At 36.8% G+C, this 62,348-nt stretch overlaps 4 protein-coding genes across 6 annotated transcripts; 1 reads left to right on the forward strand and 3 right to left on the reverse strand.

Moving 5' to 3' along the window:
* Positions 23,995 to 25,879, reverse strand: LOC109713735 (zinc finger CCCH domain-containing protein 4-like). Its single transcript, XM_020237913.1, has 2 exons — positions 25,438 to 25,879; positions 23,995 to 24,956 (listed from the first exon to the last, which is right to left on the reverse strand). Exons 1-2 carry the CDS (start codon positions 25,660 to 25,662, stop codon positions 24,144 to 24,146), a joined length of 1,038 nt encoding a protein of 345 aa, XP_020093502.1. The 5' UTR covers positions 25,663 to 25,879; the 3' UTR covers positions 23,995 to 24,143.
* On the reverse strand, positions 40,517 to 43,489 carry LOC109714386. 3 transcript variants are annotated; one of them, XR_002217355.1, is made up of 3 exons: positions 43,266 to 43,489; positions 42,691 to 42,740; positions 40,517 to 41,054 (listed from the first exon to the last, which is right to left on the reverse strand). XR_002217355.1 is itself a non-coding variant. In XM_020238989.1 (2 exons), the coding sequence occupies exons 1-2, from the start codon at positions 42,891 to 42,893 to the stop codon at positions 40,859 to 40,861; spliced, it is 399 nt and encodes a 132-aa protein (XP_020094578.1). In that variant the 5' UTR covers positions 42,894 to 43,258; the 3' UTR covers positions 40,517 to 40,858. The 3 variants fall into 3 exon arrangements, 1 of the variants encoding a protein (XP_020094578.1); XR_002217354.1 differs by lacking the exon at positions 40,517 to 41,054 and adding an exon at positions 42,436 to 42,572; XM_020238989.1 differs by lacking the exon at positions 43,266 to 43,489 and having other exon boundaries at positions 42,691 to 43,258.
* LOC109713840 (cell differentiation protein RCD1 homolog) lies at positions 48,647 to 55,078 on the forward strand. Its single transcript, XM_020238074.1, has 11 exons — positions 48,647 to 48,803; positions 48,916 to 49,079; positions 50,101 to 50,184; positions 50,283 to 50,372; positions 50,463 to 50,505; positions 51,060 to 51,166; positions 51,244 to 51,339; positions 53,724 to 53,837; positions 54,020 to 54,108; positions 54,448 to 54,517; positions 54,600 to 55,078. The coding sequence occupies exons 1-11, from the start codon at positions 48,701 to 48,703 to the stop codon at positions 54,819 to 54,821; spliced, it is 1,182 nt and encodes a 393-aa protein (XP_020093663.1). The 5' UTR covers positions 48,647 to 48,700; the 3' UTR covers positions 54,822 to 55,078.
* On the reverse strand, positions 56,995 to 58,230 carry LOC109714081. The gene has a single exon (XM_020238495.1). It carries the CDS (start codon positions 58,228 to 58,230, stop codon positions 56,995 to 56,997), a length of 1,236 nt encoding a protein of 411 aa, XP_020094084.1.

Here is a 62,348-nt window from a genome sequence, read left to right on the forward strand (position 1 = left end):
ACTTTGGCTTGTGAGAGCCTGATTGAGCTCGACAGAGATACGCTGCATACTCGGTTGGGTAGCTCCCACGAGTGCCACTCCGGAGACGGGCGTTGTGCTTTCGCGTTTGTGCCGTTCGTGTAGGTTGGACTCGCTCTCCACTGACTGCTTAGCATGGAGCTAGCTGTATAGTCACAACCGGTCGGGACGAGTGTGTTCACATTCCCAGGGATGGGTATGCTTACAGTCCTAGTGAGATTTGGGTCAGGATTGACTTTTATTACAGTTGGTTAGTGTAGAGCAGGATAGTATAGTGGCATTTAGCTGTAGATTTCTTCCAGCTTTTCCTACTATCTTTGCTCCCTTCTGTAGACTTGGTGGGTGGGCCGACGATGTTGAGGGTAGTACCAACTGAGGGCTACTTGTGTTTACAGTAGTTCTCACGCCTAGTTGTTACCACTATTTTTGCAGAGCCTTCGGTTTCGGCTGCTGCATCTTCTGAGGCTGATCGTGGAAAGGGCGTTGCGAACTAGAGCCTTACCCGACGAGTCGCCGAGCTAGAGGATTACCCGCTTCAGGTAGTGTGGTTTTTGAGTTCATATACATACCTTTACTATATCTCGCTAGGCGAGTTTTTGTATACTTGATGTTGTATGTATAGTGAACTGTTCTTCTCTACCTGGTTTTGTTTTATTTTTTCTAGCAGTTATTTACTACTGGTTGTAGTATTGTATATTATACAGGTATAGCTATGCTTCGTATACAAGAAAAATTTCTTTGTGTACGGTGAATTTGTCGGCGTGCTCGGGGATCCAATAATTCGGGGCGTGACAGATTAAGTTGGTACCAGAGCTTTGTATTAGGTCGTTGGGACCTAGGAAACCTAAGTTGGCAAACCTTAGGAAAGTAAGACGCGAGAGGCGTGATTTATAGCGAAAGTCACTGATTGATTGTTCTAACTCCTCCTGGAGCGTAGGGAGTGATTGAAGGAGTTTCTGTTTCGGTCCAAAAAAATTATGTTGGCTGCAGAAAATATAATTTTGAGGAGAAACAGGCCTTCTAGACTTTCGTTGATTGGGTCGAAGTGTTTGTTTGATCTGACCCCGTTCTGTTTTTTGCAGCTATATATCGTCCTCGAGGTCGACCGTCTACACGGGATCGTGCACAGTTGACTCAGAATTGTGCCGTACCTCCTGAGATGCCGGAGCAGGCAGAGGCGAGTGCACCCCCTGTTGTGGAGCAGAGGGCCCGACCAAAGGTGGGTGCACCTCCTTATTTGAGTGCACAGTTGGCTGCCTTGACGGAGGTGACGAGGCGACAGGGGGAGTTGTTGCAGAGGTTGTGTGAGAGGGTGGCTCCGTCATAGAGTATAGTACCAAGCGCACCAGAGCAGGCTGTTCCATCTCCGACCACCCCGACGGCAGCACCAGCCGCAGTTGTACCCCCGCCAGTGGAGATTCCTGTGGCACCCGTTGTGCTTGCCAGGGGGCCAGTACAGATGACAAAGGCCGAGCATGAGCGATTGACAGAGAGGCTAGCTCGGTTTCGCTGTTTTGATCCGCCGATCTTCGATGGTAGTTGCACTGAGACCTGAGTTGTTGAGGGCTGAGTCAGTGAGATGGAGAAGTTATTTGAAGATCTATTTGTCTCAGAGAGAGAGCAGGTACATATGGGAGTCCACTGTTTGTCAGGCGATGCTCGCCTGGTGGAGGAGGATGGGGCGAGACTATGGGCTAGTAGCGCTGTAGATGAAGTGAGACGAGTTATGTGGAATGCTGTTCGGGATGTATTTTTTCAACAGTGTGAAACAGAAGCTCGAGGAGGATCTGAAGAAGATCCAGCAGGGTGAGCGGACAGTTCAGGAGTACATTCGGGAGTTCACGCGACTCCTGAACTGTGTGCCGTTCGTGGCCAGGGATGAGGCGCACCGAGTTTACCTCTTTGAGCAGGGTTTGAGGTCCGAGATCTTCCAGTTGGTTCATGCGTAGAGGTTGCGGACCTTGGATGCGTCGATGGAGCAAATTCTTTGAGTTGAGAGAGGTGATGATTCCATTGGAGAGAGGACTCAGGCAGCTGGGCAGAGTCAGGGTCGGAAGCGCCCCTTTCCAGATGATACAGGACAGTCGAGCAGTAGGCGTCCGCCGAGACAACCACGATCACGCTCTCAAGGTCGTGGGTCTCCAGGGTGTCAGCGTTCTGGGAGATCCCGTCAACAGGGACAGCCACCGAGGACATCGCAGTACGTGATCTACGGGAGACCCCACTAGCCCCGGCAGTGCAAGCAGAGAGAGGGCAGGTGTTATAGTTGCGGTCAGCCCGGGCATATGAGATCAGCTTGTTCGATGGCAGTTGCACTGAGACCTGGGTTGTTGAGGGCTGAGTCAGTGCGATGGAGAAGTTATTTGAGGATCTATTTGTCTCAGAGAGAGCAGGTACTACATATGGGAGTCCACTGTTTGTCAGGCGATGCTCACGCCTGGTGGAGGAGGATGAGGCGAGACTATGGGCTAGTAGCGCTGTAGATTAAGTGAGACGAGTTATGTGGAATACTGTTCGGAATGTATTTTTCCAACAGTGTGAAACAGAAGCTCGAGAAGGATCTGAAGAAGATCCAGCAGGGTGAGCGGACAGTTCAGGAGTACATTCGGGAGTTCACGCGACTCCTGAACTGTGTGCCGTTCGTGGCCAGGGATGAGGCGCACCGAGTTTACCTCTTTGAGGAGGGTTTGAGGTCCGTGATCTTCCGGTTGGTTCATGCGTAGAGGTTGCGGACCTTGGATGCGTCGATGGAGCAAACTCTTTGGGTTGAGAGAGGTGATGATTCCATTGGAGAGAGGACTCAGGCAGCTGGGCAGAGTCAGGGCCGGAAGCGCCCCTTTCCAGATGATACAGGACAGTCGAGCAGTAGGCGTCCGCCGAGACCGCCACGATCATGCTCTCAGGGTCGTGGGTCTTCGGGGCGTCAGCGTTCTGGGGGATCCCGTCAGCAGGGACAGCCACCGAGGACACCGCAGTGGGTGATCTACTGGAGACCCCACTGTCCCCGGCAGTGCGAGCAGAGAGAGGGCAGGTGTTATAGTTGCGGTCAGCCAGGGCATATGAGATCAGCTTGTCCTTGAGCAGCATCACCAGTACCATCCACAGCATCTGTACAGCCAGCATCCCCGCAGTATTACGGGGCACTGTCGAGTTACCGCCAGGAGGATAGGGCATCTGTGCAGCGTCAGGGTGAGCGGCGACAACAAGCTCCGAGTGGTAGGGTCTATGCAGCCCAGGTGGAGGACTCTACAGCAGCCGACCGAGTGGTGGCAGATATTATTTTGATTTCTGGTATTAGAGCTCGTACACTTTTTGATACCGGTGCATCACATTTCTTTGTTAGCCGAGCATTTGCATTGTTGTATGGTCTAGAGTTAGAGTCATTGCCACAGGCACGAGAGGTACAGATTTTCAACCATGTGTTACAGGTTGCAGAGTGTTGTTGGTCATGTTCGGTGCAGTTGAATTCGTAGATCTTACTTGCAGATCTGTTGGTGTTAGGGGAGCTGCAGGACTTTTATGTTGTGCTCAATATGGATTGGCTGGCGCGGTATTTTACTACTATTGATTGTGGAGCGAGGACGGTAACGTTCTGCGAGCCAGGCCAGGAGGAGTTCACTTTTAGGGGTTGTAGGAGTACGTTGTTTGCCACTTGGATTTCTTCCGCGAGGGCTCGACAGCTGATGAGTAGAGGATGCATCGCTTTTCTAGTCACAATTGCTGAGGTACCTACGGCGGCGCCGGGTCTCAAGGATATTCCTGTAGTCCGCTAGTTTCCGGATGTGTTTCCTCCAGAGTTGACGACGATGTCGCCGGAGAGGGAGATTGAGTTCGTGATTGATGTAGTTCCTGGAACTGTACCAATCTCAAAGGTACCTTATCGGATGGCACCGGCGGAGCTGAGGGAGCTAAAGGCGCAGCTTCAGGATCTGATGGATAAGGAGTATGTGAGATCTAGTGTATCGCCTTGGGGAGAGTCGGTGTTATTTGTAAAAAAGAATGATGGTTCGCTCAGATTATGTGTGGATTACCGGGAGCTGAATAAGGTGACCATCAAGAACAAGTATCCTTTGCCGCGCATTGATGATCTGTTTGATTAGCTGCAAGGATCTTGTGTCTTCTCGAAGATTGATCTCTAGTCCGGTTACCACCAGCTACGGGTGAGGGCCGAGGATATTCTCAAGACGGCTTTTCGGACTTGGTACGGGCATTATGAGTTTACGGTGATGCCTTTTGGATTGACGAATGCCCTTACCACATTCATGGATTTGATGAACAGAGTGATCAAGCCGTTCTTCGATAGGTTTGTGGTAGTCTTCATTGATGATATTCTAATATACTCTCGGAGCGATGCCGAGCATGAGGAGCACTTGAGGACTGTGCTACAGTTTCTACGAGAGAAGAAGTTGTATGCCAAGTTGAAAAAGTGCGAGTTCTGGTTGCGGGAGGTTGCTTTCTTGGGCCACGTGATTTCTGCTGAGGGAGTAGCAGTGGATCCGAAGAAGATCGATGCTATTCCGGATTGGCCCTGACCGACGACGGTAACTGAGGTGAGGAGTTTCCTTGGACTGGCAGGATATTACCGACGGTTTGTAGAAGACTTTGCGAAGCTTTTCACACCCCTCACTCGATTAACTCGAAAGGGGATTCGGTTCATCTGGAGTGAGGATTGTCAGAGGAGCTTTGATGAGTTGAGACAGAGATTGACGTCAGCTCCTATCCTTGCCCTTCCTGTGATGGGGGAAGGATTTGTAATCTACAGTGATGCATCGCATAGCGGGCTGGGCTGTGTGCTGATGCAGCATGGTAGGGTAATTGCTTATGCTTTATGGCAATTAAAGGATTACGAGAAAGATTACCCTACGCATAACTTGGAGCTTGCCGCGGTAGTCTTTGCTTTGAATTTGTGGTGGCATTACTTGTATGGCGAGCACTGTGAGGTTTTCACCGATCATAAAAGTCTCAAGTATCTGTTCACCGAGAAAGAGCTGAACCTGAGTCAGCGCCGGTGGTTGAAGTCACTGAAGGACTATGACGTTAGTATTCAGTATCATCCCGGCAAGGCGAATGTGGTGGCAGATGCGTTGAGCAGGAAGGCAGTGCAGAGCTTGAGTTTGATGATCACACAGCAGAGGCCGTTACTCGAGGAGCTGTAGTGGCTGAGGCTCGAGATAGTGTTCCCTGGGTCTACTGTGAGACTGATGCCTTTAGTCTTGCAGCCCACTCTGTTGGATAGGATCCGAGAGAAACAGAGTAGAGATCCACACTTATTGAGGATTCGAGAACAGTTAGACAGAGGACAGGCTGAGGGCTTTGTAGTAGACAATTCGGGAGTACTACGGTACAGGGACTGACTGTGTGTGCTTATAGATTCAGAGATCCGAGCGGATATTTTGAGAGAGGCTCATTATGCTCCTTATACGGTTCACCCTGGTGGAACCAAGATGTATAAGGACTTAAAGGCACAGTTCTGGTGGAACAGAATGAGAGGGACATTGGCAGATTTGTCGCTCAGTGTCTGGCTTGTCAACAGGTAAAGGCCGAATATCAGGTATTTGCTGGCAAGGTTCAGAGTCTACCGGTGCATCTTTCAAAATGCATGGAAAACTCCGTGGCTTCATCTACTACAATAAAAATGGTGTATAATGATACTTTTAAATATCGACAAGTCAAAAAAAAAGTGCTGCTGGCTAAATTATCTACATTTTTAAAAAATATTGCTATATGTGGGGTCGCTAGGTATATAGTGACAGTTTAAGAGTGTCGGTATAACCTAATAAGAATGCTGCTAATTTACCAACACTTATTTAAGTATTTAGCAACCGCCAGAACACTATCTCGTTGGCTGCGGTGGTAGAGGAGGACGAGTGTCACGCCCCGAATATCACGTTCCCCAGGCATGCGGACAAATCCGCCGTATACAAAGAAATTTTTTCTGTATACGGAGCGAAACTGTAACTGTACCTGTAATAATACACCACTACAACCAGTAGTATAAAGCTGCTAGGGAAATGAAACATGAGCATATAATAAAAATGGATCAGTACATACACAGTATCCTGGTACAAAAACACTCGCTCCAGCGAGGTATAGCATTAGTATGTAATGAACCAAAAACTACAACTACCTGTAACTGGTACTCCACTAGCTCTTGCTAGTCTGGTAGGGCTCTAACTCGCGACGCCCTTGCCACGATCAGGATCAGCAGCAGCCGACGACAATGGCTCTGCAAAACGAAAAGGAACAACTGGGCGTAAGAACTACTGTAAAAATAAGTTGTCCTCAGTGGATGCAGTCCTCAACATCATCGGCCCACCCACTAAGTCTAGAGTAGGGAGCAAAGATAGTAGGAAATGCTGGAAGAAAATCTACAGCTACAAGCCACTACACTATCATGCTCTACTTTAACCAACTGTAGTAAATATCAATTCTGATCCAATCCAACTGGGACCGTAAGCATACCCGTCCCTGGGACTGTGAACACACCCGTCCCGCCCGGTTGCGACTATATAGCTACCTCCACACTAAGCGGTCCGCGGAGAGCAAGTCCAACCTGCACGAACGACACCAACGCGAAAGCATAACGCCCGTCTCCGGAGTGGCACTCGTGGGAGCTACCCAACCGAGTATGCAGCGTATCTCTATCGAGCTCAATCAGGCTCTCACAAGCCAAAGTCAAGTAACAGGGTCCAACTGGTCTAACAACCAATAGGTCACGTGCACTCGGCACAATCTGACGCCAAAACGGTGATAGGGGTCCATCGTCAACCCCGACGGCCCCCAACAGTCCGGAACAGTCTGAACACTGCTATAAAAATACACTCGGCATCCCAGCACGAGCGTAAGTGAAATCTAAACTATCTGGGGTATCCACCACACTGATACTGTAGCGATACAAAATAACAATAGCTCCTAAAGCTAAATCAGGTAATTTAAGCATATGACATGTTATAATCATTGTTTTCTCCTAAGTCAAATTCCGGTCCAACATGTGTTAGTAGATACATGCAACGAGGAAGCTCCAATTCAGATTTTACATAGAATATGCCAAAATTCATGAACTGAGCAAAATCTATCAACACAACAACACATGTCGACCAACTATACACTTAGAAGACAAACCGACGATTAACCCACCTTGATAGCTAATCCCAATCCGGCGCGACGTCGAGAACGGCGGAATCGCACCCTCGTCTGGCCTCCTCGCGATGCTATAACGACGAAGACACGCTCGAACAGCACCGCAGCGCGACGTCGGCGAAACTCGAACTCCACCCGAGCTCTTCCTTGCTCGGCCGATGCTAGAGAGAGAGAGGAGAAGAAGCAGGTAAAATTCTCTTTCTCAGCCTCTCTACACATGTAAATAGAGAAGGGGTGGAGTGGTGACACGTATGAGGCACGAAATTACCAAAAAGCCCCTTACCTACTCAGGTGTACCGGTACACGAGCAAATGTACCGGTACAAATGGCAACTCGAGAGCAGCTGCGTAAAATCTGTCAAAGTGTACCGGTACACCCCTGATGTTGTACCGGTACAGAAAATGTACCGGTACGCTTTAATGGTTGTACCGGTACAACAAGCAGAAAATCTGCTGTTTGCATATTCCAATGCCAAGTCCTGCTCTCGCGTCCCCACTGAGTCCGTTTTGCGTCTATTTCGCGCCAACGTGACTCGGACTTGTCCCGACACTCTCCAGTGTTGTCGACAAGCCTCTCCTGTTGAACACCAGGGATACCACAACGAGAGCGAAGGGTTCTTCGTCTAGGGTTTCAGTGGATTGAGTGAGGGGAGAAGGCGAGATGATGATCGATTTTTCTCTTTTTTTCCCTTTTCTATTTGTAATCGGGCCGATGGGCTGGGTGGGGTGGGTTGAGTAGAGTAACCTTTTATTTTTCATTGGATTGAGCTTTATATTTAGGCCTTAATAATTTTTTAAAAAAGTTTTGGCATAAATGGAATACTTACACAAAAGTATCCTAAAAATGTGTCCCTATAACCTAATTCTGTTGTAGTGATCGTCCATTTGCTATCAATAGTATTTGCCCACATTTGTTACCAATTTTTTAACTCTTGGATAAGAAATTATATGTTTAGAATGATATTAGTTCCTTAGGGTTGAGTGGTCCTCTTAGGGTTGAGTGGTCCCTATTAGATTATAATATTTAATCCAATTGTTAAAAATGATTGAAGAAATTGATCCAAATGCTAAAAATTTGATAGCAAAAGGAATGTATATATATATATATATATATATTGAGGGTTCGGCTACTATACTATTATGAGTACGATCGCCCTCGTACTCAGAAGTTGTTTTCGATGATAGAGCTTCCAAATCGACGATCTACACCGTTAAACGTTATTTACAGCATTTAAAACTTCTAGAAATTAAATTTTATAATTTTTCGACATCTACCTTACGATCAAGAGGTCACAAATTTGACAATTTTTAAAAGCTGGTATGGAATACTTGTTAGTTTAACGATGTAAAAGAATCAAAGTTTATTGAATTTTTGATAGAAAATTCTATTCACTACATTAATAAAGATCAATAACTCAAATCTTAAATTGAAGGATCCGATCATCCTTTTTTAGGATGTTATTCGATTTTGACCGTTCATTTTATGCCTACTTGATGGACTTTATTATAATTTCGAAAATTTACAAAATTTATTTTCTAGAAGTTTCAAATATTTTAGATTATATTTAACGGAGTGGATCGTCGATTCGGAAGCTCTATCATTAAAAATAATTTATAAATACGAGTGCTCCAATACTCATAATAGTATAGTAGTCATGGCCTATATATTGAAATATCAATAAAAAGAAAAACCAAAGTGGAGGGGCCTACTACAAAGCGTGCTATCGTTGAGTGGGTTGCAAATATTTATTTTTAATTTCCCATCATCCAATATTCCACTAGTGGAACTTGGAAGTTTCTTTTGCTACATACTACCTAACATTTCTACAAAAAGTAATAATTAATTAATTAGGAAGCTAGTACATCTCAAGTAACGTTACCTGTGGAGGTTATGACTTTGATAAGTGTATAATTTCATATTAATTTTGAAATATTCTCTTCTCTTTTTTTTTTTCATAAACGATTGGTACGAACGAGTGTAGACTTTATTTATCTAACTGTGCAAGGAGCCGAGAATGATAGTTTAGGCGGAGATTACAGTGTTATAACCTATCAGCGTTACTTTGATTTGGATTTATATATAATAATGATGATGTTATGGAAAGAAAAAATCATAATCCTTTTTCATTACTAGAGAAGGAATCCGCGCGCATTACAACGAGTCGATTATACAACGAATAAATAAAAGAAACTGAGAAAAAAGAAACAACAAAAATATTAAAAAAAAAAGGCTTCTTTTGCATTTAGCCCCCTGATAAATTTTTATTTTAAAAATAGCCCTGTCAAAATTTAATTTACAAAAATGGCTCTAGACCTGCCACGCAAGCGCCACGTCAGCGCCACGCTGGCGGGACTTTCACCGTGTCTAAACACAGTGAACCATTCACCGTGTCTAAACACGGTGAATAGTTCACCGTGTTTAGTACGTATTTTTTGTATATTGAAAAGAGGAATAGGAGATTTGTATTCTTTTTCTTCTCTTTTTTAAGAATCTGAATCCGAACCCGAAAATCAAATTAAAATCCAAATTCGGATCCGAACCCGACGGATTTTAAAAATTCATACCCATATCCATATCCGACCAAAAACTCGAAACCCGAATCTGAACCCAGTGGGTTTTAAAAATCCATACCGTTGGATGAAGGTCTAAAAAATAAAAATTATTAAATATTTTATATATCGTATAAATAAATAAAAATAAATTTTATATATATATATATATATATATATATATATATATAATTTATTTCGGGTTTGGATTCAGATAATATTTTTGATATCCATACCTATTGATTCCCTACTCCTATTTCTTTTTCAATATACAAAAAATACGTACTAAACACGGTGAATCATTCACGTTTTGAACACGGTGAACGGTTCAATCGTATAACGTGTTCAACTTAACGCACGGGCCCTTGACCCTGCCCGCGAGTCACTGACTGACGCCTGCGTGGCAGGCTCAGGGTAATTTTTGCAAATTAAATTTTGACAGGGCTAATTTTAAAATAAATTTGCGCAGAGCTAAATCAAAAAAAACAAAAAAATAAGAATAGGGAAACTTCAACAAACCCCCCTGGTGGTTTCGTGCATTCTCACTTTGCTACCCTGTGGTTTAAAACGTATCAATTTGCCCCCCATGTGGTTTCGTTTTTATCTTTTTGTTATCATTTTTATTATTATTTTTTTTTAAATCAGGATGACAAAGTTAAAAATTAAAGGATATAAAGTGACTATTCGATAAATATAGATGGTTATCTGAAGTTTTTTGTATATAATTAACGAAATATTAACGAAAAAAGCTTCCGAAAAGATAAAAATGAACCACAGGGGGTAAATTGATACGTTTTAAACCATAGGGTAGCAAAGTGAGAACGCACGAAACCACAGGGGGTTTTTGAAGTTTTCCCATAAGAATAAGCCAAAGAATAAAAAAAAAATAAAAGTAGAAAAAGCTGAAAAGGAGCGATAAGCGCTATAGTAAAAATATTTATAAAAATGATAAAAGAAGAATAAAGATAAAATATATAAAAATAATAAATTATATTTATAGCAATAATAAAAATATAATAATAAAAAAAAACTAAAAAAAACCACTAAGAGCAACAGTAATAACAAAGTCAATTGAAGAAAAAAAAAAAAAGGAGAAATATGCTATGGTCCGTTGTAAAAGTAAATGTTATATATTATATTTTTTAAATCTCATTATAATATTTTAATTTATGTAATTTTTATGTGTAGTCTTTTTATATAGCTTAAATTATATATATTAAATATATTTAATTTTATAATATTAATACTTGAAAATAAAGGATTTTTTTTTGCAAATGGCTCCCTGAAAAAATTTTATTTTAAAACTAGCCTCAACAATTTATAATTACAAAAATGACCCTACTCCTGCCACGCAGGTGCTACGCAAGTACCACGTGGGCGGGTTGGATGGGCAAGTTGAACACGTGATTCACCCTGTTCACGTGTTTTATATTTATATTCTTTTTCTTCTTTTTAGGGATGTCAACGGGTTGGGTTGGGTTCGGATTCGGGTTCGAGTTACGGGTTTTTGGTCGGGTATGGATATGGGTATGGATTTTTAAAACTCGGCGGGTTCGGATTCGAGTTCAAGTTTTAATTTGATTTTCAGATTCAGATTCGGTTTTTTGAAAACCCGATCCAAATCCGACCCGTTAATATCTCTAAAAAGGAATAAAAGGAATATTAATATGAAACACGTTGAATCATTCACCGTGTTTGAACCGTGTTCAACTTGGTAAGCAACCTCCCAGCCCGCCCACGTGGCGCTTGCGTGGCGCCTGCGTGGCGGAAGTAGGGCTATTTTTGCAATTATAAATTAGTACCTTCTTGTGGTTTCACTTTTTTTTCACTTTAGTATTCTATGGTTTAAAGTGTATTAAGTTAGTGCCATGTGGTTTTGCACTTTTTCACTTTAGTACCCTGTGATTTAAAGTGTATCAAGTTAGTACCCTGTGGTTTCGCACTTTATCACTTTAGTACTCTGTGGTTTCGCACTTTATCACTTTAGTATCCTATGGTTTAAAAACCACAGAGTACTAACTTGATACAAAAATAAAACCACAGGGTACTAACTTGATACAAAAATAAAACCACAGAGTACTAACTTGATACACTTTAAACCACAGGGTGCTAAAGTGATAAAGTGAGAAACCACAGGATACTAACTTAATACACTTTAAACCACAGGGTACTAAAATGAAAAAGTGTGAAACCACAGGGGGTTTTTTTTGAAGTTTTCCCTTAAATTAAAAAAAGTTGGTGGTCTAAAATTTAGGATTAATTTTATTTTGCTCCATATAAACATATTGAATAACAAATATAGTTTTAGAAAGTTTATCTTTTTATATTTATTTCTGTAAAAGTTTAGTAATATTCATATTTATTTTTTTGATTTATTACCGTTATAATACGGTATATTTTTTACTAAAAAATAAGCAAAATAATATTTTTGCCATCACAAATATGTTCCTCCGAAAGCCCCAAATTTTAGAATTATATAAAAATATTCGTCCAAAAATTTTCAATTATCATTTTCTTCCCTTCAACCATCACAAATAATATAAGAGGGGTAAACAGATCAATTTAGTTTATTCATTAATCATGGTTAAATGTTTTATCTATGGTTAACTATAATTTTCTAATGGATCCTAATAGTAGGGGTATATTTCTAAATGTTAGAATTTTTGCAGGAATAAATATGAAAAATTAAACTTTGTAGGAATATATCTGTTATTCGATATATTTACAGAAAGCTATATGAAATTAACCCTAAAAAATAATAGTAAATAATTTATACTTAATTTTAAATTTTAAAATAATTTTTTTTAAAATATAATTTTTATAAATAGTTTATTTTAATATTACATATTATAGCGGTTTAAATTGTAATTTTAAATTTATAAATTAGACGTTAATGATTGTGCTCTATATATATGGTTCAACGAACTTTATTCTTCCCTAATGTAAGGAAGGTGGTACCCAAGAAATTTATAAATTAGTAATCTTTTTAATTTACTTTCATATTTTTCGATGATTTGATGAATTAGTTACATAGTAATTTGCTTTCACTTTGTAAATTAATTATCTTCTCTAAAATATGATGTAAAATACTTAATTAATTATCACTTTTATCTTATTATTTTAATAAAACTTTTACTTTAGTACTTGATATTTATTTTGTAATAACAACAAATGGCTACATACTGACCGTTGATATTTCTAGGACTACAATCGGAAGTTTTATTTGTTCAGCAAATAGCTGTTTTTTTTTTTTTTCCTAACAAAATCTAATAACTCAATTGAGAGGTACCCATATAAAATATTACAAACTATAAACAAAATAAACATAAGTATTATATATAGAAAATATAGTAAAATGAAAAACGTAAATTTGAATCAATAAGTAAGAAATTTTCTCTAAATTATACTCATCAAAAAATTCTTGAAGACGATGATGAAGCTTTAGTTAAGAATATCACCGAGTCAAAATTTTCTCACCTTCAGAAAAGAAAGATGATCATCGATGACGAAGACTAAGGCAATGGAATTAGAATGAATTTAATTCTTCTTTTATTACTTTATTTTAACCCAGACTATTTTCATATGTGGAGGTTCAAATTACGTTATTATTTTACTATATTTTTTATCCAGTATTTTGTAATATTTTATAATTTTTTTTTTCACTTTGACACTACTATTTAAATATATATTATTTATTCACTAATTTATTAATTTTATTTAATTATATAAGAAAGAGATATACGTGCAATATACGTGCATTGACTAGTATGATACTAAAATGATATATTTTGAACTATAATAAGATACTAAAGTAGAAAAGTGAAAAACAATATGGGTGGTGTTTGTAGTTACCCATAAAAAATAAGCATATTACTCGTCTTATATATCCGTCCTATTTGGGATAATCCTTTCCCACCTACTCCGCCCAATCACGTTGGTATCTGCATGCTTGGTATCAAGAGGAGCCCACGTGATTGCGATTCCAGATTCCTGATTCCTGATTCCTGCTTATTGATCGAGTTCATTGGTTTCAGTTTAAGCTTCGGGGTTTTACTAACAGTTACCATATCTCTCTTTTGTTATCAGTAATAATATTGTTATAATTCAAGAATTATCATGCCACTAATACAGTATGGGCATGTTTCATTCACCTATCTTAGACTGTGAAATCGGAATGAAAATCATTGATTCCGATAGTATCGTTTGTTTTATCGGAATCGGATTCTGATGTTCATTTCACTTCGGAATGAAAATTGTCAAATCCATTTATGGTTCAATCCAGTTTTAAATTCCGAATTGGTCAATTTGAAAGTAAATTATTTAAAATCTTTTTTCATCAACACCCCTATCTACTCTTTCTTCACCACTTTTCTCTCTCTTAATCAAAACTTTCTTTTAAAAATTCTAAATTTCACCGGCCGTCCTTAGAGTAAGTGGCAAAGAGCTTAGTGGTTGGTACCCGAGACCCAAGTTCGAATCCAAGTTGATTCACATTTGCAACTAAGTTTATTTCTAAATGAAATAAACGAAGCGGATAGTGTGCTACTTATCTCTCAAAAAAAAAAATTTCTAAATTTTTATTTCAATTTTTATTTTAATAATAAATCAAATATTTTTAAATAATTCGTCATTTTATTTTTCATTTCAAAACAATCTAATTCTATTTCTCATTTCTATTTCAATCATAAACCAAATATGTCTTTATATATGTATACTACTGGGTCATCAAAATGGCGCCACATAACTTATGACATAACTCACCGACAATGCTAATGTCCGCGTAGCCCTTTAACTGGTACACTAACATGGATTGACATAAATGTTTTTAATTTATTTTTTTATAAAGAATAAAAAATAATTTTTAGAATATTTTACTATCTCCAATAGCCTTAAAAATAGTTTAAGTGTTAACACTTTACAAACTTTAATAAAAATAATAAATAAGCATCCATTACTAGTAAAGTCCTATAAATTATTTTTTGATAATTTATATCTATGAAGTCTATAAATCTTAGAAAATTATTCTATGACTAGTCAAAGAACTTAATATTCAAGTTAAATAGCAATTTTCACCCTTATTAGTGTGTAATGTTCGCGAAGTAACAAAATCGTTGTTACGGCATTTTTAGTGGGAAGCTCCCCAACGATGCTTTGTTAAGGAGATTTAGTCCGTTGTCACTTGTCATTTTTATTTTAGTTAAAAATTATAATTCTTCTTTCTGGCTTTTTATTTTTTTTTTTTGAATTTTCGTATTTAAAAGTACCTAATGATTCATTGAATGGAAACAAACTTAATGCATGGCAGTAGATCGAAGGCTCCCAAATAAAATATAATTGTAATCACTCGACCTATATATTGGCAATAATAACTCGTTGGGTTTAAACCACCAGCCCAAAATATTTAAGCCCAGTTATTATTATTACTAGTGTGAAATTCTTACTATTGGAGTGTCACAAACTCTCCCGTTTAGGTCCTGACATTCTCGTTAGTCTTAAACACACACAGCCGAAAATCATCAGGCGATGTGAGATTTGTAGGATGTCAGCTTTAAACACATACAGTCCAAGATCAATAGATGATGTAAGACTTATCTCAATAGCCTTATCATTCTGAGCCTAACTTAGCATGTCATTCATCGATCCTGCCTTAGTAACTTAGCCTATCATTCACCGACTTTGATTTAGCATGTCATTCCGACTCTGCTTCAATCAAGACTTATTTTACACTTTCTGTTGGTGAATCGGCTTTGATACCAAATGTAACGATCCTGCCCACTAACAATAATAACTCGTTGGGTCCAAACCACCGATTCAAAATACTTAAATCTAGTTATTATTATTACTAATGCGAAGTCCTCATATATCCAATAATAATTCTATTCTCATCTGATGTGAAGCAATTGGTTTGTCACAGGAAAGCTCTCTATTCAAGTTTTATCTGTCTAATGCATGCCGAAAGAGAAGCTAAAATCAGCTAAAAATAATTTTTAGCTGGGAAAGAAAAGTTCAAATGACTCCACCTAAAACAATTGTTCTGTAAAAGTAATTCTACAAATTTGATTCAAAACTCAACATTCCCTTTTTTTATCTCATTTTGAGCAGAAAATGAAAATTCGTCAACACGGCATGGCGGCTCTCCGCAATGTAGCGCGTGGTCCACGGGCAAAGGAGCGATAGCAAACTTTCTTCTTTTTTTTTTTCTTTTTTTTTTTTTAATATACAAATCAAACATTTAAAATACATAATAAAGCTTTTTTCTGTCAAAATTTTCTATGCCACAAAAAATTATTTTCTATAATTTTCGTAGAACCAAACAGCTCCTAAAATTAAATTGATAGTTAAAAAATATATTTGTAAGGTTTTTAAAATTTCTTGGAGTACATAAGTTTCTGAAGTTTAATATATGAGTCACATTGGGTAGTTTACAGAGTACAGCAGCAATTAGTCCAAATAATAATAGTAGTAATAATAATAATAATAATAATAATGATGGTAATGAATAGAGACCCCATCAATTTCGTTCCAAAGTAATAATGATTGTCGCATCTATAGATCCAACGTAACTCAAGCGTATCGGTGTTTAAGTTTTTCTGAAATGTGATTATTTTTTTGTTGTTTGTTTTGGCGTAACTCGTGCAATTTGAAAGTTAAATTTAATTACTTTTTCTATTTATTTTAATGTAATTTGGTGTTGGTGAAATTAGTTTTTTAAGTTCAATTATTTGTTTTGATGTAAGTAAATGGATCACGTTATCTTCTGAATATAGTGATAAACTTGCACCTATAAAATTTAACCTATTAAATAATTAAAATTTTTATTATTATTTAAAGGTAATCTTAATTTATTATAAAAAAGATAATTTTAACCCATTATAAAGAGAGTGGAGTTTAGGTTTTACTATTTAATAAACTTTTTAGAAAAGGTTGAGTGCGGCGGAAGTTGAGTTAGATACTTTAGAGGGAAAAGTCAAGAGTAGGTGAAGTGTAGATCTAACATAACTTGAGTTACACTATATTTTTGACTTATACTAAAACAAATATCGAAAGTATTAGAACTTAAATTCCACCCCTTTACTTACACCAAAACAAATGGCCCCTTATTAACACGGTTATTACTTTTGATTGTATTGGTTCAAATTGGCACTCTAATTAAAGTAGACATTTTGGTAACAATTTTATTAGTTCAAAAAAAGGAAGTTTAGAAAAAAAAAATTATATTTAACAAACTCAACTAAATTTTAATAAATTAATCTAAATCATAGGCATGAAAAGTTGCGGGGAGTGAAACGAAAGAGAAAATATTTGAGGGTCTACTTCGAAATGAATTGAAGAAGTCGCACAAAATTTTCACAAAAATAAAATAATTGTAATAATAAAAAAAAAAACTTAGTCGTACGAAATGACTAATTAATGAGGCTAAAACTAATGTATCAAATTAAATAAATCCGAGACCTTTATGATCATCTAATTTGGGTTGCTTTGATGGAGCCTAGTAACTAATACAACAAACCCAATTAAATCCAACGTACAAATTAAACCTAAACTAAGTTGATTTAATTAATTACTATTAAGTCTAATGATGGGTTCATTTTTAAATGCTGTGTACTATATTCTTTTTTTAGTGAAACTCTTCATTTTCTATATTATTTGCTACATTCTGTTGGCAGATAGAGACTTAATTAAAATTTATGTCACGTCGAAAATAAGTTACTCAATAATAGCTTATAGATTCTGTTTGATGTTTTTATTTGTTTGTTTGTTTGTTTGAATTTTGAGTTTAACCGTTTTAAAAAGATGTGACATATATAATCTTATGGCGATAAAATGACCTGAAAACTGAATAAAATATATCTTTCTATAGTGTGACAAATTTCTTTAGTAAATCTTCTCAGTAAACAAGAGTGATATAGTAGACAAAATATTCAAACATTCAGAATAGAAACTAAAACTCAACACTTCAAAAAAAAAAAAAATTATACACCTACTACAAAGGGGCCTAATTTTAATAATATTACATGTAAATAGAAAACGCTTCTTGTACATCCAAAAAGGAAGGCGTAGATCTTACATCCTCCCATTCTATGACTAATAAATATTTAAATAATTTATAATAACCGGTAACACTGCTCTATGCAAATTGCAAGTTTTGAAATATGTACACATAAAATGTGACTAATTCAGAGGGTGTATAATAAAATAAAGGGCTATACTCTTTGCCCATGTCATAGCAGAATGTAAATTTTATATCCTATCTACACAAAAGTTTATATTTTTCTACTACTCTTTTATGTTTGTTCATTTTTAATGCTAAAGATTTTTAAAAAATGTCTAAACCATTAGATGGATGTGATGTAAAATTTATAGCTTACCATTAGATGGATAGCATTTTAAAAAAGAAAATTTAATTTAATTTTGATAGCAATAAGTAGGTATATATATAAATATATACATAGAATTATGTTACTATATTATTAATTGTACCAGCCGCTTGGTGCTATTAGTTTTCTGCCATTAGATGAAAAACTATGCGGTAAGGATGATAGTGATGTCTTAAGGTTGAGTGGGTGGTTGATTGAATAATATGATCTAACGGAGGAAAATGGTCAAAGGGGTTGATCTAACGACAGAAAACTCGAAAGCACCAAGTGCCGGATTATAGGTTTTCGTTGCCACTATTTATTTTCAATGATTGAGCCTCCAATTCGATGATTAGCACTGTTGAATATAATTTATACCATTTGAAGCATTCAGAAACTAAATTCCATGCTTGTATAAATTCATATATAACATTTGTATATATACTAGTTCAGTATACGTGCAAATATACATAATAATTATGTTAATGTATTTCAAATTAATATAAAATATNCTAATTAATGAGGCTAAAACTAATGTATCAAATTAAATAAATCCGAGACCTTTTTGATCATCTAATTTGGGTTGCTTTGATGGAGCCTAGTAACTAATACAACAAACCCAATTAAATCCACCGTACAAATTAAACCTAAACTAAGTTGATTTAATTAATTACTATTAAGTCTAATGATGCGTTCATTTTTAAATGCTGTGTACTATATTCTTTTTTTAGTGAAACTCTTCATTTTCTATATTATTTGCTACATTCTGTTGGAAGAAAATTGCTTCTTTAGATAATCATCTGGAGAGACTTAATTAAAATTTATGCCACGTCGAAAATAAGTTACTCAATAATAGCTTATAGATTCTGTTTGATGTTTTTATTTGTTTGTTTGTTTGAATTTTGATTTTAACCGTTTTAAAAAGATGTGGCATATATAATCTTATGGCGATAAAATGACTTGAAAACTGAATAAAATATATCTTTTTATAGTGTGACAAATTTCTTTAGTAAATCTTCTCAGTAAACAAGAGTGATATAGTGGACAAAATATTCAAACATTCATAATAGAATCTAAAACTCAACACTTCAAAAAAAAAAAATTATACACCTACTACAAAGGGGCCTAATTTTAATAATATTACATGTAAATAGAAAACGCTTCTTGTACATCCAAAAAGGAAGAGGTAGATCTTACATCCTCCCATTCTATGACTATTAAATATTTAAATAATTTATAATAACCGGTAACACTGCTCTATGTAAATTGCAAGTTCTGAAATATGCACAAGTAAAATGTGACTAATTCAGAGGGTGTATAATAATAAAATAAAGGGCTATACTATTTGCCCATGTCATAGCAGAATGTAAATTTTAGATCCTATCTACACAAAAGTTTATATTTTTCTACTACTCTTTTATGTTTGTTCATTTTTAATGCTAAAGATTTTTTAAAAAATGTCTAAACCATTAGATGGATGTGATGTAAAATTTATAGCTTACCATTAGATGGATAGCATTTTAAAAAAGAAAATTTAATTTAATTTTGATAGCAATAAGTAGGTATATATATAAATATATACATAGAATTATGTTACTATATTATTAATTGTACCAGCCGCTTGGTGCTATTAGTTTTCTGCCATTGGATGAAGAAATGTGCGATAAGGATGATAGTGGTGTCTTAAGGTTGAGTGGGTGGTTGATTGAATAATATGATCTAACGGATGAAAATGGTTAAAGGGGTTGATCTAACGACAGAAAACTCGATAGCACCAAACGCCGGATTATAGGTTTTCGTTGCCACTATTTGTTTTCGATGATTGAGCCTCCAATTCGATGATTAGCACTGTTGAACATAATCTATATCATTTGAAGCATCCAGAAACTAAATTCCATGCTTGTATAAATTCATATATAACATTTGTATATAGACTAGTTCAGTATACGTGCAAATATACATAATAATTATGTTAATGTATTTCAAATTAATATAAAATATTATATTTTATTAAAAAATATTTGCAATATCTTATATTATTTTTTTACATGAATTTAAAATTTAAGTATGTGTTTTAAACTAAAAACATCAAAAATTTAATTCACATTTACTTTAAAATTTAAAATTTAATTTTGATGCACTATAATTAAAATTTTTAATTATTATGTAGTGTTTTTGAGTTTCGGATAGGATTGGCTTCAGTATTAGTGACTGGTCGACGCTTCTGGAGAGTGTCGGGCTGAGTCGGAGTTGTTTCTGTGCGAAATGGATGCAGAAATGGACTCGGCGCACTCAAATAAGCAAAACTGGAGTTTTCCTAGTTTAGGGCGCCCAGAACTGGATTTAGGGCGCCCAGAAGTTTAGGGCACCCAGAAATGAATTTAGGTCGCCCAGTACTGAGTGCTGAATTTAACTGAAATTGGAAGCCAATTCGGATCCTATGTTCCGGGCGCTCAGAAGTGTGTCCGGAAATTCTACATCGTGAATATCGATCGTGTTGACGCGTGGCTGGTGGTAGGTGTGGGCCGCCGGAGCAGGATAAGGGTGCAGTATACCGGAGGTGAAGGAACCGATGGGGGCTGTTTGTGCAGGCTGGAAGTTCTGGGCGCCCAGANAACCATTCTTTTTTATTTGAGATATTCTTTTAATAAATTAATAATAATCGTTCACAGGATTGAATTTATAGAGGGATATGAATGTTATTTTTTAGCGGATTGATTATAACTGTTCGTTCTTACTTGACATTTTTTTAAAACGTTCGTAGAGGATTTTTTTTATTTTTTTATTTATATATATATTATATTTTATTAGAAAATATCAGTAATATTGTGAGATCCCAAGTGTTCTAGTGTGGAGGCTTGTCGGCAGCTCTGGAGAGTGTCGGGACAAGTACGAGTCGCGTTGGCGTCAAATAGACGCAAAACGGACTCCGTGCGACGCAAGGGCAGCTTATAGCGAAGAAATCTGCAAAACTGCAGATTTCTCTGCTTGCTGTACCAGTACAACCAGCGTGGCTGTACCGGTACAACCAGCGCGCACTGGTTTAGCTGCTCACGGGTTGGCTCTTGTACCGGTATAGGAGCCCGTGTACCGGTACAAGGGAGTAGGTAAAGGGTGGTTTGGTCTTTCTCCACTTCGTTCATATCACCATTTCCCTCTCTCTCTATTTAGGCCTGTGTAGAGCAGAGAGAGAGTTCTTTCTTCTTCTCCTCTCTCTCTTTAGCTGGGTTCTTGAGCACGGTGGAACTCGGGCGAAGCTCGGATTCGTCGCCGACGTCGCGTCGCGAAGCCGTTCGAGGGTACGGTTGGGATCGTAACACTGCGAGGAAGCTAGGCGAGGGTGCGTTTTCGCCGTTCTCGACGCCGCTTCGATGTCCGATTAGCCTTTGAGGTGAGTGTTCCGTTGCATTGCGTCAAGTATTGTCATTTCGAGCTAGATGCTGTTTGCTGAAATTCATCGTCGACTGTTAGTATTTCAGCTCGTACTCGACATAGGAGCATCGGATTGCGACGAGATTGGTTCGTTGGATTCGGGACTTCGAGAGGAATCCACGAAGCCCTTACTCGTAGGATTTGGTGAAGGTTAGTTTGGTCGAATCTTTGTTGTACCTCACTGCTGCAATTTTTGGGCTGAATTAGTGACTTGTGTTGTGTAGAGCGTGGAATTAGCTCGATTCTGGACTCGGCGGATTCCGGGTGATCCAGCAGGTCGCTCTACACCAGTGGGAGTCCTTCGCTGCCAAAGATTAGCTTTTTGAGGTGGGTTACATTGGTTTTGACTCCTAAGTTCTAATCGTCGACATATATAAATTTCGATTTTGGTATAGTCTATTCTAGCTCGAATTCATGGATTATATTATAGATTGCAAATCTGAATTTGGAGCATGTGATAATAAATTGAGTACTTTATACATGTTGGACTTTGAATTTGAATTAGAAGAAAACCTGCGATTTGGACCTGTCATTTGTTTAAAACTGCCTGATTTAACTCTAGGAGCCGTTATAAAATTGTACTGTCACAGTATCCTCGAGACGAGTACTCCAGGTAGTTTAGAATACATTTACGCTCGTGCTGGTACGCCGAGTGGATTTTTACAGGGTCGTTTGGGCTGTTTTGGATTGTTGGGTGCCGTCAGAGTTGACGGTGGACCCGGATCGCCTTTTGGCGACAGATTGTGCCGAGGGCAAGTAAACTGTTGGTTATTAGACTAGTTAGAGTCGGTTACTTGACTTTGGCTTTTCAGAGCCTGATTGAGATCGACAGAGATACGCTGCATACTCGGTTGGGTAGCGCCCACGAGTGCCACTCTGGAGTCGGCTTTGTGCTTTCGCGTTGGTGTCGCTCATGCCGGTTGGACTTGCTCTCTCCACGGACCAGTTAGTGTGGAGGTAGCTGGATAGTCGCAATTGGGCAGGGACGGGTGTATTCACAGTCCCAGGGACGGGTAGGTTTACAGTCCCGATTGGATTGGGTTAAATTTGACATTTCCTACAGTTGGTTAGTGTAGAGCTTGATAGTGTAGTGATTGATAGCGGTAGAGTTTACTTCCTGCTTTTCCTACTATCCTGGCTCCCCTCTGTAGACTTAGTGGGTGGACCGATGTTGTTTGGGCGGCACCCACTGAGGACTACTTATTTTTACAGTAGTTCTCACGCCCAGTTGTTACCCCTGTTTTGCAGAGCTACAGGTTTCGGCTGCTGCGCCTTCCGCAGATCAGGATCGAGGCAAGGGCGTCGCGAGTTAGAGCCCTACCCGACGTGCTGAGCTAGAGCCTAGAGGTGCCCCTACTGCAGGTAGATGTTTTGTTTCGAGTTTATGTACATAGTAGACTTAACTCGCCAATGCGAGTAGCTCTGTATTTTGGATTTGGATTATGTATATGAAACTCAGTTTGTTTAGCTTCTGTTTTCTCTAGCAGCTCTCTACTACTGTTCGTAGTAGTGTTGGATTTACAGGTACAGCTATCGCTTCGTATACAGGAAAAATTTCTTTGTATACGGCAGATTTGTCGGCGTGCCCGGAGAACGAGATATCCGGGGCGTGACAAATATCCTATATTATTCTTTTTTATACATACATTAAATATTTTTATATATATATTTTTTAAATTCAGATAAATCTAAAATTTAAGTATGTGTTTTAAACTAAAAAAACATCAAAAGTTAAATTCACATTTATTTTAAAATTTAACATTTAATTTTGATCCACTGTTATTAAAATTTTTTAATTGTTCATTCAATTTTGATATCTAAAATTAAATTTAATTAATGATTTACATTCAATTTTTAATTTTAATGTAAACTAGATAGATATGAATGTTATTTTTTAACAGATTGATCACAACCATTTGATTCTATTTGAGGTATTTTTTGACGGATTGATCATAACTATTTATAAGATCGAATTTATAGATGAATAGGAATACTAATTTTTAATCGTTTGTTTTTATTTGAAATATTTTTTAACAAATTGATCATAACCTTTTGTATAGAATATTTTATATTTAAATTATAATTTTAAAAATTTGATTTTAATATATATTTGAGAAAAGGTAGAAAAAATAATTATTTCTGATCAGTATATTAGATTTTTGATCGGGTTCAGTTTTAAATATAAATTTTTCAAAACTAGTTGGGCTTGGATTTGAATTCGAATTTCGTCGAATTCAGATTTAAAAGTTTTGAAAAACCGCTCAGAATCTGCCCCGTTGGCATATTTAATAAGTCGTTGCAACTTGCAAGCAACCCACTCGGACCGCTCCGGTTACCCAATAAAATAAAAATATCTCAACCGGTTCACGATCCGGTTCTCTACATGCTACTATAATCCGACCGAACCGGGTTCACTTTTTTTGTTTTTTTTCCTTTTCTCGCATTATTATTAGTCGCGACACGCGAACCGTGTTTTCTCATGTAGCGCGATTTCCATGTATAGTGGAGCTGAAGCAGCTAACGATCGTAAACTCCCAGAAACAAGCTAACTCGAGCAATACATAATAAACAACTAACAAAAACCTAATCCATGCGATCTAATCCACACACACACAACACACTAACATGCAACAACGAAAAGATTGAATCAAAGTAGAGATTTGAGCGATCGAGCTTTCACGGGCTTCCTCCCTCGCTTCCGATAATTCCTCCTCCTCTTCTCGAAACCATTATCATCGTCGTCGTCGCCGTCACTGTCGTCACCGTTATCGATGCTCTCTTCGTCGCCGCCCGCCACGGGAGAGTTGTCGTTATCGCGCTGGTCCCGAGTGTTGTTCCGCCCGCCTTCGTCGCATTCGTCGTCGTCCTCGTCGTCTTCTCTTTCTTCTTCCTCCCCTTCTGCTGCTGCTCCTTCGCGGTGTCGTTGTTCGGCGGGATTGACGCTGCTGCCGCCTCTCCTCTTCCCGCGCCACGGGCCGAACCCGGAGTAGTAGTAGTAGTAGAAGTTGGCGCCGACTGCTTCGGCGGATTTCTTCTTCCGGCTTTTGGAATCGGCCCGGGCGGACGAGGAAGCACTTTTGCTGCTGCTGCTGCCGCCGCCGCCGGAGGCGTAGCTGGTGCTGTAGGAGCGGAGCTGGGTGAGGTGGTAGTGGCAGAGAGAGTGGGGTTGGTGGGCGGGCCGCTTGCAGTGCCAGCCCTTGCCGTCGCTCTTCTTGCAGGTCGCGACAGACTGCCCCGACCCCGACGCCACCACCGCATTACTGCTCGCCCAGCCGATCTCCTTCTCCTTCTGCATCTTCTTCTTCTTTGTCACCTTCTTCTTATCCTCACTCTTCTTCTTATCCTTCTCTACTACTGCTGCTGCTGGATACTCGTCCATTGTATCATCCTCTTCTTCTTCTTCCTCCTCCTCCTCCGCTTTTGCGTTCGCCATGGGTGGTTCGTCGTCGAATCCTTCGTACTATATACGAAGACGGAGAAGAAGCGATTGGGGATGATGATAGTAAGGAGAGAAAGGAAAGAGAGAAAGGAAATAGTGGGAAGAAGAAGGGAGGAGCAGTAAATAGCAGCAGTGGGAGGCCCGATTGATCGAGATTCGGGAAACGACCCGATCTAGGGTTTCCGCTTTGCTTTTTTGCTTTATTCCCAAAAAAACCCCCAAACCCTAGCGCGCCCCCACACGAGCAAAATTGCGAGGAAGCGAAAGCGAAGCAGAAGCATCCGATCCGGGATCGGGTCGCCTCGTCTGAGAAATTCCTAGCACTACGATCTCCTTTTAGGGATTCCGATTTTAGGGCTCGCGACGAAACCCTAATACAGTGGGCGAGGGGCGAAGCATTCGAGTATGGAAACCCTGGGTTGCAAATAAACCCTAGATTCTAGAAGCTTCGGAGGTGATTGCTAAGTGAAGGGGGAGTATAATGGGGGGGGGAGGCGCTGACCTGGGGATCGGCGTCGTCGTCGTCGTCGAGATCGGGGATGAGATCCCACGGGGAGCGGTTGAGCTCGCAGAGGACCCCCGCGACCCACGGCGGCGGCGGCGGCGGCGGCGGCAGCGGCGACGGCGGAGGCGGCGGCGGCGCCCACTGGTGGGATGATTGGGGCGGCGAGGGGTACACCGCCGCAGCCGAGCCCACAAGCTTCGAGGCGCACCTCCGGATCCGCATGGCTCGGAGCAGAGGGAACGCGGGAGGAAGAGGACGGAGCTGGGAGGGGGGACGAGGAGGTACGGATTTAGGGTTAGGGTTAGGGTTAGGGTTTGGGGTCGGGGATCTTCGGGGTGAGGGAGCGGGACGAAGGAATGGGGGCGAAGGCTTTCGCTCTCTTTTTTTCCTCTCTCTCTCTCTCTCTTTTTTTCTAATTTTTATTTTTAATTTTGGTGGCGTCTGAGGCTCCGCCTCGCTATATACGGCTTTTATCGTAGGGGTTTGGAATTTTATTTTATATACTTTACCAAAACGGGCTCAGTTACGACGAAAACCACGGAAATGCCCCTGCTCACGCGCCTCGAATCGGGCGTTGGTGGAGGGAGTGGTCTTTTTTGATTCGTGCAACGGCTACAAACACTGACGTGTGGGTCCCCCCTCGCTGCAGGTCCCACGTGTCAGATTCTGGTGCGATCGTGATATGCAACGGTTACACCCGAACACCCTTTTCCCTGAACGTTGGGGGCAACATCGAACGGCCACTGTGCAGGTGAGGGGTTTGGTAAGAAGAGATCGAGTTTCGGATTAGTTATTATTTAGATTCTCTTTAAGCTGTAATATAATTTGGAAATTGTGAGATTTTGCGGCTGTTTAATTATTACATCTTAACTTAATTAGCACCTGTTTTGCCATCTTGAAACTTAGTGTTATTTATATAGGTTAATTACATACAGTTTTATGTGAACATATCGAACAGCAAATAAATTTGTACAAAAAATAAATTTTCATATCTATCTCTACAAAAGTCGTAACGTTTTTAAATATAATTAACCATAAGTAAAATACTTAATCCTGTTTACTAGTGAATAAGGTAAATTGATCTTTTTACTCCTCTTATATTATTGGATTAATTTCATACAGGTCCCTACAAATATAGTAAATTATGAATATATTTTTACAAATTTCAACTTTTATACGTTGTCCTTATAAAACTCTTAATGTTTTTAATTATGTCTCTCTGGTTTGATACATTTAAAGCACTATTTATTTTACAAATAAAATAATTTTTTTGCCATCACAAATGTGTTTCTCTAAAAGTCGCAACCGTTAATTGAAGAGGGATAAAAAGGTTAATTCATCTCATTAACTAACTAAAGTTAAGTATTTTATCTATGGTTAATTAATTTTTTTCCAACAGATGCTTAGGCAGGGACATGTTTGAAAATATCAGGGCTTTTACAGAGACAACATATGAAAGTTGAACTTTATAGGGATATGTTTATAATTCACTATATTGTAGGGACCTGTATGCAATTAATCCTATATTATTTGTGATTGTGAAAAGGAAGAAAATAACCGTTGGGAATTCTTTCGAGAACATTTCTGCACATATTTGTGATGGCAAAAGTGTCATTTCACTTATCTTTTGTTAAAAAATAAATCGTGCTAAAACGGTAAAAAATGAGAGGGGCAAATATGAATATTATTGGATTTTTGTAGGGATAAATATAAAAAGTTAAACTTTTAGGGATATATTTATTATTCGATATATTTACATAGAGTTGTATGAAATTAACTCTATTGATGTAGTGTTCCTGAGCTTTGGATAGGATTGGCTTTAGTATTAGTGACTGGTCGATATCTCTGGAGAGTGTCGGACTGAGTCGGAGTCAATTCTGCACGAATTGGATGCAGAATTGGACTCGGCGCACTCAAATAAGCAAAACTGGAGTTTTGCCAGATTCGAGCGCCCAGAACTTGGTTAAGGTCGCCCAGAACTGAGTGTTAAAATTTAACTCAAACTGGAGCCAATTCGGATCCTATGTTCCGAGCGCCCAGAAGTGGGTCCGGAAATTCTATATCGTGAATATCGTTTGCTTCGACGTGTGGCAGGGTGATAGGTGAGTTCCGCCGGGGCCATTTACAGGCGCAGCACACAGCGAGCGGAGAGTCCGAGGAGCATGATTTGTGCATCCTAGATGTTTCGGTCGCCCAGTACATGGTTCCGGGCGCCTAGAAATGCCCGTTTCTGCAGGGACAATGGATTGCAGCTGTTTCTCTTGGGACTTATTTTATCCCTCCAGCACCCTATAACTACCTGGTATACGCCCCCTTTGAGCTCTTTTACCTGTTCTTCACAGAGAACTTCGATTTTGCTCCTTAATTCCTCAAATCTTTCCAATTTGCATCAAGATCCATATCTCCAAGAGTTGCATGGTGCTGATTCTGGAGTTTTCCCAGCGACGATCTTCAGTGTTTTGGCTCATGCGCGACGTAGGGATATCGGATTTCAGCGAAACTTAATTTGCTGGATTCTAGGCTTTCAGAGGAATCCACGAAGTCCTGACTTGCAGAATTTGGTGAAGGTTAGCTCAGTCGAACTCAGGTTTTCCTTTGCTGTTATTGCTATGAACAGAATTGCAAGTTTTTGAGTTTTCTTGGGGTGAACTTTGGAAGTAGGGGCTTTGAGGAGTTGAGTCACATTCCCTATCAACCAGTTCTGGAATTGGGACCATCTTCACCTGATTTGGAGATTGTTAGGTGAGTTTTGACATTGGAATTGGATAAATCCTAAGTTTAAGTGCTAAAATTGATGAATTTTAATAGATTTTGGGTGAATTGTAATGTCCAGATTTTGAGGGGATTGTTGCTGGTTTGGAGGTGTTTCCAGCTGTGTTACTTGTGATCCGAGACCTTCTGCTGCCAGGAAATTGCTCTCAAGGTGGGTGTATCATCGGTTTTACTCCTAAGTGCATGTTTAGTCGACGTGTATAGTTTTCGGTTCTTGTATATTATGCGTAAATTCATCAATTAGCATCTTGACTGCAAAATGAATATAGAAGCATGCTGAAATGAATATTTACATTATACATGTGGACTTGAAATTGACTTAGGACCCTGCGTTTTGACCCGTCATATGCTTAAACTACCAGATTTAGCTCTAGAAGCCGTGGTTTGACTGTATCATTGCAGTATCAGTGCGATGGATACCTGGGGTAGTTTAGAAGGCATTTATGCTCGTGCTGGGGTGTCGAGCTTATTTTTCAGCAGAGTTTAGGCTGTTTCGGATCGTTGGGTGCTGTCCGGGTTGACGGTGGACCCAGATTCTTATTTTTGTCCTAAATTGTGCCGAGGGTACGTGGGTTTGGTTTGTAGACCTGTTTTGACCCTGTTTATATGACTTTGGCTAGTTGGAGCCTGTTTGAGCTTGACAGAGATACGCTGCATACTCGGTTGGGTAGCTCCTACGAGTGCCACTCCGGAGGCGGGCGCTGTGCTTTTGCATTGGTGTCGTGCATGCCAGTTAGACTTGCTCTCCACGACCTAATTAGTGTGGAGGTACCTGGATAGTCTCAACTGAGCGGGACGGGTGTATTCACAGTCCCAGAGACGGGTATGCTTACAGTCCCCATGAGATTGGGTCGATGTTGGCTTTTACTACAGATGGTTAGTTTAGAACATGATAGTATAGTGGCTTATAATTGTAGAGTAGTCCAGCTTTCCTTTACTATTGCTGTTTATTCCTGTAGACTTAGTGGGTGGACCGATATGTTGAGGGCGGTACCCACTGAGGACTACTTGTTTTACAGTAGTTCTCACGCCCTGTTGTTACCCCTATTTTGCAGAGCCACTGTCTTCGGCTGCTGCTGTTGCTGAGCAGGATCGAGGCAAGGGCGTTGCGAGTTAGAGCCCTACCCGACGAGTTGCTAAGTTAGAGAATCACCTGCAGCAGGTAGTTACTTTTTGGTGGAGTTCATGTTCATACAGTTGCTTAACTCGCCAGTGCGAGTCGTATGGTGTTTTGGTTATGTTGTATGGATATAGAACTCGGTTTTATTTATAGATATAGCATGTTTATCTCTACAGCTCTATATTACTGTTTGTAGTTTTGTATGATTTACAGGTACAGCTATCCCTTCGTATACAGGGAAAATTCCTTTGTATACGGCGGATTTGTCGACGCGCCCGGGGAACGAGTAATCCGGAGCGTGACATTATAAATGTACTATATAAAAAAGAGTGAAGAAAAATTTTTAAACTTTGGTTAAGAACTTATCTGAACTCTAGATTATTTTGAATTGACTATCCAATTATTTAAAATTTACTATCTTATTTATCAAATTATTTGATTAGAGTCAATCAACTACACTTTGACTTCAAGTTTTAAATGTATTATTTATTATTATAGATTTAACTACTATACCTCATAAAATTTTTGCAAATATAATTTTACTAAAGTAAGAAATTAGTTTAAAAGTTAAAGTCAAAATACTATTGACCAACGCAAATCAACAAATACAAAAGTTGGAAACTAAAATCAAAATTTTAAAAGATTTAGTAGCAGATTCAAGAAGATCTATAGTTTAGGTAGATTTCGTATTTTTTTATTTTTTATTTTTTAGAAAAGCTTTGCATTTCTAAAATATATCTATATGTAAAATACCTTTATAAAATAATTGTTTCGGGTTCGAATTTTTGGGTTCGGGTTCGGGTTTGGATTTCGAATTTTTTGATCGGGTTTGGATTTAGATATAGATTTTTAAATCCGTTGGGCTCAGGTTTGGATTCGGGTTTCGGGTTTAGAGTCAAATTCAGGTTCGGATTTTTGAAAATCCGTCCCGAATCCAACCCGTTGACATCCCTAGGTAGAAGCATTTTCATTTTAGTTGAGAAAAATAATGTGGTGACTAAATTGATGTTACTTTGTCATTTTACTTAGAAAAATATATGAAATTAATAAAGCTACATATTGAAATGGAAATTAAAGTTTAGTGCTCTAGTTGAAACAATTTGATCAAGTTCGGTGATTAAAGTGAAACTAGTTAAGGAAGCCCCGCACGATGCGTCGGGTACTTTTTTTAACTTTATATAAAAAAATTTTATCAGAAATAATTTAATAAATTTTAAAAAAATTGTAAGGAAAGAAAAATTTGCATTCGTATAGAACCAATTTAACATTTTATTCAACACTAAATTCAACATTTTATTCAAGTCTAAGCTGCTTAAAGAAAAATAGCGCAAAAAAAGAGTGATAGAATTAAAAAGAACAAAAATATAAGAATTTAAAGAAAAAACAGTTGACATTACATTAAAAATATATATAAGAATAAAAGTATAAGAAAGATAAAAAAGAATAAAAGAAAATTTATAAGAATAAGAAATTATATTTATAGTAAAATCCGACACGTTCATTAAAAAAAATTCTTTTGTAGCTAATCATTTAGCGGGAAAAATTAAAAAACCATGTCATATATTTTATAGTTTGAGTAAGAAATTGTAACGCATAAAAGTTCGAGGAGTCAAATTTCATGTATCTTATTATTTGAGGACTAAAAGCACAATTTATTCATTTTTTATGTTTTGTTTTTATTTTAAACAAAGCCAGAGTTGAGCATTGATCATTTTTTTTAATTAGTAATTTTATCTAAGAAAATTATATGAATTTTAGAAACCCTAATCGTTAAAATCAAAACTCACCAATCAAATTTTAGATATTTCAAAAAACTTTAAATATAAAATTAACTGCACTAATGAGAATTATAAATATTGCATTAAAGTTTGACAAAAAAACATATAAAATTTTCTGAATTGTAAAACATTTTGAATCATCTATCCAACCTTTCAACTTTTATTTTTATTATACAAATTTTCTATATGTTAATTTGAGTTAATCGATAGTATTTTTCACTTCAAAATTTGAGTATGTTGCTTAACTTTACATATTTAATTAGTATACTTTATATAATTTTGTAATTAAATTTATCATAAAATAAAAAATTAACTAATTGTTATTTTTATTGTATTTATTTATATCTAAATGATCCTAAAATTAAATTTTATATTTAATACATACAATCTAAAATATTTAAAAGTTAGGCATAAATAATATATTTTAAATTTTTATAATAAAAAATAATTGAATTTTAAAAAAATTCTAAATCCTCTTCTATTGTATGTAAAAAAAAAAAAAAAAAAAAACTCCTCGCTGAAACCCTTCCCCCACGCTACCGCTTGGCACCGCGCTGTGCCCCGGCCGCCGCTAGCGCCTGCCCCCGCGCCCGCCTTGCGACCCCCCCTCGCCCTCGCGTCACATGGCACAATAGGAAACCTTTGGTTCCCAATTTATAATTGTCTAAATAGATAAAATCAGCCCGTTCGGGGTCAGATTGTAAATTCATAAGTTTGTGTTTTAATTATAATAAATTTAAATCTATAATTATTATGCCTAATTTTTAAATATTTAGATTGTATGATAAAATATTAATTTTAATTTTATAATATATTAGATATAAATAATTTATTTTTTATAAAAACACTATAATTAAGTTTTTAAAAATACAAAAAAGTAGAGGATAGGACGGATCCCATAGCAAAAAAAAAAAAAAAAAAAAAAACGTGCAGGCTCGCGTCAGCGCTGGCCCACGCCAGCGGCGGCCCACGGCCGCAAGCGCACGCGCCACTCCGTCCCCGCTCGTTCGCTGCTCCCCCGCCCGCCACTACGCTGCGCCGCCCGTCCGCGCCCGCGTTCGCGCCCACTGCCACGTGTCGAGCCAGGAAACTTCAGGTTCCCAATTCATAAGTCTATAAACTATACTTTGAGTTAATTAAACAACCGATAGTGTAATATATCCTCACTGTATTTATTATTTATTTTCTACAGTGAAAAATCTCTAATTTTTTTTATTATTGATTATTTTGTTTTTAGTAACTACAGTAAAGGGCGAAAGCAAAAATGACACCAACCAAACCAGAATTTATTCAGATTCCACATTATCTAAATCGACTTCGATTCAACCTTTTTTTGAGAGATAGGTAATATAGTACCCGATTTGTTTATTTTATTTAGAAATAAGTTTAGCTGAAAATATGAATCAACTAGGATTTGAACTCCGAACCTCGGGTACCAACCATCAAGTTCTTTGTCACTTGCGCTAGGAACGGTCAGTTTCGACCTGTTCGATCAATGCCCATATTATGCCTTTGCCACTTCGATAACATATACATTCCTAATTAAGATCACATCAATTGTATGAGCCCGTAGCGAATCGACCGGAACCTGAACCTGAACCTAAACCTAGTTCGAGTTCAATGCTTGCGCTACTTTTCAATCCTAGCTAGAAGATGCACTTAGAATAAGTAAAATGATTTTACATACTTGTGGTTTCACACTTTTTTACTTTAGTATCCTGTGATTTAAAATGTACCAATTTAGTACCATGTAATTTTATTTTTATCTTTTATTATTGATTCCACAAATTTTTTGTTGTTAAATCAGTGATAAAGTTAAAACTAATGGATATTAAAGTGAATATTCGATAAATCTATATGGAGTATCTAAAATTTTTTATATATAATTTAATAAAATATTAATAAAAAAATTGACGAAAAAATAAAATGAAACCACATGACATTAACTTGATATACTTTAAATCACATGATACTAAAATAAGAAAATGTGTTTACCCATAATTTTTTTACTAGCTGAGGCGCAATTACTCTGCAGCCTCGTGCATAGAACTCTCTATGCAAGTACGGGACCATTCCAAAGCGCGGCATTATATGTGTCACCAGTGATGCATCTTGTCGTTGATGAATAGTAAAACGATCTGAGTAGTTTTTATTGGATTCTCTATAAACATATCGAATAGTAGATATATTTACACAAAGTTTAACTTTTTATATTTGTTCCTACAAAAAGTATTATTATTTCAAATATACTTCTACTGTTAGAATTTGTTATAAAAATATAGTTAACCATAGGTAAAGTATTTAAATCCAGTTAGTGAATGTGATAAATTGATATTTTTATCCCTTTTCTTTTATTTGTGACGACAGAAAGAAAGAAAATAACCATTAGATATTTCTAAAAAGACGTTTCTGCATAATTTTAACAGTTGAAATTTTTAGAGGGATATATTTTTGATGACATAAATAACATTTTACTTATTCTCTGTTAAAAAATAAATAGTACTCTAACAAAATTAAGAAACAAATAAAAATATTACTAGACTTTTGTAGAATTAAATATAAAAAATTAAAATTTTCAGAAATATATTTATTATTCCATATATATTTAAAGTGAGCCCACCTCACCGTGTTGTCTTCCTAAGCATAATTTATAACGCAATTATTGCCTGCACCTGGTCCATGACACGAGCTGCGGACTCGCTGAATTATTTATCATCCTTCTTACCTTTTTTTTTTTTTTTTTTTTTTTTTTGAGAGATAGGTAGCACGCTACCCGCTTCGTTTATTTCATTTAGAAATAAACTTAGCTGGAAATGTGAATCAATTAGGATTCGAACTTGGGACGTCAGATACCAACCATCAAGCCCTTTGTCACTTGCGCTAGGAACCTCGGATACCAATCATCCTTCTTACTGTTTTTCGTAAACCACCACTACAGTAATCATCATAATCTAATTTACAGGGTGTTACATGAGATACGGTGATATCTAAGATAGGTGTTGCATGTGTTTCAAAAAGAGCGCTCAAGCCCAAGCCATAAATTTCTATCTATATCAGTGATATTTAACCATCTAGGTTTTTATTTCACAAATTTAAAATAACTAACACTGGTCAAAGGTGAAAAGAAATCATGAAAAAATGCATGTTAAATATATAAGGGAAAACTTCAAAAACCTCTACGTAGTTTCACACTTTTTCACTTTAGTACCCTGTGATTTAAAGTGTATCAAGTTAGTATCCTGTGATTTCGCACTTTTTCACTTTTGTACTTTGTGGTTTAAATTGTATCAAGTCAGTACTCTGTGATTTTATTTTTGTATCAAGTTATTACCATACGGTTTCATTTTTCTCTTTTTATTATCCGTTTCGGGGTATTTTTTTTGTTTAATCAGTGACAAAGTTAAAACTAAAGTGTACTAAAATGAATATTCGATAAACCTAGGTAGGGTATCTTAAGTTTTTTGTATATAATTTAACGAAATATTAAACTATATGGTACTAAAGTGAGAAAATGCAAAACCACAGGGTATTAACTTGATACACTTTAAACCAAAGGGTACTAAAGTGAGAAAGTGTGAAACCACAGGGTACTAATTTGATACACTTTAAACCACATGATACTAAAGTGAGAAAGTGCGAAACCACGGGGGGTATGTGAAGTTTTCCCAATATATAAAAATGTACTTAGGAGGTGTTTGATTCCGCATAAATGAATCGAAAAATTATTTTTGGTATAAAAAATATTTTTTCGCTTCTTTGGTTTCGACGTAAAACTATTCATTTGCAAAAGTATTTTTACGAATTGGAAAAAAAAAAATTGGAGTTTTTATTTCTTTGCTGTTTTTCGGCAGAAAACAAGAACCCAAGCTGAATAAAATTTTTTTCATTCATTTTTTTTACCGAGCCAAATCTTAACCTATATGAATTTTCAATGTTTGTTGCCACGTGGCAAGTTCTCCTTCACCCTCACTAGCATGTGACTTTTCTTTTCCAAACTTTCTTGCATTTTAACGATCTCACTAACTAAACTTTCAATTAGTGGATTTAAATGGTTCCACTATTATCTATAATTCTATCGTTTCTATTTACAATTATTTACCATGACCCTTTCCCTTTCCTCTACTATACTTTCAATTAATGCAAACGGTCCCACTATCAAACTTTCAATTAGTATATTTAAATAGTCCCACTACGTACCATCTACAATCCTAACCTTTTTATTTTCAATTATTCATCATGGCCCTTTTCCTTCCCTCCACCAGACTTTCAATTCTTTATCTCCAATCTATTCATTAATTCTCTATCTCTCATTTTTTGCTATACACTATCGCCTCCTTCCCTCACTCCCTCCCTCTCTCTTACTAGTGCGTGCCCACTTTCCCCTTCCGCTGTGGTCGGAGGGATTGTTGTCGCCGTCACTATCATCATTGCTGGAGAAGGCATCGTCGAATCTATATCCTCTGTCACAGTGAGAGAACTTTGGTAGATGTGCCAAGTGCGATACAGAAGAGAATGTTTAATATTTTCTTATTATTAATTATTACTACGGTTTCTACCCACGGCAAAGTGCGGGTTCCTTCACTAGTAAATGTGAATTCTTTTCCCTTAAATCAAACAAATATTGATGAAAAAAATTTTTCTTATAAAATAAACACTATGAAACATAAAACTTTTTTTCTCCACCGAAAGTTTTTTTCTATGAAAAATTATTTTTCAAAATTTTATGTTAAACCAAACAAACCCTTAGCCATAGATCATACTAAAATCACATTTCAATTATTTTTTAACAATATTGCTCTTACACCCTTATATAAGATATAAGATTTACACCCTATATATCCATCATAATATCCATATTCTTTATCTTGTCTTAAACAATGCTACAAATACACCCAAATAATAAAGTGTATATCTCACATAATCTTAAGGTAAAACTTTAAAAATCCCCCCTGTGGTTTCGTAGTTTTTTACTTTGCTCCCCTATGGTTTAAAATGTATCAATTTGCCCCCATGTGGTTTCTTTTTTCTCTTTTTCTTATCAATTTCATTATTTTTTTTTTCTTAAATCAGTGATAAAGTTAAAATTAAACGGTACTAAAGTAAATATTTGATAAATCTAGATGGATATCTGAAGTTTTTTGTATATAATTTAATGAAATATTAACGAAAAAGCTACCGAAAAGATAAAAATAAAACAACAGGGGGGCAATTTAATACATTTTAAACCACAGGGGGCAAAGTGAGAAACTACGAAACGGGGGTGGGGGAGTTTTGAAGTTTTTCCTAATCTTAATTCAAGGGTCAGCATTTTTCTGCCTATCAAATTAATTTTTTTAACTATAATTTATTTGTATTTTTGTGAATCTTGGATGAAGGGAGTATGATCAAAATCCCTCTTGTGGTGTACAAGTAGAATTATTTTCTTTTAACTAAAATTCAAAAATGTTTTGTAAATCCTAGAGTTAGAAGGCTGTAAGATTTATACTTATATATAGGTTAACATGTAATATTTTTTTATTTTAGGGACAATCTGTTATCTATTATCTATTGTCTGTTAATCTGTTATCTATTATCTATTAATCTATTAATCTTATATTAATTAATCTATGTGAATTTTTAATAAATTTTTGCCATGTGGCAAATTCTCCTTCCCTCTCACCAGCTAGCGTGTGACCGTTCCCCTTCCCTCTGCTAAACTTTTAATTAATACGTCTAAAGGATTCCACCACCAAATTTTTAATTAATGCATATAAATGGTCTTACTACTATCTACGATTCTCACATCTCTATCTCCAATTAATTCATCATGACCATTTTCCTTTCATCTATCAAACTTTCAATTAATGCATCCAAATGATTCACTGTAATTTTCAATCCTCATCTCTCTATCTCTAATTAATTCATCAATTCTCTCTCTCTTATCTTTTCCTGTACACCGTCGTGTTCCTCCCTCCCCCCTCTCTCTCACTAATGTGTGCCCACCTCGCCCTTCCACCGTAGTTGAAGGGATCATTGTCGTCGTCACTATCGCCGACGCCGGAGAAGGCGTTGGGATCTTTAGTAGATGTGGTAAGTGAGTTGCACAAGAGAATATTAGATGTTCTCTTATTTTTAATTACTGCTATAGTTTTCTACCACCGAAAGCGTGGGCCGGCCCTTCACTAGTTGCTTATGAGTTTTCGCTATGCACGTCTAATAAATATTGTAGAACACATCTAATAATTAAGTTAGATTCTTAATTATTTCGTGAGCTCCATGATCATAAAATTAACTTCGTTGTCCGGTGTATGAGATGTTTCAATGCACCATGAGCAGGCAATAATTTTATCTTCTTTGATGATGGGCAATGCATCAACTTTAATTCAAATTAATCGATAAAATGGCGTAGAAATGAGGGGGTCTCAATATTTAATTTTGTGAAATTGGAGATAAATTTGATAACATTTTTAATTTTTTGGTCTAAAATTACTTAATTTGAAAACAAATATTGAGAAGTCAAAGAGGATATCAATAAAAAAAAAATAAAAATATACAGAACTTATCGGAACTATGAGTCTAACTTTTTAATTTGTTTATTTTCAGTTAGTCAGCGATATTTTAACTTCAAAATTTAAGCGAATTACTTAAATTTATAGTTACGATAATCGTATAGCGTATGCTTCGCCATTAACTTACTTGAATCAAACAAATTAAAAGATTGAATAGTAAAATCAAAATTTTGAAAGATTGGATAGTCGATTTAAAATGGTTCATAGTTTGGATAAGTTTTATACATTTTTACCCAAAAAAAATAAAATTTGAGGGGGGCATTTCAAAATTGCAGATAGTTGAGGGGGTCTCCATTCATTTTTATCTATAATAAATCTATTAAAAAAGACAAGTCTTACACATCATGGCACTTGCCATATATAGGTCGATTATTACTAAGCACTTTGTAGTGCATGAGGTTTTATTTATGGATAATATCTAATATATATTTTCAAAATTTTAAAAATATTTTATTTATTCATAGATGATCAAAATATTCTTATTGATATTAAAATTTTTTTTTTCAACTATCTCTATTTTTTCTAAGATTTATTAATAAGATTGGGTTTTAAAAAGGTGTTTTGGTAATCTCAGAATAAAATTTAAAATTATGAATAGTTGTGAGGGTTAAATAAGCAAAAGCCCGTTTTATTTATAATCAAAACACACATGCCAAATATGGAAACAAATTCTAAAATAAATACCATCATCTTGTTGTTTGTTTTTCTGAAGCTGTTGTGTTATAAGTGATCTTTTAGCACTATTGGTACTTGTTTCATCATAAGTCAATCATTGTTAATTATATTTTATAGATATTTAGATAAATTTTGAGCAGATAATTTAACATAAATTATATGATTAATTTCATAAATGTCCCTATAAATATAGTAAATGACAAATATATTCCTATAAAGTTCAACTTTCATATATTGTCCTTATAAAAGTTTTGATGTTTTCAAATATATCCCTGCCGTTAGAATCCGTTACAAAAATTTAGTTAACCATAGATTAAATACTTAATCCTGGTTAATTTTTGACATTTTAATTTCACTTATATTGTACTGTTATGTCTTTTAGAAGGACATATTTATGATGGTAAAATTGAAAATATAAATAGTTCTCTAACGGTTCTCTAACGGTAACAAATCAGAGGGATACCTTTGAAAATATTAAAACTTTTATAGGAACAATATATAAAAATTGAACCTTATAGGAATATATATTTGTCATTCACTATATTTACAGGGTCATGTATAAAATTAATTCTAAATTATATTACAATATCTTTTTATGACCAGTTAATAGTGGAGGGAGTTGACTTCATTGCCATATGAGGCGATATCGAGAATAGGAAAACTAAGGAATAAATGTAACTTAATTTACTTCTTTCTTATCTTTATATTCTTTCAATCCAAACATGCCCGCAGTGGATCTCAACACATGACTATATTATTCTTGATACATATAATCTCTACTTCTATTCCAACCAATAACTGCTAAAAAATTCTGCATTCACTAGAATCAGATCAGCTCCATCCTATCATCTTCTGTGAAGGTTTTTTTTTCGAGAGATAGGTAGTATACTATCCGCTTCGTTTATTTTATTTAGAAATAAGCTTAGCTAGAAATGTGAATCAACTAGGATTCGAACTTGGGTCTTCGATACCAACCACTAAATCCTTTGCCACTTGCTCTAGGGACTGTCGGTGTCTGTAAAGGTTGTTTTAGGATAAACAACATGTCGACTTTTCTGATAGATAATGTTGAATATAGTGTATTAGAATCATCATTCTCCATGGGTTTAAGATTTTAGAATAATCAACGATTTGATATTAGAGCAGAAAAAAAATATGATTCTCTAACAGCTTAACTTTTTCGAGAAGTTAAAAGCTATTGTTCTCGCTAGCAAGGAAAACTATATTTATTTACATTAAAGGCAAAAATTTTGCATTAAATGGTTAGTTGGAATATATAGAGTGCTTGTATTTAACATTAAAAATAACATGAGGCAGAGTTGGATTTTGTGATTTAAAACTTATTAAAACCACTTGAGGAGCTCAATAATTGTTAATGGGCCTCTTGAGAGCCCAACTTAAAATATTCATGTGTGATGTTTAGTCCCATATTGGAAACCAAAAGAGTATTTGTTGTTTATATATATTCTTTTGTTCTCAAGCTATTTGTTCGGAATAAAATGAGAGTAATGTTCTCGTTTAAATACATACATGCACGAGCCGAGCCGGGCGGGCGGTGGCGGCGGGCGCGGTCCATATACCCGATTTATTTTATTTTATCGGTTTTATCTTTATTTTAATTCTTATCTCTAATCCTAATTCTAATCTTTATCCGTATAATCTTAGGCTTATCTTGTTCTACACGGATTTGACGCGTTGAAACAAGATTCTCGTTTATATTATAAACCTAAAGCCTCTCGTCTTTTGATGCATTGAAACAAGATTCTCGTTTATATTATAAACCTAAAGCCTCTCGTCTTTTTTTACTTTCTGGATTTTCGACGAGTTTTTTTTTGCTGGATCTGAAGCTGATTGGGTTCGTTTTGTGCCACCTTGAAAGCGTGCCGATGGGGTGGAACGTGGTCGTTGTATCGCTAGGAGTAATTGCCGGGAAGTCTCGCATGTGGAGGGACAATTTCGCTTCTAGATCAGTGCTCTGCACGCCTCGATCCACAGGCCTTATCTAAACAATATTTTTGTTTAATTTTGTTTCGAAATTTTTCTATAGCTGAAATTAAAATTTTAAATTATTTTTAAAGAGTATTGCAATAAAAGATCAGAAAAATTTTCTACGAGAGTACACCAAAAAAGCAGTAGTTTTAACACAGTTAACAGTAAAGATATATGTGTGCATCAACATTCCCTTGATCTCATCAACATTACCATAATATATATATTTTTCCATAGTTCTAATAGCAAATTAATCTCCTCCTCAATTCCTTTCTATTGCTGTTTCAGCTATGCACAAGTGTGTATATATTTATCATGCATGACACTAATCTAAAGTTCAACCACGAGAGAGAGAGAGAGAGAGAGAGAGAGAGAGCCTCATCCTCCGCATCACCGCCGTCGGTTTCTTCCTATATCGCCGCTTCCCCTCCCCTGCTCCGCCGTGCGCTCACCCCCGCACCGAGCCCCTCGTAGTAGTAGTAGTAGCAGTAGTAAGCATCTTCGTAGCGGTGCTCCGCCTTTCTCGCTCCCTTCGCTCAGCTCTTCAGCTTCTTCTGCGCCTTCTTGTTCGTGCTCGCGCCTTCGCGGGCGCTCACACCAGACGAAGAAGAGCTCCTGCGCTTGCGGGCGAGCGACTGCACGAGGTGGTGTCCGCACAGGTTGGTTCCCGGGACCGCCGCGCTCTTGCACCGCCACCGCCGCCCGTCGTTCCTGCGACACGGCTCCAGAGCACTACACATGCATATACACACCAATGCCATCAAGCGAACACACACACATATATATATATANAAGGAAAACTATATTTATTTACATTGAAGGCAAAAATTTCGCATTAAATGGTTAGTTGGAATATATAGAGTGCTTGTATTTAACATTAAAAATAACATGAGGCAGAGTATATTGGGTTTTTATTGGATTTTGTGATTTAAAACTTATTAAAATCACTTGAGGAGCTCAATAATTATTAATGGGCCTCTTGAGAGCCCAATTTAAAATATCCTTGTGTGATGTTTAGTCCTACATTAGAAACCAAAAGAGTATTTGTTGTTTATATATATTCTTTTATTTTCAAGCTAATTGCTTGGAATAAAATGAGAGTAATGCTCTTATTTAAATACACACACGCACGAGCCGAGCCGGGAGGGCGGCGGCGGCGGGCGCGGTCCATATACCCGATTTATTTTATTTTGTCGGTTTTATTTTTATTTTAATTCTTATCTCTAATCCTAATTCTAATCTTTATCCGTATAATCTTAGACTTATCTTGTTCTACACGGATTTGACGCGTTGAAACAAGATTCTCGCTTATGTTATAAACCTAAAGCCTCTTGTCTTTTTTTACTTTCTGGATTTTCGACGAGTTTTTTTTTGCTGGATCTGAAGCTGGTTGGGTTCATCTTGTGCCACCTTGAAAGCGTGCCGACGGGGTGGAACGTGGTCGTTGTATCGCTAGGAGTAATTGCCGGGAAGCCTCGTATGTGGAGAGACAATTTCGCTTCTAGAACAGTGCTCTGCACGCCTCGATCCACAGACCTTATCTAAACCTTATCTTTACAATATTTTTGTTTAATTTTGTTTCAAAATTTTTCTATAACTGAAATTAAATTTTCGAATTATTTTTAAAAAGTATTGTAATAAAATATCAGAAAGATTTTTCACCAGAGTACACCAAAAAAGCAGTAGTTTTAACACAGTTAACAGTAAAGATATATGTGTGCATCAACATTCCCTTGATCTCATCAACATTACCATAATATATATTTTTCCATAGTTCTAATAGCAAATTAATCTCCTCCTCAATTCCTTTCTATTGCTGTTTCAGCTATACACAAGTGTGTATATATTTATCATGCATGACACCAATCTAAAGTTCAACCACAAGAGAGAGAGAGAGCCTCATCCTCCGCATCACCGCTGTCGGTTTCTTCCTCTATCGCCGCTTCCCCTCCCCTGCTCCGCCGTGCGCTCACCCCCGCACCGAGCCCCTCGTAGTAGTAGTAGCAGCAGTAAGCATCTTCGTAGCGGTGCTCCGCCTTTCTCGCTCCCTCCGCTCCGCTCTTCAGCTTCTTCTGCGCCTTCTTGTTCGTGCTCGCGCCTTCGCGGGCGCCCGCACCGGACGAAGAAGAGCTCCTGCGCTTGCGGGCGAGCGACTGCACGAGGTGGTGTCCGCACAGGTTGGTTCCCGGGACCGCCGCGCTCTTGCACCGCCACCGCCGCCCGTCGTTCCTGCGACACGGCTCGAGAGCACTACACATGCATATACACACCAATGCCATCAAGCGAACACATATATATATATATATATATATATATATATATATATATATATCATATACAATAATGATGCTTATTAATTAATGAATACCTGTTAGGAGAGCCCATTTCGCTCTCTTTTCCCTTCTCTTGTGTTCTCCTCTGGAGCCAAACACCGAACAGTTTACGGGCACCACAAAGCGCAATGTTCAAAGCCAAAAAAAGCCAACAAATTAAGAGATCACCCACGTCATTAGAAAGCCTATAAAATTTCGTAAAACGGTTGTGGAGAAGGATTTGAGGAAATTGATGCATTGTGTTGACTGTGGAGAAGGATTTGAGGAAATTGATGCATTGTGTTGACTATAAAGTACAAAATACAAAACAATATTAAGAAACTGTTTAATTACAGGTAGTTACAACTTCACTGTAAATTCAGATGAATGGATGGCATATAAATTTGAATTTAATTATACCAGTTAAAATTGTGTTCAAATTGATCGCAGCTATAAATATAGTATACTTTTTAAATATATTTACCAACAATTATTCGCTTTAAGAATAACGATTGTGCCTTGCTATTTTCGCATGACATGATACTGAAGCGGAAGATGGTGAGTTCAAATCTCACGAGCTATTTTAATATAGATGCATGATCACCACCTCATCTGAGGGAGAGGGGCTCACCTCCCACACGTGTGGTGAGTGCAAGGGGATCGGAGCGGCGGCCGCGGCGGTTTCGGATCCTCATGGGGGTGGCGCGAAGATCCACTTTTGATCGCTTCTCTCCCCCTCTTCCTCCTCCTCCTCCGCTGCCTCCCCTTCTTCGGATGTGTAGTCTCCAAATCTTTTTTGTTTTTTTCTGGTCTTTTTTAAAGGAAAAAAATCTGCCGCAAACTTCGAAGCAAGCACCCGTACGCGGAAAAGTGGGCGGAAGAGTTTACTGTACCACACTTACACCACATTATAAATAATAAGTTAATTATATTTTTTTAATAAAAATATTATTTTATTAATCATGATGGGATGGGTGAATTCAAAGAGAACAATTCTATTAGTTGGAAATGCCATGTTGACGATATAACTAGTGTATTCTAAATTTTTTTTTGATACCCGTGCGCGACTGCTCCATAGAATATTTTAATAATAAAATTTAGTTAATTTTTTATAAAAATTTTATTTATATTTTTTATTATTAAAATTTTTAATTTTATTTTTTAATTTTTAATTTAATCTTTCATGCCCAGAATATTTTCTAAAAAAATTTAATTTTATTAGTGAACTTCGGAGGAAAAGAAGGTATTTGAAGAAATTTTTTAAAATTAATATGAATAGTTTGGTCATCCAGGAGTAAATAAAATAATTTTGAAGTTTTAAAGATTATATTAGGTATTGTCTTATTTTAATATTTTGTTAATAATTAAATTAATTCAATAAAAATAATTTATATGTGTGGCATAAAATTTTGTAAGAAAATATTTGTAATTAATTAATTAATAATAATATGTGTGCCCATAAATAACTAATAATACAGATATTCAATGTACCAATGAAGAAAAAATTTATAATACTTATTAATAATTTTATAGAAAAAAAATAAGAAAAATAAAATTGGCTAAAAAAATAGAAGAAGACAAAGAGTATGACAAAAATATAAGAGCTATTATTTTATAAATAAAGGCATTAAAAAAAAGAAAAAATCTATTAAAATAATAAATAAGTAAAAAGTAATGGATAGATGGAATAGTGGAGAAAAAATTATTCCATGCACGGGGTGTATAAAAATATTTTATATGCTTAGAACATTTTATACACAATATTGCTAAACTCTTTGTTATACAAAATTAATTACATAGTATAAATAACATTTATCATATTAGAGTTTGATTTTTTAGTGCTTGTAGATTCCGTGTGTGAGATGCACTTATAAATCATGATTTTGATTGAAAAGATGGGATAATGGAGGAAAAAATTATTCTGTGCACCAGATATATAATATATACTTATCCAAAACAATCGTGAAATCCTTTTATATATAAAAAAAATTCTGTAAATTTTTAAAAATAGACTGTTTATATGGAATAATTGGCTATATACATAATTCAATTTGAATTTTGCAACATTAATTATTAAAAACTGGAGGGAGGAGGAGTTGGGACAAAAATTTTGTGGGCATCCGTCCCCAAACAACTTGTTTGGGGACAGAGCCGATGGGCACCGCGTGGTGTACGGGCGTCCATCGCGACCGCCCCTTTCCACCACCGGCTTATTTCTCTCTCTCTCTAAAAAATCGGAGCTCACAATTTTTTTTCTTTTTTTTATTTTTTATTTTTGAGGGTCGCCACACCACGCGGCGTCCATCCGCATTGTCTCCAAACAAATTGTTTAGGAACGATGCCCACAAAAAAATTTTGTCCGAGGGGTTGGGTGAACACGTTTCACCTAATTGTTCCCACAAAAAAATTTTTTCTTCTATTATTTATTTTTATTTTATTTTAAATATCTATTATAGTAAAAGATATTCCTTAAAAGCTACATAAGAGGGTGCTATAATATTATTTTACTATTAATATAATATGTACTAAACTATTTTTTTTTGTTGAGTGGTAAGTACTTAAGTTGAAATAAAATAAAACCGTATAATAACAAAATAAAATGCTCTAAATCACATAAAGTCAAATTAAAATTTATCTCATAAACTATTTTGTGAATGGTCGGAGTACTCACTTTTCCCTCTATTAATACCTATGTAAATTGTTTTTTCGACTGCGAATAAGAGCGAAAATTTTGTAAGCTGTATTTTTTCTTTATTTTTAATATTTTATTTTTATATTACTATTGACCTCTTTTGGCGTAAAAAAATAGCGTCGGCTGATAAACAGCTCAGCTTACGTGATTGGCTTATATGGATAAATAAAAAGATAACACGTGGTGCATTAGGAGCCCGAAAAAAACGCTCGAAGATGAATAAGTTTTGGGCCGGAACGATTGAAGAAGTGGGGAGTGTTTTTCTGTAACCAACAAGAAAGTGGCCAGAAAACTCTCCACAACACGAATCGTCTGTAAACCGTAAGTTAATTGATGGCTGATATAAATTCTATAAATAGCAAAAAATTGCCCACAATAAAGAACTTGGTATCCGAGGCCCAAGTTCGAATTCTAGTTAATTCATATTTCCAGCTAAATTTATTTCTAAATGAAGTAAATGAAGCGGGTAGCGTACTACCTATCTCTCAAAAAAAAAAAGTTCTAGTAAAAAAAAAAAAAATCTTTTCCGAACACAAAATGACTGCTTTTTAATTCTCTTTCATTCTCAGCATCTAATATTTTCTTATAGGAGTAGCTTGGCTTTTAGTTTAATCTTTAGTTTTCCTATAACTCGAGTCCTAGTGCTCTGGTAACTCATGTAATCGTCCTTTCCATGATTAATGAAATGTAATTAGTTTGGCTCTAGTTTGAACAGAATTAGTTGTTAAGTTTCTTATGTTCGATTCGTTTTACATATTGAGGAAGAACCCGATTGAGGAAGAACCCGATTGAGCCAATTCTTTCTCAAGCGAATCGCTTGATTTTAATGCCATCGAGGGTCATCGAGGAGCCGAATTGCAAGTCGAAGGCACTTTTGACTCGATCAACAGTTTGACCCGGTCAACTTTTCAGAAATTTTGTTCGATCTTGACAACTCTATAGAAATGATTTTTATCCAACTAATGCTTTCAATATTGATTATTGGATTTGTTTGAAATAATGATTAGAATATGAACATATTGTGATAAATTGTTGTAAAAACATATTCCATTTATTTCACTATTGATAATATGATGTGCAAATTGTACTACTAATTCAATCAAATCGTAGTTTTCATCCTTCAACTTAAGAATGAAGAGACCTTGCCTTTAAATGCTTTCACTCTTTTCCATTTATGAGTTGATTTATTTTATTTTATAAAAAATGATTTGAAAGTCTAATATAACATGCCACTGAAGACATCTAAGCTTACTCCTTATCTAAGCATATTCTTTATCTATAAATCGCTCTATAAAAGGAATATGCTGAATAAGATGCTCAGATGTTCATGCATCTAAATATGCTAATAGCTAGTATGGCACACCAATTAGGGTTTCAAAGGTATTTTCGAGTTCGGGTCCTAATTGAGATATGGTTAATGCCTTAACGGTGTAAGTATCTAAGACTTTATTTGAGATTGTGAGAAATTTACTATAATAGAAAAATAGTCCGTCTGCCTCGGTAAGTAATAACATATTATGCATATTGTAATAAGTCAGTTAACATATGATTTCTGAGATTGTATCATTATGCATAATGTAATAAGCCATTTAAGATGTAACTTTTACGGTCCTGTCAAAAATCAGAAAAGCATATCACTATCCAGGGTTGGCAATTTAACTTGCTATTCGTGAGACAGCTCACGTATGGCTCGAAATGTGGCTCGAAATGAGCTCGAGATCGAATCGCTCGTTTAATAAACGAGCCGAATATGAACAGAATTTTTCAACTCGTTTAATAAACAAGCCGAACGCAAACTGAATTTTTAAGCTCGTTTAATAAACGAGTCGGATACGAGTTGGGGTCAGATTGCTTGTTTTCGGCTTGATAACAGCTCGAACACATATATTTTTTATATTTATATATATAAATAAATAATTATATATGTAAAAAATAGATTTTTATTATTTGATTTTTGGCCTATTTAAATATAAAGCCCAACTTAATTATAAAAATATCCATTATATATAAAGTTTCAACCATTAAATCAAAATCTAATAGATAAAATCTCATAAATTTATTTTTTATATATGACTTTTCTAATTTTTTCAACTTGTTGTTCGTGAGTCAGCTCGTATTTGACTTGTTAGCTGAACTCGAGCTGAATTTTTCGACTCGATATTTTAACAGACCAGCCTCTATTCGGCTGGTTTATGAACGTGAGCTGGCCCAAGCTTGCCCGTGTTCGTCTCGTTGACACCCTTACTTATACTCAACTCCGTTTCATCTAATAGTATTGCACCGCTCTCAATAGCAAATAGGCCTAGGTTTTTTGCTATGAAAAGAAATAAAGAGAAACATTTTAAATGCCCCCCATGGACCGGATTATTTAAAACGTTAGAAATGGAACGCATCTTTGAGTAAGTAATTTTGCGTTTTCCCAAACTACGTTGCATGATAAACCTTTAATTTAATTTAATTTAATTTATTTAAAATTTTTTTATTTCAAAGTCTATGGACATATTATTATCACATTAAATAGAGGCTTCAAATCCAAACTCGTCTAGCATAAGAATATCGACCCCAACATTAGGTCCATGATGGCCCATATGTGGCCCAACTCTTAAATGGGTAAGTTTACAATTTATACCCAATCTTTTGGCCAAGTTTTATTTCAATCCTCAAACTATAAAACCTTTTTTAAAGGGTTAATTTGATACAGGTCCCTAGTAAATTACAAATATATCTCTATAAACTTCAATTTTTATATGTTGTCCCAGTAAAAGTTCTAATATTTTTAAATATGTCCCTCTAATTTGTTACTATTAATTATTAAAACACTTTCTATTTTATAACTGAAATGTTCTTTTTGCCATCACAAATATGTCCCTCTAAAAATTCTAACTTTTAATTGAAGAGGAGTAAAAAAGTCAATTCATCTATGATTAACTAAATTTTTTTAACGGATTCTAACGGTAGAGACATATTTGAAAACATCGTGATTTTTACAGGAACAACATATAAAAGTTGAACTTTGTAGGGATGTTTTTGCAATTTATTATGTTGCAGGGACCTGTATGCAATTAACTCTTTTTTAAAATAACAAAATAAAATCTTTATTTATGGTGTACAAGCGTACGGATGAACTAGGTGCAAGCAACAAAATAAAGTTTCATTTAAAGTTCAGTAGTATCTCGAATATTCAGTTCAAACGTATGAGGACCGAATGAAACTTATTATAAAGTTAGAGGACTAATTGTGCAATTTGCCACAACTTCAAACCCTCGCACGTAGCGTAGTAGTCCACAACAAACGTTTCCCTCCCCTTCTCTCTCTCTCTCTCTCTCTCTCTCTTCCCCTTCTCTCTCTCTCTCCTCTCTCTCTCTATCCTCGCAATGGCGGAGGTAGAAGACGATCCCGGAGGCCCAAATCACCAAGAAGAGGAGCAATGGGAGGAGCGATCCCTAAGCCTCCTCAGAGACTCCAAGATGGACCAAGGTCCCCTCTTTCTCTCTTTTTTTACCTCTGATCCATCTCTCTTCTCCCCAAATTCCTCCATACGCAATTGGGTTTCCTGTTTCCTCCTCGGTCCATTGTTGGGGCCCTTTAGAGCTCTCCGCGGCGAAGAAGAAGAAGAAGCCGGCGTCGCGGGGGAAGAAGCACAAGATGAAGGCGATGCAGCGGCCGACGGTGATGACGGAGACCATCCTCGAGTTCTTCGAAGAGGATTTGAGGGAGAGCGCCATCCGGTACCTCAGCAATTACCTCCTCGAGGTCTCTCTCGATCCTTCTTGGCCTCTTTTCTTGATGATTCCCCCCTTTTTGGGTCCTGGGTTGTTGCTAATTGCTGTTTGGGCATCTTGTTTGATGTGTGCTTGTTCAATGTTCGCCCAAAAATTAGATCTTTTTAAAGTTCCTATGTGTTATTATCGCGGGACTCAGGAAGAAATTAGCAGGTAAGCTAGGAGATGAGGATTTAACCCTTTAGAATATAATACATGAATTTAACCCGGTAAATATTAGGACCCTGTTTGGATGCGTGAGTATCTTATTCTGCATTTCTTTTTGTTTTGCTCAAGAAGCTCGTAGTGTTTGATAGATGAGGAGTGCGATCAAACATTTAGAATGATATACCATATTCAGTTTTCAGGTTTTTTTTTTTTCGGAATAAAATAAGTCATCTCGTAGGTGAAAGATGCTATCCTACCATATCATAAACGCCAAGATCTTTCAAGGGGCAAAATCAAACTCCTAACTTTCAAGCACAACAAATTATCTTCATACTGAAGAAGTTATCATTCGATAACTTATTCTGACATCCAAACATGGTGGTCTAAAGGTGGGGATCGAACTCACGATCTCACGGAACGGCTGGAGCTTAGGATTGGCTCTTACCGTGTCACCTGAAAGGCCAAAAGATCGGATAGGAAACCGCCCAGGAATATATTTGACAATTATGATCTTAACAGCTTGGTTTATGAGATGGCGCAAAAAATACGCTTTTCTGTCCTTTCCTTTTATCTGGAATGATTTTGATTCTCTATGTAAAGGTCCTTTTATTATGCTATTTATGTCACTTTCTTGTTTAGCATTTCTTCTGGTGATTCATATTTCTTGATGGTTAGGTAAAAGATTTGTAATTTGGCTTCTCCTCAACTTCTTTGAATGAGCCACTTTATTTTATTTCAAACATTGTTGGTTGAAATGTGGTTTTAGCATCTACTTTTGATCCATTTTAATCGTCAGTTATTTCTTATTGACAAAACATAATGAGACCGTGCAACCTCGATTGCAGAAAAGGGAGGAAGATCTGGATAATTACCACCATGCCGGATTTTTGATGTTCAATTCGTGTGCCACAATGTGCATTTTGTTGCAGGTTGTTGTGGTTCATCTTGGTTCTTAAGAGTTCTTCTATCTACAAGTGCAAGCTGATAGGGGTGGTATTATATAATGCTTTTGGGGTTGGACAAACAGGAAATAGTGGTCTTTTACATGAGGATGGTTCCTGACAATCTTGATGTAAGGCCCATCAAGCGTCTAGCGAATGTTCTGACCCTTTTTCAGGTTCTCTTGTCTCATGTCTTCTTGCTTCTTGCTTTCTTTTCTTTGTTGTGAATGTTCTGACAAGCTTTTTTTTTTTTGATTTATATGCAGTGTGTTGCTGCTAATGATGAAACAAGAGAGAAGTTTGTCAATTGTATGCCTTTATTTTCCTTAATCTACCACATATCTATGGGCTTGGGTTTTGTAATTATAAGAGGTTTTGAACTTGGAAGCTGGTATTGAGTTTCCTTGAGATGACCAAAGCATTATTACTTTACTGTATTGCATTAGATCATAATAATTTATTGCTGTATTGCATTAGATCATAATAATTTATTGGCATGGTTTATACTTGAATTTCTGAGAAAGTTGTAGGTATATTGACTATTTTGTTTATAGTTCTTATAGATTTTCTCTAATTTCAGCAATGCAACTAATCTTTTATCCCTTGATTATTATTAACAACTTTGTACAATCTTATATTATATTGTTCTGCATTGGACACCTAGAGTTGTTCTCAACAAAGTTATCACTTATTTCCGTGAATTTATTTATCTTTAGCCTTTTGTGACTTTTATATTATTAATCTGTTTCATATTTCATGTTACATTTACTTCAATACTGTGGCCTATCACTTTCTCGACAAATGTATCAGTTGAATTATTCTTAATATTCTGTTTTTTTTTTTTTTTAATCTACATGTTTCAGCTGGTGCTCCGAACTTCTTGATCCCTTTGATATTGTTTGATAGTGAAATAGAGATCTTTGATTATGCTCGCTCTGTGGCGCTTTCAGTCATTGGGATTTTGTGCCAGGTATTTTATTTTTTCATCTTTGTGCATACATTGTACAGGCTGTGATGGATGAGAAGGGGATGTAATTCTGTTTTCAGGGTAGAGAACCAACAATTCTCCAGTGGGCTATCAAAAGTAATATAGTAGAAGCTTGTCATACCATTATCCAGAATGGAAGTGAACTCAATCAAGTGGTAATTGCATTTCGCTATATCCAACTAAAACTTCTTTTCCTTTTCGGGTCTTATTTTGGAACTTTGTATCCAGCCGGCAATCTTGTTGGATCCATGCGTCTGTTTACAGTTGATTCCTTTTCTTGGTGTCACGTGTAGTTATCTTCGACAAATATTGAATTGATTCTTCTTCATATTTCTTTATTGTTGTGCTGAATCCACCTACTGCTTGGGTCCATTTATTTAGCCTTATTGCCCAGAATGTAAAGAGATTAATCCCCATTGGTTTGCAACTGGCCAATGCAGTGTAAGGAGGACATGATAATATATTTTACTTCTACAGCAGCAGAAAAGTGGTTCCAATAAAGAAAACGAAAACTAAGAAATGAGACAGTAAAAGAGATGAAAAAAAGATTATAGCTATGTTATTCTCTTGTTGATCATAAAAACTTTGATTATAGGATATTCCCAAGATCGTGTACAAAAAAGATCAAGATGACCCCTAAAGGATGCACTACTCTGCCTAAGCCAACCTCTTACTAGCATAGCACAACTTTTTATGTGATTTGGCTCAAATATAGGCTAAAACAATCAAAATGTTCACTTTTCCTAATTAAGCATGCCCATGATTCCAATCATATAGTACTCAAGCTCTTGAAGTTATAGAACTTACTCAAATATGGACTCTTTGATACTTCTTTTCCAACAGGTCTTCTTGAGCTTCAGCTAATCTTGAATTAGCTTACAAATCTTCATAATCTGTGCTGAACTTCTGTATGAGTACTTATTTGGATCATTAGTTTGATCGTATGGTATCTTCTGTTCAATGGTCGTGACAATCTGGAAAACTTGCTCGATTATTGTGTTTTAATCTAATAATTTGTAAAGTGAGTCTTAATTCTTCTTGATGAGTAGCATCTTCAAGTAAAAGATGGTGGAATGATGGATTAGGATGATAAGGGATATGATTAAATGAGGATCTGATATTGGGGTAATCGTGATTCATTGTTGTAAATCTTAACCATCTGCAATGCATGATATTGATCATTTCGCGGACAGAATATGATTTCTTCATGTAATTTGATTGGAGGAACTCGTGATATTTAATTAATGCAACCTTGTAATATAGTGGTTTGCTTTTGTAAATAGAACTATTCTAGTTCGTTTTAGAATAGATCTAATTAATTTTATGATAATATAAGGAAACAGCACCGGATTTTTATTCTGAAGGAGAATAGTGGTTTTGATGCAGAAAAGAGAGAGAAAAAAGAAAGGAAGCAAACAAAATAGAAGGAAAAGGTTCAAGCAAAAAAATACAGCACTGTTAATCTAAAAATCAACCAGGAAATGATTACGTTTCAAGACGTACTTTTGGCCACATGTATAGAGATGCCAGGGTGTCTCCAAAAGGCTCTGGCAGAAAGTCTTAAATTATTCAAAATCTTCCTAAATACAACTGTTAACTTGAAATAAAACTCCACAACTGCCAAATATGTTCTTATGTAATATTGAAAGAGGCCCAAATAAGTTGGCTTCTAACTTCAAATATCTTATATTTATTTTGACCCTTGAGATTACTAATTTTCAAGCTATAATTGAACTTGGGAATGACTGGTAATGTTCAAGGTCTATTATTTACAAACTTGGATATTTGAGTATCCTGTGCTATTGTGTTTAGGGAATAATTTCTTGTCATAGTTTATTTACTTTTTTTGGAAAAGACAATTATTATTCGTGTTAACTACACACTTTGTTAATCATTGTGAGCCGTCAAGTTTTTTTTTATTTTTTATTTTGGATCCTTTTGTTATGCCGACTTCTAATTTTCTCTTCCCATCACTTTCTTGCACGATCTCTTTGATGGATGTCCTAGTCAGTTTTTTTTTCTTACCTTGTATTTTTAAACATTGGATTGTGATGCCATTGAAGCTTTTAGATACACTAGGTAATCTGAGAATAAAGTCCAAGCCAATAATTTACTTAATTCGTGCAGTTTACATATACAAAACGGAGACAAATTGTTTATGTCAAAATGTATAAGGTCTTTCTGGATAAGCAGAGAAGAATTTAGATGCCTAGATTTCGAGGGGAGAAGACATAGATTATGAAGAGGAACCAAGTGGCGGAAATAGATATAAGCATAAGATAGATATATATGAGGCGTGAGGTATAGATAACTAAAGACAAACTGATGTATTGACACTTGACAAAACACTGACCCCCTTCTTGACCTTCATAGTTTTTGTACACACTACATTAGCTTTCTTTTTCTTTTTTTAATGCTTCTTTGGTTTTACAATGTGTTAATAATGCATGATTTTACTTTTCCAAGCTTTGATGATGGATAAAAATGAAAAATTGAGAAAAGTAAGTGTGCTGAATAAAGAAATGTTTTGTTGTGGCAGATAGCAATGCACATTCTTGAGGCTATACTTCAGGACAGTATTGGAATATCTTATGTTTGTGATCCCATTCATAATAGCCTACTCAGTGGATTGATGAAAACATGGGACGACTTGGTAATATCTTCTGTTATTTCTGGGTTGGGATGGTTTTCCTTCTTCCCCCCCCCCCCCCCCCCCCCCCTCTCTAACATAATGCATAATCGTCTGCTTCCTCGTCGTTGTAGTAGCCCCTATTCTTGTTTTTACTTTTTCACATGTTCATTTATTTTCCTTTTGATGCTTGTTCATGGCCCTAGGTTACTCTTCTAGCTGCTGACCAAGAAACTTCTCCTCGACTGCTATTTCATGTTATCAGATGCTACCTTATTCTATGTTCGCATGACAGGTATATCAAAACAACACTAAATTGAATTTGCAGATAATTTCTTTTTTCTTTCCTCGGAATTCATTGGTTTCACAAAAATCATGCCAAAAGTTTAGTGGAACTGGAATTTCTTTTCTCTTCTTTTCTTTATTTTTCATGATTGTGGTGGCGGTAGCAGGGTACTGTTTTGAGCTTTTTGAAACCAAAAGCGATTTGTGGACATTTGTGATTTAGTTTTATGTTATGGTGTATCTCATTGCTCTTTATACATTGCAAGTAAATTGCCATGATATAGAGTAAGCATGCTGATAATTTTAGTTTCAACTTTGTGTCTAAAAGTTCATTTTGTATCTACATCAGGGGATATAAAACCGTAAGAAAGAGTCTCCCAGATGCTATCACAAACGGTTCCTTCGACAAAATGACAGAGGTTTCATTACTTACCTCTTCAAAAAACAAATACAAGATTTCTTATGATCTAGTCTCACATAACCTCTTCGGCTTACCACCAGGAGTTCCCAGTTATTAGGGCCTTGTTACATCAGCTTCTCCTCAGTGTTGGACGAGAAGTGGAGGAGCCGTTCTCATGCGAGCAAGTGCTTCTCCCACTGGCCGAAGGGAAGAACATTCGACTTCAAACATGCGCAAGGAGTGCCCTCTCTTCTGAATCTACGACTCCAATATGTTTAGGAAGTGACCGAGTAATATTCTTGCCATCTACGCCCTTCGGATAATCCCCTTGGGAGAGAACTACCAGTCTCTTCCATGTTGTTCCGACGCTGTTTCGTCGTGTGGTTGTATAGCTTCTTTTTTTTTTCTTTTTTCTTTTTTTCTTCACCCTCACTGTATATCAGTTTCTGTGTAAAATTTCTCATAGTAGTAGTTTGTACATAATACATCTGGCCTCAATGTTTCTGTTTCTCGGGGTTTAGATCTTAAATTTTGTGACTACGTTTTAATAAAGGAATGTACGAAAAATATCTTTTCTTGAGAGAATGCTGATTCATATCCAACAAATTGAAGTTGATAATGTGGCTTCTACGTACTACTACTATGTGAACATTACTTACCAAATTGCAGGCGCTCTCAACTTCAATTTTATTTTTAATTTGATTTTAAAGAATTATTTTGACAAATTGAATCGGAGAATGTTACAACTAACACAACGGCTGCATTAGCTTCCAGTCCTTAACGGTTACATTGGTAAGTTTATTGATTCAATTCAACACTTTACTAGTTGAATTTAATAAAATTAAAATTAAAATAATATTAGATGCTAAAAATAATTTAGGCCTTTTTGTATGAAAAATTTATTGGTTTTGTAATTTTGAAAAACTGAACCGCATTTTTTTAATTTTACATATTCGAACCGTACTTTTAAAAATTTGATCAAAATATCTATGTTCTCTTTTTCCTTTCTTTTTCTCCTTCCCTTCTACCTCCTCCTGTCCCCTCCTACTGCTCCTCCTCCGCGCTCTCATGTTGCCACTGGTCTCCTCCCCCTACCTCGTCCATGTCGTCGTTGTGTTTCTACCCACCTATCACGTCCCTATTCGCAGCTACAAAACTGTTCTGGATGACCGGCCGTTCTTAGTGCAAGTGGCAAAGGGTCTGACGGTTGATAGCGAGGTTTCAAATTCGAATCCTAGTTGATTCACATTTCTAGCTAAAATTAATTTTAAAAAAAATAAACGAAACGGTAGCATGCTACCTTTCTATATCTCTCTCTCCAAAAAAAAAAAAGAAAAAAGAAAAAAGAAAAAAGACTGTTATGGACAAAGAGCGCAATGCGAGGCCTTGGAGAAGGGTGTTGCCGTGGAAAAGGCTGTGGCCGTAGATGGCAACAGCGAGGGCACTGCAAGATTTTTAAATTTTGATGAAAATATCTATATTTGCTCTTCTTTTTTTTTTCTTTTTTTTTTCTTTTTTTCTCTTTCTGCTTTCCTTCTTGCTCCTTCTGTACCGTCCTCTAAAAAACCACTATCCTTCTTATTTTATTTTATTTTATCTATCTAAACTTTATTTTATTTTATATATATGAACATCATTGCGAGCATATAACGACTAGATCTGTTAGCAATAATAATTCGTTGAATCCAAACGACCGGCTCAAAATACTTAAGTCAAATCATAACTACCCGATGTGGGATTATTGGGATGAGGCAGGCTCCTCCGTATTTGTAAGTTGTAAGTTATTTTTGATGATACGATTTGGCGATCGATTTCGTTAAGTATAATCTATGTTATTAGAACTACTTAAAAAATAAATTTCGTAATTTTTTATTTTTTTTAGTCTTGTAAAACTAGTCTCAAAACAATTGGTTGAAAATAAAAATTTCATAAAAAATAATAATAAAAGACCTAATTTTTAAATCGGGAGTATTTAAAATTTTTTATTAAAATTTTATATAATTTGATGGCTGAAAATAAAAATTTTATAAAAAATAATAATAAAAAACTTAAATTTTAAATCGTATAAATTATATTTAATTAAATCAATTATCGATACGGAGGCTTATATGTTTTCGAAAGCATAAGAGATGTATTCCATAGCTGCTCTTAAATGTGTTAACTCTGTTTAATAAAAAAAACGATCATATACTATCCAGAACAGTTAATAAAATCAAAACAAATTATATTAACTTTATTTTGATCCAACGAGATCTAACCTACGTCCATCCGAGTCCCATATAGTAAATGCAATCTATTGAATAATAATATTTCTATTTTACTGACCATTTCTAAAACAAGTGACAAAAGACTTGGTGGTTGGTACCCGAGACTCAATTTGGAATCCTACTTGATTCACATTTTCAACTAAGTTTATTCTAAATGAAATAAACGAAACAAGTAACTTGCTATTTATCTCTCTAAAAAAAAAAAAAAAATCTATTTTTTATGTTTATCCTAAAAAAGGGTCTTACGGTCAAAGAGAAACAGCATCAGAGGCACCATCCCCTCACCATTCTCAACCCAACGTATACTCTTGTCGCTCATCCTAAACACCCCGGCCCTCAACGGCTCTCCCTTATCTTTGCGCGCTTCCGCGAAGTAGATGCAATTCTCCTCCAACCCCGGCGGCGGCGCCTCCTCGACCGGCACGCAGACACAGCCGCACCGGCTCACTACCGCTGCCATCGCCTTCTTCCCCTGCAGTCCCTCCTGCTTCTCCCACTTCCTCGCCCAGCGGCCGCGATCGTCCTCTACCAGCTTAAGCACTTCGAACCCTAAGGCCGAACTCCTCTCCACCAACACCGCCTCCCCGTCGCAGTTCGCCAGAAACGCCCTGCTGTAACTCCGCCAGTGTTGCATATCCGGCATCAGCACCGTCACGACCGGCGGGCGCCTGCTTCCGGACGACGACGAGAATTCGAACGAGACGACGCGCCCCGTGAGCGCCACCGCGATCAGCTCCCGCGGTGCGACGAATATGGCATCCTTGTAGTAGTAGTCAAAGTATACTCGATTGAGTTCCCACGGCTCGTGCACGGCCGTCCACTCCGCATCTCCCGGCCTGCAGACTGCCAGGTGGTTGAACCAGTACACGGCCACGGCGAGGCAGTCTGGCGAGTCGGGCGGGGCCGACAGCGCGATCTTTTTCACGTACAGCGGGTTTCTCTGCCAATTGTCGGCGTCGCCGAACCCCGGCGGGAGGGTCAGCGTCGATATCGGCGGCAGCTCCACGCGAGCTGTCACCGGAACCTGGCGGAGGAGGAACACGCGCCCGGAGGCGGTCACGGCGGCGATCCAATCGTCGAAGAGCCCGCAGCACCGGAAGCGGTAGGAAGAATCGGAGAGCTGAAGGTTGAGGGAAGGGCTGATGAGGCGGCGGAAGTCGCCTTCGGGGTCGGCGGAGAGCGCCAGCAGCGAGTTCTTGCGCTGCAGGTGCGGGTAGTCGGTGACGGCGGTGGCAGCGCTGCGCCATGCAGAGCACGTCTCGCGGAAGCAGACGAAGGACGGGGGGTCAAGCTGCGCCGCGACGTTGTGCAGCACGTCGACAAGGAGGTGGCGGCGGGCAATGGAGGCCGTGATCATTGTTTTCCTGCGCGTCACTTTGGCGTCGTCGTCGTCGCCGGTGGTGGCAGCAGCAGCCTTTTCTTCTTCTTCTTCGCTGTGGGGGCGGCGATCCTCGTAGTTAGCCATTTTAATTAATTTGCTTTTTTGTGGTTTTGTTGAAAGTGTAATTTTCTGTTATAGTAATTGTTGTAACTGATCGATATTTGTGATGATATCAATTATATAATCTAAACCAAAATATAATACGAAAAAAAGATATTAAGAGAGAAAAAAAATATATAAATTAATATTTTATTAATAAAAAATATTTAAATTATGAGTAACACCCATGTAGCCATGTTTACTGTAACTTATTTATCTAATTAACTCATGCCTAACTATATATAGCTATCAAGTCATAACAGATGATAAATCGAACTTTTACTTTGGATAACAACAAATTCTGATCATAATCAGATAATAAATTTAAACTTATCTCTAACTATATTTTAATTAAGTTTGGATTATTATTCTAATATATACAATAATTTTATCACGTGATTAGATTGAATAATTTTTTAAAAAGTGTCACGCCCCGGATTACATGTTCCCCGGGCACGTTGACAAATCCGCCGTATACAATGAAATTTTTTCTGTATACGAAGCGATAGTTGTACATGTAAAACATACAATACTACAAACGGTAGTATAGAGCTGCCAGAAGAACCAGTAATTAAAAACAAACTGAGTTTCATATACATACGTCAAATCCAAGATACCAAACTACTCGCACTGGCGAGTTAAACATCTGAATGTACATGAACTCCAATTAGAAACAACTACCTGCTGTAGGGGCACCTCTAGCTCGGCTCGTCTGGTAGGGCTCTAACTCGCGACACTCTTGCTTCGATGCTGAGCTCGATCCTGATCAGCAACAGCAGCAGCCGAAAACGATGGCTCTGCAAAAACGGGGTAACAATAGGTTGTGAAAACTACTGTAAAAATAAGTAGTCCTCAGTGGGTGCGGCCCTCAACATCATTGGTCCACCCACTAAGTCTATAGAAAGGAGCAAAGATAATAATAATTGTTGGAATAAAATCTACAGTTACAAGTTATTACACTATCATGCTCGAAACTAACCTATTGTAGTGATGTCAATCCCGACCCAATCTCTTTAGGGACTGTAAACATACCCGTCCCAGGGACTGTGAATACACCCGTCCCGCCCAGTTGGGACCTACCTCCACACTAACTAGTCCGTGGAGAGCAAGTCCAATCGGCANTTTAATTTTTATATTTAATTTTTATATTTTTAAAATTTTAAATTAGATTAAAAATTAAAATATTAAAAAAATTATTTAAAATATGTTAAAAATTATGTAAATTTTCCGCGGCGAAGCGCGGGCCTCCACTAGTACATCTAATTAGTCTATATCAACCTATCCAACTATAACTATCAAATAATAACATATGATAAATCTATTTTTATTTTGGATAAGTACAAATTATAATCATAATCAAATAAAAAATTTAAAACTATTTCTAATTATATTTTAATTATGTTTGAATTATTATTTTTAATAGGTTTAATTAATTTTGCCAAATTTATAAAATGTACTGCGCAATCTCCACGCACAAAACAGCCCTCAATTATCGATTGTTTGTTAACTTACAGTGTAACAGATATTTTCTCTTATCTTTTTAAATGAGGCGCGTGTGCTAAGGTTGTTTCAGATTAATTAAATTATAAATTTTGATAATTTAATAAATTTATTGGTTTAATCATTTTTATTTATTTTAATTGGTTCAATTAATTAAAATTTTACTTGGACAGCTAAAATTTCAGTAGAATTAACATTAAATTTATAAAATTTAATTTAATTGATAAATTTTGTTTTAAATTAAAATATCTCAATTAGAAAAAAAAAAAAAATTTCTGATTTTACGCAAGTTTCTTGATTTTTAAAAAATTATTTGTATATTCAAACATATCTATACTATTTATACTATATATAAAAGTACGTATTTCAAATTCCAGTCTTGTGGACTCTTTTTTTGCAAAAAAAAAAATTTGATTCCTCTTTTTTTATGTAAAATAAATAATTATTATGAAACAAACTTTTAATTCTCTTTATCTCTAAAATAGAAAAAAAAATATATTTATCCAATTTTTTGATAATTCAAAGATATCTACAGTGAATTTATATTTTAATTCGAAAATTATTTAATTTTTTTTATTTCTAAAACAGAAAAAAAAATTCATGCTTATCGAAAATTTTGCCAAAATATCTACTATAAATCTATATTTCAATTTAAAATTTAAAATTAATTTAAAATTTCAAATTTTGGACTATCAACGTATTACTGATTAGTTTTGATTTTTTCAAATATGTCACTACTGTTACAGTCCATTAGAAAAATTTAGTTAACCATAAGTTAAATACTTACGCCGGTTAGTTTTTGACATTTTTACCTCTTCTATATTGTATTGTTAATGCTTTTGGAGGGATATATTTGTAATGGCAAAATTGAAAATATAAAACGGTAACAAATCAGAAGGATATATTTAAAAATATTAAAACATTTATAAGCAACAAATAGGAAGGATATTTTTGAAAATATTATTACTTTTGTAGGAATAATATATAAAAGTTAAATTTTATAGGAATATATTTGTCATTAACTGTGTTTACATAGATCCGTAACGAAATTAACTCTCTTCTAATCAATATTATATACAAAATGATCATCAGTGCCCATAAGTACAGTTGATAACATCAAAACAAATTATATTAACTTTATTTTGATTCGACGAGATCTAACCTACATCCATCCTAATCCCATGGTCAATGCATCCCAACATGATGCAATATACTGAATTTATTTATTTATTTATTTTTGTTTACCTAAAAGAAGGTCTTAAAGTCAAAAAGAAACAGGCACCATCCCCTCACCTTTCTCAACCCAACGTATACTCTTGTCGCTCATCCTAAACACCCCAGCCTTCAACGGCTCTCCCTTATCTTTAGTTATGCAAATGGATCTGGGTTGGTGGAGCTCCGCCCCGATCCGTTCCGAATGGGTGGTAAGTGAGAATAAAAAATATAAAAAAATATAACCCGTCCCGAATCCGTCCCGATCCGCCAAGTAAATGAAGCGGGAGGTGGGAGACTCTTTTCTTCCTTCAATCCGCTCCGATTTCCGATCCGTTAAAAATCCGGCTCCCGCTCCGATCCGTCCCGAATGGAGCGGTAAGTGAGAGCCAAAAATAAAATGAAAAGCAACCCGCCCCGAATCCGCCCCGCCCCAATAAGAAATGGAGCGAGAGGTGGGAGAACTCTCCCGCCCCCGGATCCGTCCCATTTGCCGGATCCGTCCCATTTGCATCCCTACTTATCTTTGCGCGCTTCCGCGAAGTAGATGCAATTCTCCTCCAACCCCGGCGGCGCCTCGTCGACCGGCACGCAGACGCTGCCGCACCGGCTCACCACCGCTGCCTTCTTCCCCTGCAGCCCCTGCAGCCCCTCCTGCTTCTCCCACTTCCTCCCTCCCCCCGCGACCGTCGTCATCTACCAGCTTAAACACTTCGAACTCAAAGGCCGAACTGCTCTTAACCAACACCGACTCCCCATCGGAGTTCGCCAGATACTCCCTGCTGAACTCCCCCAACAGTTGATCCCACCGTCGATCCGGCGTCAGCAGCGTCACGAGCGGCAGGCTTCCAGACGACGAAAATTTGAAGGAGACGACACGCCCTGTGAGCACCACTGCCAGCAGCTTCCGCGGCGCGACGAATGCAGCGCCCTTGTAGATGTAACGGACGTATTCTCGATCGACTTCCGTGCCGTGGTACGAGGCTCGAGCACGGCCGTCCACTCCGCATCTCCCAGCCTGCAGGCGGCCAGGTGGTTGAACCAGTACACGGCCACGGCGAGGCAGTCTGGCGAGTCGGGCGGGGCCGAGAGCACGATCTTTTTTACGTACGACGGGTTCTTCTGCCACTTGTCTGCATTGTCGGCGAACCACGGCGGGAGTGTCAGCGTCGATATTGGCGGCAGCACCACGCAAGCTGTCGCCGGGACCTGGCGGAGGAGGAACACGCGCCCGGAGGCGGTCACGGTGGCGATCCAATTGTTGAAGAGCCCGCAGCACCGGAAGTGGTAGGAAGAATCGGAGAGCTGAAGGTTGAGGGAAGGGCTGATGAGGCGGCGGAAGTCACCTTCGGGGTCGGCGGAGAGCGCCAGCAGCGAGTTCTTGCGCTGCA

Source organism: Ananas comosus, linkage group 8, assembly GCF_001540865.1.
Source record: "Ananas comosus cultivar F153 linkage group 8, ASM154086v1, whole genome shotgun sequence".
Lineage (NCBI taxonomy): Eukaryota > Viridiplantae > Streptophyta > Magnoliopsida > Poales > Bromeliaceae > Ananas > Ananas comosus.

What these genes read in the sequence shown, in the direction of transcription:
- LOC109714386 (XM_020238989.1), bottom strand. Translation starts at nt 42,893, where the DNA reads ATGCATCAATTTCCTCAAATCCTTCTCCACAACCGTTTTACGAAATTT. An exon ending in GAAATGGGCTCTCCTAACAG is followed by an intron (nt 41,055 to 42,690) that starts GTATTCATTAAT and finishes ATGCATGTGTAG; the next exon opens with TGCTCTGGAGCCGTGTCGCA.
- LOC109713735 (XM_020237913.1), bottom strand. Translation starts at nt 25,662, where the DNA reads ATGCGGATCCGGAGGTGCGCCTCGAAGCTTGTGGGCTCGGCTGCGGCG. An exon ending in ACGACGACGCCGATCCCCAG is followed by an intron (nt 24,957 to 25,437) that starts GTCAGCGCCTCC and finishes CTTCGTATATAG; the next exon opens with TACGAAGGATTCGACGACGA.
- LOC109713840 (XM_020238074.1), top strand. Translation starts at nt 48,701, where the DNA reads ATGGCGGAGGTAGAAGACGATCCCGGAGGCCCAAATCACCAAGAAGAG. An exon ending in TCAGCAATTACCTCCTCGAG is followed by an intron (nt 49,080 to 50,100) that starts GTCTCTCTCGAT and finishes CCTCGATTGCAG; the next exon opens with AAAAGGGAGGAAGATCTGGA. An exon ending in ATTCTATGTTCGCATGACAG is followed by an intron (nt 54,109 to 54,447) that starts GTATATCAAAAC and finishes TATCTACATCAG; the next exon opens with GGGATATAAAACCGTAAGAA.
- LOC109714081 (XM_020238495.1), bottom strand. Translation starts at nt 58,230, where the DNA reads ATGGCTAACTACGAGGATCGCCGCCCCCACAGCGAAGAAGAAGAAGAA.